Here is a 72,089-nt window from a genome sequence, read left to right on the forward strand (position 1 = left end):
CACACTGACGCTCTGATAGATTACGTGAAGGAAGAATTTGTTATTACAGCTCCAAATGAGAGAAAGGTGTCATATGGGGCCACACAGTCTGGGTAATTCTGAGCTGGAATTGTAGGGGGCAGGTGATGTATGGCAGGTGAGGCGGTGTTGGTTAAGATTTCAAGGGCTCCTTGCAGTCTGGCTAATTTGAATAATTTCTCAGTCTCAATGACACAGAGGTTGTCTCTAGTAGTCTGATACTTGATCCAGGGGCAATTAAGGACGGTGTATAGGAGTCAGAATTATGAGAGACTGCCAAGAGAAGTGCTTGGAGTGTGGACTCAGCTGCTTAAGAAGGAGAACTAACTCAGTCTCTTGCCAGAGCCTCAAAACTAAATCAAGACGGCACTTGAGAAAAAACAAAAACAAAAACAAAAACGCTTTATTACACATATGGAAAAAGGCAAACATTAGAGAATGTATCTGACAATGGACTGGCTGAGGGATATAATACAAAAATAATTGCCAAGCTTCTAATAACTGGCATTATGTCCAGGCATTGTTTTGAGCATTATGCATAAATTATTTCAATCTTGACAACCACATGAGATAAATACTGTAATTCCTGAGCTTTACAGACAAGGAGTCTGAGTCACAGAGACCTTAAGTAATATATTCAAGGACCTACAGGTCTTACATTGGAGTTAAAGGAGCCGAGACAGTGTTAATCCTAGAGCTTTAGCTCATAACTCCTCTTTTAGCCATGATACTAAATGTGGATTGTCTCGCCGAGATGGCATTTGTGAAGTCTATAAAGGTGTAATTACATCTATGCTCAGAATCCTGTCATTCCTCCTAGAAATGTTAAGCAACCCAGATATAGAAAGAAGGAATTGGGGTTTATAGGACAAATCACTGGCAGGGAAAAGATGTGGATGTTTTGAGTTAGGGCTTGAGCAATCTAAATAAATAACACATGCTTTATTACACTAGAGTGGAACAAGTTAAGAGAAAGGTACAGGAGTATGAGTAATAAAAACAAAATCTCACCTTATTTCCTACAAAAGAAGATTATACAATAAGGCTTTCCTTCTGCAAACAATGAAATTGCTAATTTTTATCCCTTAGCCGGGGATGCTTAACTGTCACTGGTGTAGCAGATTGACCAGTTTCTGGTCCTCCTCTTCCACAGCAGACTTCTTTTCATAGGAAGAGAGATAATTATGCAAGATCTATGTGAGGCTGGTTCCCAAAAGTGAAGAGGCTCAGGTAAGCATACCCAGTTTCTTCACTTAAACTCAGAGATAATTCACTCTCCTTTCCTAAGTAAAACTGTTAAAGAATAGAGAGGGCCAGAGATGTTAGTTTAGTAGAAGACCCTACATGGAGACAGAAGGAGCAGAAAGTAATTACCTTCCCTATTTCTTAGTCTCTTATAATTTTGAGCTCAGGTGATGTAACTGCTCAGGGAGTTAGCTTATTAGAGAAGGAAGTGAAGACATATTTGGAACATGGATTGCAAGAAAAGGATATATTTGAGGGTCTGTAAGCTCTGGGGGGTAGTTAATAAGGATATACATTTGTAGTAAAGCTAGAAGGTGGGAGGTGGTGATGGAGATTGATGTGAGAGAGCTTTTTAAGAGGAAAAGGTGTTTTTGTTTGGTTTTTCTGTTTTTTGTTTTTTTTCACTGATAAGGATATGAACTGGAGAGGCAAATAGGCTTCCCCCTGAATGCTAGCCCCAGTTAGTTGGTATGGTCACTTAAAATAGTATGTGAGAAAACTGAAAAAAACAAAAACAGTTTTCAGAGTGTGTTGAAAAGAATGCTAGCATTGATTTTGTGGTCATGTGTAGTTATGGAAAGGGGAGCAGAAGTTTGTACACTGAATGCTTGGTATCAGTGGACAAGCAGGAGTAAGATTTGAAGTGAAAGGTAGGTGAATTTTTTTTTTTTTTTTTTAGTAAAAACAGGAACAGAAAATTCATGCTCATTGTTAATGGGTCTTCTACTTAATGGAGTTTCTCAGAATATTTGCACAAGTAGAGTGAAATGAAAAACAAAGTCTGTAGTATATGCATCGAATAACTTAACTGGTTAAAAATATTCTTTTTCTAAAAGACTGGCCAAAAGCCACTAAGGGGCAGTAAGACAATGCAGACATTTTCTACTCTTCGCCCCGGAGATAAAATGCACTATTGTTAAAATATTTACTGTCCCTTCCTACTGATCCTTATTGGAGGTTTAAATATTGTTTGTTAAGTGACTAGCTTTATCCAGTTAATTATGAATGACAGAGCTGCCACATGTCTCCTCTGGTGCATGCTAGTCTTCCAAAAGATAGCACGTCCCAGATAGGGGTAGCACCTTCAATAAAGGTCTGAAATAAAGAAGCTAAAAGGTAGAGCAACACTGTGCCCCAATAGACATCAGTTTTTAGACAGTTTGTTTCTTCAGCATTTCTTAGACTAAGATATCAGACTTTAGTTTGAGAAACTTAAATGTTTCCTTCACACAGAGGAGAATGTAATTAAGTTGATTATAACTCATGCTTTGCTTCAAGTGTTGCACAGATAACTGATGCTAATGAGGATCAAAATAGTCATTCCTCAGTGACCATCAGGAGTCTAATTCTAGTCATTCCGTGACCGATAATATTAATGTGGAAAGTTAAGCAGATGAACCTATTAAGCATATTGAAAACTCAGCAATAGTTTCTAAATAGATGAATAACATAATGTGCTAATTCATCAAGACTCTCATTCTGATAAGTTTAATTAAGCATTCTTTCACTTAAAATACACACAGTTCAGTTTACTCTTACATTTTCTGAAGCACAATGCAAATGAACTTTTTATGAAGCAAGATCTAATAAATTACTTCACTAAGTGTTTCTTTGCTTTTCACACTTAATAGATTCTCCAGTTTAGAAATGTCCGTTGTACTCAAAGAAAGAATCGTCATTCATGATTAGAGTATGCTTAAAGTTTATAAAATTCTTAGTTTGTCCCCAATCACACTCCATGTTGCCTCTCCAAAATATGAAGAAAATGGATGAATCTGGAAGTACATATCCAAGTGGCAGTGATGGCAAAACAGAAAAGAGCATGAGGAAGAAAAACATAATGTAAAAGTAATAGCATGTGAAAATAGAGTAAATGAAACTTTGTTTTTCATTGCATAATGCTTGGCTTACTGGCTTCTTTGTTGAAAATATTTTGAAGGGCTACTTGGGTTACTTTTCCAGATTATTTCACCCTCTGTCTTTAAACCACGTAAAGATGGTAGTCTGTGCAGAGTACCCAAGTCTTTTCTGGAAAAGAAGAGATTTTCTGCAAGGAGATTGTTTTTGCAAAACAGAAATTTATATCTCCTTTTCAGTACTTTTCATGTTGCATTTCATTTTTGCTTCTGTACCTATTTTCTCAACTAGACTAAAACAGGGGATGTTTATTCTGTATGCTTATATTTTCAGTGTTTAGCACAGTGCATAGTACATGGTAGGTGTTTGATAAATGTTTCTAAGAACTTTCTAAGATTTATCTGCTTTTTTGAACACCATAGTTTAGAGAATTCACTTGACTTTTGTTTCTGACAGCTTTAGGTAAATTTGAAGTGGTAAATAAGTCAGTAATTAGAGGGCTCAAACTCTGTCAAGGTTATAACTTTTCAATATAATGATAAAAAGAGTCAAACATTCTTTTCATGGGTTGCTTACTGATATATTTGATTATTCTGGTCCCCAGAATACCCTAATATTCAATTCATTATTCCATTAACTACTGTCAAATCTTTGAAAATAAACCTGATTATTTTTAATAAATGAGTGCATTGAGGTAAAGTACATTTTGTTTGCTAATTTGCCTGTTTGCTAATTTCTCATGGAAAAATTAAAATCATCCTTTGTTTCCATAATGAAAATAATTTTGTACAAAAAAAAATGAAGCTCACTCAGAGATCCCCTTGTCTTCCCATCACTAATGCATGAATCTATTAAGTCTAAATTTGACAGTTACAATAGGAGACTGATATTTAACTATCACCATATTTAAATGTCTGTCAACAGGAAAGATGATGGGAATATCATAAGTATGTGTCACAAAAACACACTACATGAGAATCTTGAAAAGAATACTTTTAAAGTACAGTTAAACACAAAGCTGATGATTTCTGATGGCATGAAGACCAAAGTGACCGGCTTTGAGAATGATGGGACATGGTGCAGCTTAAAGAATTTTCACGATATGCTTCATTATAAACATGTGAAATAGAATTCTAAATACAGGTCAGAGTTAATAAAGAAGAAATATTCCTGAAATGATCCCATGTGAGACTGATTTGAGTCACAGCAGAATATTCAATAAAGTTTTCATTTGAAAGATATGGAAAAACAGACTTTGGGAAAAGCTTGGGATATATGCAAAGACTGAGGTGTCTGTTCAGATCCTTAATGATTCTGATTATATGGTGTATCACATTAAGTGAGCAAAATGGAAGAATAAGTTTTCCTATTTTTGAAGAAATTTCACTATATATATATGAGAGTGTACGCACACAGACACAGACACACATACAAATCTATGCACATGTATGCACAGTGGCACACATAAATGTTACATTTATGTAAATGTATATGTGCACATATGTACATACTGACACATTTATTTGAAAGTTCATGTATGCATATCCATGTTTGTGTATATATGTGAATATCCAAATATACACGGTATGTATAGGCATGTGTATGGTAAGCTGAACAAATACCATGAATATTAAAAGAGAAAAGCAACATATGAATCCTGTGATATGTTACGATTTTGATCCCCTTTCCCAATTCAGTATCCTTTCCTAGGAAGCATTTTCAATTATTTTCAAAGAAGTTAGGAGCTCCATTAAAAAACTTTCCCCCACACTGAGACATTCCGAAGTGTAAATATAAAATTTGAAATTTAAATTTGATAGAATGTCTAAACTCTCCTTTAATTGGTTCAGTTCTTGTATTGTCTTTGTAGTGATACATTCCAATATCTTCCATTGTACATAGTGTTTTTTATAATCACAACTTACTAAAAGCTTAAAATGCTGGCATTTTTAGTGCTTCATTTGAAGAACATTTATTAAATATTTCAAATTGATATTGAACATTATGGAGCTTAAACTTAAAGGACTTACTGTCAAAAAGTTCAATACTATTTTAGGACTTTAGTTTGATTTTACATTTATCTTTTGAAAGGCTCAAACAATCCTGAAATCCAATTAATGAAGAATAACATAGAAAGTATTACTGCCACTCTGAAGTACTGTTTAACATTCAACACCAACTTTGTAACAAAAATTTGTATTTCCACAATTCTGTCTGTGTTTAAATACAATTGCAGTTTGTATTTTGATTTTAGAATATCACAGCTTTGTATATAATTGAGTTTCTACTACAACCTATTATAATTTTTTTTCTGTTTTTAGTTTTTTAAGGGCTTTTTAAACATAAGGCATTGCCCTATCATATTTAAAATTCTTACTACTATAAATAATTTCTTCAGTATTGAACCTTTTACTATGAAGTTATAACAGCTTTCCCAGTTATATCTGGTGCTTTATCTTTGAAAAAAAATGTCAAAAGCTTTATTTCAACTTTATCAATTCAATGCAAAAAATATCAAACCACTTCTGCAGTTAACAGGACTAATTTTCTCCTTGGAGAATCTGATGTCACCAATACAAAAACAGATAAATATCTGTCTGCAAATTCTTCTTTTGAAAATGAAGCCAACACATTAACAGTCATTGTTTCATGTTTTATGTGTGCAAATGAAAACTTAGATTTAAAACTCAATGAAAATAATTGAGATGGGTCACTTTATTTAAATAAAATGTCAAGCTTCATAGAATGACACTGTAAATGCACCTTCTATAGCTGCATATATATAACAGCTTTGGAGAGAACCAGTCTTAAATTAACTACTAACTTCTGAAGCAAATGCTAATGCTTCTTTAGTAGATCTGTTTCTTCTTATTTTATGTAGTCAGTGATATCCTCAAGTTTCCTATCATTGATGAAATCAACTTTCTTGGAAAATGGACATTTAGTATGTATTTTTTAATTAAGCATGCACTTTTGTTTTTAGTTCACTGATGCAGAAAACAGTTAAAAAAATAACAAAGATATTTTTAGACTTACAGCACAATGTGTGCCTAAAGCACCAAAACACAAATATTCAGGCTACTATTTGGTCCCTGGCAGTGGTTCTCAATATCAATTTCCTGCACAAATTTCTTGTACACAAAATTATTATTCCCACGTTCTTTTCCATTGCCTAATGACATATCCACTGGTGCACCAAAGATGAGTGGGGCTTGGCAGTGAAAGTAGTGGTCAGCCCTGGCAGGGAGGAGTATTTTAACACTGCCCCTGTTTGGAATTAACAGAGCACAAGACAGCCAGAAGCAGAAAACACCAATCTTTAACTAGCTTTATTATTGCTTTTAAAATCCCTGTGTGCAATGCACACCCTAATTGCCTGCACAAGGGATAGTCTGATCTTCCCTCATCCCAGTAGCATTCTATGATGGCTTGCTGCATCTTACAGGTCAGCATACTGGTCACAGCACAGGTGGATATTGTAACTAGTGGCCAGCAAGAGGCAGAAGTGTTGAAGACTTCTCACATAGAAAGGTCAGCTTTCTGTGGCTGCTGATCTTGAAAAACTCTGCATGCTGTATTTAGGACAAAGTTGTTTTTTAGAATGTATTTGGGAAAAAGGTTGAGCAAAGAGAGTTGACTTTTTGCTGGTCTGGTGGTCTATTAGATTTAACCAAGTGAAAACTCTATTCATTACTCATATATCTCAGTTTCTAAAGAGAGACATAGCAGAGATTGGAAGCACAAAGTGGATATAGGCAACACCCCCAGGCTTTTAATGCAACTATTAAAAGATACTTTTTTTAAGCAAATGGAAAATTCCTGAAAAAGATAAATAACACAAGGCCTGGGGCCACAAGGTCAATTTTTCTGTAAAAACTAAAATAAAAACATAAGTTGAGGATCCTTGAACAAACTTATAAAGATATTCTCTCAGTATGATCCTGAGCCTGGAGAGTATAACAGTAAGAAGTCAGGGTACTCAGAAGGAAAAAACAAAAAACAACTATTTTTCAGAGAACTGATCAATATCTAGAGAAAAACAGTGTGACGGCAAATTTGTTATTTTATGGTCCTACACTCAACAGATGGACAGAAGACTTAACAGTTGGCCTGCCCTAAACTCCACTACAGTCACAAAATTCTGAACTGATAAGTCAAAAGTTTTTTTAAACCCACCACTTCCTTTCCCTTGTGCAACTTATTGGCTTCTGCTTTTACAAGTCTCATCCTTGCCTTTGCTCATAGAGACTGTGATCCAAAGCCTGCTCCCACTCTCTCTCTCTGTCAGTCTCATCTATTTATTATCTATCTATCTATCTATCTATCTACCTATCTATCTATCATCTATCTAATCTATCCATCTGATGCTTTAAACAAATTTTCTCTGAGTTATTCTTTGATAATCTGTAGGCACCATTGGATTAGGTTTCCTGACTTGTTTGGTAATAAACTTCCATTAATACTCACTACAAACATATCTCATTTTATTGTGAATCACTTTTTTTGTGCTTCACAGATACTGTACTTTTTATAAATTGAAGGTTTGTGGCACTCCCTGCCTTGAGAAAGCCTACTAGCATCATTTTCCAACAGCAATGTCTCTGTGTCATATATTTGGGTAATTATTGTAATATTTCAAACTTTTCCATTATTATACATTTGTTATGGTGATTTAGAATCAGTGATCTTTGATGTTACTATTGTAATTGTTTTGAGGCACTATGAACCATGCCCATATAAGACAGTGAACTTAATAAGCTGGTGTGTTTGGTGTGTGCTTCACTGGCTGGCCATTCCCCCATCTCTCTCCCTCTCCTGGGCTTCCTTACTCCCTGAGACACAGCAATACTGAAATTAATCCAATTAATAATCCTACAGTTGACTTTAAATGTTCAAGTGAAAGAAGAGTTGCACGTCTCTCACCTTCAATCAGCAGCTAGAAATAATTAAGCTTAGTGAGGAGGGCATGTCAAAAGCTGAGTTAGGCTGTAAGCTAGGCCTCTTGCACCAAACAGTAAGCCGAGTAGAGAATACAAAGGAAAAGTCTTGAAAGAAGTTAAGAATGCTACCCCAGTGAAGATACAAATGATAAGAAAGCAAAACAACCTTATTGCTGATGTGGAAAAAATTTGAGTTGTCTGGATAAGATCAAACCAGTCACAACATCCCTTTAAGCCAAAGCCTAATCCAGAGCAAGTCCCTAACACTTCAAGTCTGTCAAGGCTGAAGGAGATGAGGAAGCTGAAGAAGAAAAGTCTGAAGTTAGGAGAGGTTGGTTCATAAGGTTTAAGTAGAGAAGCCATTTCCATAACATGTAAGCACAAGGTGAAGCAGCAAGTGCTGATGTAGAAGCTGCAGCAATTTTTCCAGAAGGTCTAGGTAAGATCATTCATGACGGTGACTACACTTAAATAACAGATTTTTGATGTAGACAAAACGGCCTTCTATGGGAAGAAGATGTTATTTAGGACTTTCATAGCTAGGGAGAAGTCAAAGCCTGGCTTCACAGCTTCAAAGGACAGGCTGGCTGTCTTGGTAGGGGCTAAAGCAGCCAGTGACGTTAGCTGAAGCTAACACTACTCATTTACCCTTCAGAAAATCCCATGGGCCTTAAGAATTACTCTTAATATACTCTCCCTGTTCTCTACAAATGGAATAACAAAGTCTGGAACATGGTTTACTCAGTATTTTTAGCCCACTGTTGAGAACTACTGCTCAGGGGGAAAAAATGATTCCTTCCAAAATATTACTACTCACTGACGATGCACCTGGTCTAACCTGCAGGCAGGGAGGATTGGCTCCAATTTTGAAAGAAGTTCTACTGTGGGTAAAATGCTATCAAACAACATTGTGTTCTTCAGAGAAATCATTCATGAAAGAAAGAGTTAACCGATGCAGCAAAGCTCATTGTTGTCTTATTTTAAGAAATTGTCACAACCACCCCAACCCTCTGCAGTCACCACCCCTTTCATTCAGCAGCCATTAACACCAAGGCAAGATCGTGCACCAGCAAAAAACTTATCCCTTACAAAAGCTCAGATAATGATTAGCATTTTTAGCAAAAGTGTATTTTTTAAATTAAGATATGCACATTTTTTGCACAATAATGCTATTGCACAATTAACAGACTATAGTATAGTATAAGCATAACTTTTATATGCATTGGGAAATAAAAATTCATTTGACTCTCATTTAAAATTTTTTTAATGTTTACTTTTTAGAGAGAGAGAGACAGACAGACAGGGCATGAGTAGGGGAGGGGCAGAGAGACAGGAATACACAGATTCTTAAGTAAGCTTCAGGCTCTGAGCTGTCAGCACAGAGCTTACACGGGGCTTGAACTCACAGACCGCGAGATCATGACCCGAGCTGAAGTCGGATGCTTAACTGAGTCACGCAGGAGCCCCTCATTTGACTCTCTTGTGATACTAACTTTATTAAGGTGGTCTGGAACAGAATCAGCAAAATCTTTGAGGTATGCCTGTATATCTCTGAGATTTTGTTTCTTTTTTTTCAAAGTATAAATCAGAACCATCATAGGCAAACCAAAATCCACTGTTACCTTAGAGTTAGCAACATGAGCTTTTCAATTCAGTCCATCTGCTACTTAAATTACATCTTTCTAGAAATGTCAGAACGTTCTCATTTGATGAATGGGAATTCATCAATTCCAAATTGGTCTTTTGGAAGTCCAACTGGTGGCTAAAAAATCACATATCAGAGGTGTGGTAATATATAATGTATTTAAAATATTTTATTTGAGCAACACTAACTGTAAAAAAGACATATGTCTTTATTTATGCTAAATGAAAATCAGATAGGTTGACACCAAACAGTGAATGAAGCAAGTTAGTTGATTTCTTCTCTCAAAGTCCCTCTCTTCCCCAGTTCTCTGTATCAGTTGTTTAAATCTTAAGTTTCATTTCCCTCTTAATTTACTTATCCCGGCCTGGCTTTCATTTTAGCCTAGTAGCTCTCACTCAGTCAATTAGCAGGCAGAATAAAGGTCAGCTGCTCAAGGGATTCTCTATGCTCTTTAATAGCAAGTGCATCTTCATTAGTATTTATTTCTAGCACGGGAGAGACAAAATCTGTATAGATGCTAGAAAGCAAGTTATAGCCAGAATTAAGTGAATGGAATACTAGTGTTGAAAGGTATAAACATCAAGTATAAAATGACATTATTTAAGGTATTATTAGAACTCTGAGTAGCAGAATGAAAACAAGTATTTAGGCCAATGTCAGCAAAAAAACTTCTTAATGATGATGACTTCTTAATGGTGATGAGTGTGTAACTCTCTCTCCAGGGAACAAATGGAAGCTATCATTTCCAAACTCTATAAGCTTAACTGGGTAAAGAATAAGCCACTAGGCAATGTCCTTCTGGGAAAAAGATGCATTGGCAAGTAACATGAGATAGTTTCAAATTAAGAACAGAGAGTAAATTTATGACTCTGTTTATACATAATGTCATCTGTAAAATGAAATTGTCATCACTTTTCTGAATAAGATAAAAATAACAAACAAAAACTACTTCTTTAATTATATTTGAGTGAAAAATTTCAGCCAACTTGTCCTTTTTTGGAGTTACCTTTCTAATAGCTATAGTTGCCTTACATATTTTGGCTTATCTTACCACTGTTAAGTTTCCACATTCTTAGTAAAGGAGATACCAAATGCTGGGAAGCCACTGCACTTCCTGGAATGGGAGTTGGAAGTCCTAATCCCAGTCAAGTAAAAATGTACCACATGCCAATCATTAATATTTTCAGTAGCATGAGAAGTAGCACCACCAACCAATTATTTTTCAAAATGGAAAACAATGAATAAATGATGTCAAGATTTCCAGCAGCTTGTTGATCTCAGCAAAAGCACTTTAATTGTGTTCTTTAACTATGAACAGTAAGAAATTTTCAAGGTTGTGATATAAAATACGGTTGTTTTCTTTCTAGAGAAAAGCCTTTCTGTAAATCAAGGCTAGAGTTGGGCACGAATAGAGCAACATATAATTTCACAGAATTCTATTACCCCTTTGACACTTAGGAGAAAATATACTTGAAGTGGTTTCCTGCCAAATAGAGAACATATGCATTGCAAGAGTTTGTTTTGAAAAAAATCTTTAATCAGCTCTTGGCCAATGTTCCCAAGAAAGATTCACGCCAAATATGCTGTCAGAGTTCTTCTCCTCACACAGGTGTCTGCTAAGGATGTGAAGAGGGAAAAACAAAACAAAAGAAACAGAAAACATGTGAACCACAGCTTTATTGTCTAAGACAGCTAATCATGGAAAAGTTTACATCATTTCTAATAGAGAAGACTAAATGGTAAACCCTCTTAAAATTTTTAGTCAGCTAAGAAACATGATTTCATTTCTGTGTGTTACTTCTCATTAAGGGTTCAGTAAGTATGTCTGAAAGATGATAGAATGAAAGTAAGCTTACTGCTCAAAACATGTTAAAAAAACACATAAAATCAATAACTGGCTGAGCTATTCAGAATGTGCTTCTAGAAATGGACAATTGTTAACCAAAACAAACCAAAACAAAACCTCCCAAACAAACAAAAAACACCTAAATTGAAATCCACTAGTGAATAGCATCCTGTTGACTAGGATTTATCATATTTGGAACTATCTCTTCTGTTTTCCTGAACATTATTTAAATTTACAAGTAAAAGAAAATTATGCAGAACATGAAAGAAAATATTAATGGGAAGTATCCTTCTGTTGTAGTTGTAATTTTGTGTAAATATAGGATCGATCAAAAACAAAGGTAAATGAGCCAATACTATTGATTTCCTAATAATTTTTTTTACTAGACTTGAATTTAAATATTCCAACATTATATGTCAGAAAAATACTATGTAATTATAAGGGTGACCCCACTGAAGCACATTCTATTTGTAACAATGATAACATATAGAATACTGTACTTATATAGTGTGTTACACAAACATTGGAGGTTGTATTTTTGTTTTTAAAAGCATTGAAAATCTCTGCTGAATCTTTCTGTTCTGAAATTTCCTACTTGATACAATCAGTTTGCCTTTCCTTGATCACACAAAATATTCCTGATGGGTTTTGTTGTTAAATATAGTGTCCACAGGCTGGGAAATGGTTCCATTATTCAGGAACCAGGGCATATATATGTTCAGAATACGTTTTGTCTCCCCTCCCCCATTATTCCCAACTCTGATAGCTATTTATATGAACTAAACATAGATAGTGTTTAAACCATAAGCATCATGATCTTTAAAATTGTAGTTAGTATCCAAATAGGAAACATACCAGGTATCTATTAGGTTGTATTAGCATGGAAACAGTGAAATGTTAAGTAGAATCCATCAGATATCTGGAATGTGTGGATTTTAAGAATTCTGCAGTCTTCGAAAAATCAACTGTTCCCAAAGGTCAGTTCTGACATAAACATCAAGTATATTTAGATCAAACTTTGGAGCTGCTAAAGTGCCCTGCTATTCTTTAATCCTTTTACACATTCAAAGCCTGTGAGCAGTCAGGGCAGGATTTACTTGAGTTTCACTTTCCACTTTGCTTTCCCACTCAGTAGCATTAAGGTGAAACTCCCAAAAGATAACAACAAGCTAAGATGAGCTCATCTAAATGCAACCCAAGTTATTCAGGTTTAGATAATAGCCACTGCCAAGATAATTTATGGTTTTCAGCATTTGTTAACATTGGTGACCAACCAAGCCCTAGCAACTGTATTAAGTCATGAGCTGACACAAGTACAAAGTAATTTGCACAGGCTGAAAAAGGAGAGTCACAGAGAACTTTAATAATGTAAGTTTTATTTGAACTTTGCCATCACCCTAGTTTACAGAAGTTAATTCCTACCCTCAGTTTCAAAAGACAAAGATTAATTGACCCTCCTTATCGGAGTGTTCTTCGATTAGAAATGTTCTTTTCTCACCTATATCTTCCATCATAGATGGTGGTCACTCAATAAAAAGATGTGCCCTGAACGAATGCTTCCATTTTTCAGAAGAGCAATATGTGGCTACAGGTTACTGCTTTTGTAAAGCTATTACTTCTACTGTCAACATGACTGCTGCCCTAAGATGTCTCATTAGGTGGAATAAATTGAAGCAAACAGGCACAACAGTTGACCAAACACCTTCCTCCCCCAGATATATCTGCTGCAGTGATAATAAATAAATAAATAAAAACTTCTGTTATCAGACATTTTAAAAGAAACTGGAGAGTGGAAGTTAACCCTACGTGTGCCTCCAAGAAATATGTTGTTGGACAACCCCAGGAGAGTAACAAGATCTAAAAAACAGAAAACAAGAAGTTCTTCTATTATATGGGCCATTAGAACACAAACATGTAAAGAAAATCATTCAGAGATATCAAGACAAACCGAAAATTCCACATCTAAGAGAAGCAATTGATTTATTTATGAAAGCTATTTTAAACATATCATTTACCTAGGTGACAGATTCATTTAAATTCTAATTCCTGAGGGAATGCAGATGAAAGCTTGAGTTAAGCCAATGCTGAAGTTTGGGCCTACAATGCCATTTATAATCAGTGCTTTAAGTCCCTGGTTTGATTTCTTATTGAGGGATGGTCAAATCTCTTAAAATATGCAGCAAAAAAAGCATGATTAATTTGTATAAAATATTTAGTGAATGAAAACTGTCCAAGAAGCCCTGTCTTAAGCTAATCATTATCAACATTAGCATTACCCCCTACTTATTTTTTGGACCACTCACAAAATGACCCGACAACTAGCTATGAATCATGTAGATTACAGATTTTTCTTCTTTAGGATATTCTATACATAAGCAATTTTGTTTGTCATCTATCTGCCCATCATTTAAACTCTCATACTACTTTTTCAATATTTTGAGGGAAAAAATTATTCTGTATGATTCTACTTGTTTGTCATTGTGTAAATGTCATAGGTCAGATTTATTTCCTCAAAAAAAGGATATGTTAAAGTACTATTGTCCAGTACTTGAGCATATGACCTTATGTAAAAATAGGGATGCGTAGATATAATTAGTTAAGATGACGGGATACTGGACTACAATGGGATTCTAGTCCAATACAACTAATGTCCATGTAAGAATATGGCCTTTTGAAGACACAGAGAGATAGGGAAAACATCATGTTTTGATGGAAGTAGAGACCAAATTAACAACAAGCAAAGAAAAGTTGCAAATTTCCAGTAACATTAGAAGCTAACAGAAAGGTGTGGGATAGATTATTTCCTAAAGCATTCCACACAGCATGATCCTGCTGACAACTTAATTTTAGACTTCTGGCCCCCAGAGCTATGAGACAACACATTTTTGTTTTTCTCTCCTTTCCTTTTTTTTAAAAGCTACTCAGTTTGTGTTACTGTATTATAGCAGGAAATTAATACAATAAGTTAAAATAAAATTGTGTTTATTATAAAGACTTTCAAACCTAGACTTTTTTATCTCTCTTTTCCCCTTTAATATTCCCTCAACATGTTCTTGTGCAATAGGAATTTACAGGTTCCCAGAGCCAACCCAATAATATAAGAGCCAGGCCATTTTATGGCTGGAGAAAATGTCTGGTTCTTCTTATCTAAGACATAAACATAAGCCCAAACACAAGACTTGCAAGAAAATTTTAGATATGGACTAGACATTTCAGTAATGGACAAATAATTGTCAAGACAATGCTGAAGTACCATAAATGTGGCTGCTTAGAATGGAAATATTGAAGAACTAACACAGGTCATAGAAGATACAATTTTTAAAGGCTATGTTTGACACAGGTAAGGTTCAGGAAAACTGTTGAAATAAACTATTGGAGTCAGACTTACTGAAGACTGAGATTTCATTGTATGACCCTATACCTAGAGGGAGGAAGGCATGTAGAAAGTACTGGATAAAGAGACAGACTATAGAATAGGATTCAGTGCTAGAATGTAGTCGTACAAATTGGGTTAACACAAAATGAGAGGCTAGTAAATAATTTTGCTAACACTTTGATGTCCAGAAATAACAAAGAACACAGTGTAGTTCTCAGTCCTACGGTTGGCTAATTTTTGGATTACTTTTTACTTCTTGATTCCACCATCAATAACACTGAAAATGTTCTAACCTAAACGTATAGAAGAAAACCATTAGTAGATGCAGATGGCAGGACACAGGCCAGTGAACTTAGGAAATCATGGAAAAACTCATGGGAAACCTCATTATTCAATTTTCAATCTGGTTTTGTTACTCATGGACTGCCATCCCAGTCTTACCCTTTTTGAAGACAGAGTCTCACTAGGCGACTACCAACGTGGTTTATCACCCTGATACTCTTCTTATTGTGCCAATCATATATCCATTCCTTTCCCTATATTTTCCTCTATTTCCTCAATTTCTCTAACTCTACTCTTTGTAGTACACTTTGCTTTGGCTTTCCATCTTATGTTTCTTAAAATCCTACAAACACCATCACTTTAATTAACATGAGAGAACATAAACATACTTTTGTGATAAATAAATGCCAAATACTTTGTCGGTATTTTGTAAAGCCACATTCCCCAAATTTGACAATTTTAAAGAATTTTTTTCTATCTTTTTTCTTTCTATACATTTTTAGTTGCTTTCCTGATTTTGGAATTTTTTTATGCCCTTACTACTTCCAACTCTTACTTCTTTTGTGTAATAGTTCTGTTATTTGCTATCTCATGTTCTGTTGTCTTGCCTTAGTCAGGAGTCTCGCTCAATGTAGTTTTTCATTGTAATCTGTGAATATTTGCTTGGGGAATGTTCTAGAGTCTAATTAAATTTGACATTAATTGCTTTTGAACTCTGTGAGTTGTTATAAATGAAAGTGAGCATTTCATGGAGTAATGGTGGGTTCTTAGGATGAAAAGTGATTCAAAACCGTGAGGATCACATTATTGTCTTTTCTACAGAATCTGACATCCCATAGTGTAACACATCCCATAGTGTAACATGAAATAATAAAACAGAAAAGCAGAACTAAATATAAAATATTGGCTGATGTCATAAAATGAAAAACTCAAAGTAAATGCAATAAAAATATCTCTCTTTAGGTAATCATTTAGTAAACATGTATTTTTTTTTAAAACCTATTATATAAACCAAACACCTTCCTTAGTGCTATAAATTTAAAGAGACATGTATAAGCTGTGATTCTGGGCAATCAGCTATGTGACAAAACTGATGTAAATGAAATAATAAAGTCTATTAAAGTTAAATTGGTGAATATGCTGACTATCAAACCATTAAAATGTTTAGAAATTGAAAATACCAACTGTGGGCCAAAATGGATTTGGAGTGAAGTGACTACATGAACCTTGTCGCAAATGACAATTATAAAAACTAAATAAATTATCTTCAGAAACTCATGATTTAAAGGCCTAGAAAACATCCAAGCACAGACAAGAACCCTAGGACAGTTTACTTTTGAAAAATTTCAACGAGAGGGTAAGAATTGTGAGTCTGTGGCTTTCTGGTTAGGGCGATAGAAAACAATAGCAAAAGCTACGGGTTTACTGATGTTGTGAGAGAAATACTGGAATGAGAGCAAATATCTGAATATAAAATCTGCCTAAATCCAGGAATGCAGCTACATTTTGCAGACACAAGGGAGAGTCCAAGGGGCCCAGTGATAAACAGAGGTACTGCCTTTTAATCTTTATAGATGAGAATGAAAGCTATGCTAAAACCTGTCAGTTTCCTGCTTTTTCACCAGAGTGAATTTCCCAAGCTTACACAATTTGGAGAACAAAATGGTTATCAATGGTAACCTCTCACAGCTTGGTGCCTTAGAAGATAACAATAAATTAGCAAAACAGCTGGAAATTTGGAAGTCTTAGGAAGAAAAAGTCACAAATAGAAAAAGCCCCCAAAATATGAATAAATATTTGTTCAAGTCCTTGGCTGACCCCCAAATTATGCAGACACAAAGGTGGAGGGTCACCTAAAAAGCACAAGAATTCATAAGAACAAAGCAAAGATATTAGAATCTACATAACAAAAGGGAACAAAAATTTTGTTTTGTTCCACATTTTACACATGTGGAAATGGAAAACTCTTCAGGTTTTCTTTCCCCTAGAAATTGCTAGTAAAGTTTATACCACTTAGATGGGGAAATTTAAAAATACACAACCAAAATGAATGTAGATTTGCCTGAAGCAAATTCATGGACATTTTATTTGCCAAATAATATGAGTAACAGCTTTCACAGCTTTAAAACAAACACATATTAACATTGGTAATGTTTCTGTGATCAGAGAAGATAAATAAACTGAAATACATTAGATCTACATCTACATATATTGCTAAATGTGTATTTCCAACTTATATATTTTTGGATTTTACTTTCTGCTACCTTACAAGTATTATAAGATTATAATTTATAAAGGGTAAATAATAAAAAAATAGTTTTTATTTTAAAATATTGTGCTATAGGCATACAGTATATCAATCCTTTCATTTATGTATTGATAGATTTATGCTGCTCTTTAAAAAGTTTTGTCCGTCAAACCCCATTCATTTAGAAGTGGAGTACTTTCTATAAGATCAGAATATAAACCAAATTAATAATTTTCATATAAATATCAAATTATTTCCAACATTTAGAACAGGGACTGTAGTTAATTTTTCCTTTTTCTTTTTTCCTTTTCTCTTCTTTTTTTTTAGAGAGAGAGGGAGCACAGGTTGGGCAGGGACAGAGAGAGAGGGAGAGAATCTTAAACAGGCTCCACACTCAGCACACATGCATGGCTCAATCCCATGATTTGAGATCATGATCCGAGCCAAAATCAAGTCTTACACTTAACTAACTGAGCCATCAACGTGTCCCTAAAATGTGTAGACCTTATAAATACACAATTAATAAACCTTAACAAACTTAATCCAACAATATATGTCTATGTTTTTTTACCTTGATGATACATTTATCAGAGTATTTTGATAGATGCTGGTAAACATTAGATAAGATAAAAAACTTATTTAAAGAAAAAATCTATTTCAAAGACAAGAAGTATTTAAAAAAATCCTAAGATAAAGCAATATCTAAAAAATATGTAAGAAACATATTTAATGGAGAAACTTTAAGCAATCCTTCTAAAGACAAACACAAGACAAAAAAGCACTTTTTGACTGCTATTATTTACAGATAATCCTGACCAATATATTAAGATGAAAAACAGAACAGGATGTGTAAAGAATGAAATGGAATAGAGCACAGTGTCATCATCTATAAATAATATAAATATACTAAAGCTCAATAAATCAATTAACAAAAATGTTTGAAGTAATAGAGATTTTAGCAAGTTTAATGTACAAAAATTTATAGATTTCATATTTATCAGTAATAACCAATTAGAAAATTTAAGAAGAAATATATAAAATATAAGTAGCAACAATAGAAACTTACAGATTAACATAAAATTAAATTTGTGCAAGAAAAACTTGGAACAATTGAACAGCTGTTTAACCACTGAGCGACTTGAGTATACAAAGTTGTAAACTATCTTTTTGGATAATAAAATAACATTATAAAGGAGAAAAATATAATATTCATAACATAAAAATTAATAGATGAATATATTCATACTAAAGATTTAATTCATAAAAGGATACCAGGCCAAATTTCTTTTTTTAAAAAAAAAATTAAATATATATTTTTTGTTGAGAGACAGAAAGAGAGTGCGAGCAGGGTACGGGCAGAGAGAAGGAGAGACACAGAATCCGAAGCAGCTCAAGGCTGAGCCCAATGCGGGGCTCAAACTCACCAGCCGCGAGATCAAGACCTGAGGTGAAGTCAGATCCGTAATCGACTGAGCCACCCAGGGGACCCCAAATTTCTTTTTTTTTTTTAACGTTTTTTATTTATTTCTGAGAGAGAGGGAGACAGCGTGAAAAGGGGAGGGTCAGAGAGAGAGGGAGACACAGAATCCGAAAAAGGCTCCAGGCTCTGAGCTAGCTGTCAGCACAGAGCTCGAACCCACAAACTGTGAGATCATGACTTGAGCCAAAGTCGGGCGCCCAACGACTGAGCCACCCAGGCACCCCCCAAATTTCTAATGTCTAAGTAGAAAAGTATTTGCTAAGTGTAAACTAAACAAAGTGTTAATTTTCGAAATACTGTGGAGCTCTCACCAATGAAACTGCACAAGGAATGATGATGAAAAAGCAAGAAAGAAAACACAGGGGAAAAAAAGATGAGTATTAGAAACATGAAATTCAAAAAAAAAGGATGGGCCGCCTGGGTGGCTCAGTCGGTTATGCATCCGACTTGGGCTCAGGTTATGATCTGACGGTTTGTGGGTTCGAGCCCGACGTCGAGCTCTGTGCTGACAGCTAGCTCAGAGCCTGGAGCCTGTTTCAGATTCTGTATCTCCCACTCTCTCTGACCCTCCCCTGCTCACGCTGTCTCTTTCTGAAATAAATTTAAAAAAATTAAAAAACAAAACAAAACAAAGAAGAGAAAGCAATACTTAACTAATATAGACAGATATGAGTCATCTATAAAAAATCCAAATTAGTATAATAAAACGATATATATAGGACACTATAAGTTTAAATCGAAGTATTACCTATACATATTCTTTTTTAGGATTCACCAGAAACTAAAGATACCTCAAGAAAAAAGTACATTGAACATCCTAAAGTAGGTATCTATGGGAGATTAAGGACAATGAAAATTGAAAATGGATTGGGAGGGAAGGGGTAAGTGTAACTTAAGAGGGGAATTTGTCTGGGCCAATCATGAGAGTAAGCCATGATCAGAGAAAGATGAATACCTAAGAGAGGTTTTTTTTTTTTTTTTTTTTTAATGTTTTATTTATTTCTAAGAGAGAGAGAGAGACAGCGTGAGCAGGGGAGGGCTCTGAGCTGGCAGTCAGCACAGAACCCGACGCGGGGCTCGAACCCACGAACCACGAGATCATGACCTAAGCGAAAGTCGGATGCTTAACCGACTAAGCCACCCAGGCGCCCCCCCTTTTTTTTTTTTTAATTCCTGAGGTCTTTAAACAGAAAAATAAGGTTATAAGTGAAACTATTGAGAATCACCTCTTCTACTGAAGTAGAAGATCCAAACACAGGGATCTTTAATGTACATTTGAACAATTAAGTTATTACCATCACAGACAGAATCACAGAATTTTCAATTAAAACATATACTTTTCTAAGCACCCCAATATTGGTTTTTAAACTCTGTTCTCTGGTATAAGTAATCAGAAAGAAATATTCATGAGTCCATACTGATAAAAAGAAATGATTGAATAAATAAATGAAATGAAAGAGACAAATCTTTCTTATAGAAGAATCAAATACTATATGTAGATACTACTTCCTCCCCAAGTATGATTTGGTTTCAGTTATTACTCACTTCCCAAGAAGAATAAGAAAAGGAAAAAAATAACTTTATAGTTGGATGCTTACCATATACTACCTTAACTGAGTGATCAAAGTTAGTATCAGTAGCAGTAAGTCATACTGATAGCATGTATCCTTTGATAATGCTATGATGGAAAGGGCATTTCAGTGGCATAATATTCTTTTAAAAAGAACCCTAGTATAATCATGAGAAAAACATCAGACAAACTAAAGTTGAGGAACATTCTACAAAATACCTACAAGATACCTTCTACAAAACACTCTTCAAAACTATCAGGGTCATTAAAAATGATGAAAGACCGTGAAATAGTCACAGTCCATAGGTGACTAAAGAAACTTTACTAAATGCAATATGCTATCATGAATTGGATCCAGGAAAAGATAAAGGACATCTGCAGAAAAAGTGAAAGAGTAAATTAATAGTATTAACTCAAGATTAAAGTTGAATAATAAAAGTGAATAAAGAGTAAAGTTGAATGAACAGTATTGTACTAAATGCTAATTTCTTAACTTTGATAAATATACCATGATAATATAAGATGAAAGGGATAGGTGGAACTAGATGGAGGTATATGTAGCTTTTCTGTGTATTTTTTCTTCCTTCCTTCCTTCCTTCCTTCCTTCCTTCCTTCCTTCCTTCCTTCCTTCCTTCCTTCCTTCCTCCCTCCCTCCCTCCCTCCCTCCCTTCCTCTCTCTCTTTCTTTCCAAATAGTTTGTCAAATTGGTTTCCATATAACACCCAGTGCTCATCCCCACAAGTACCCTCCTCCATGCCATCTCTACCTTCCCCCACCCCCCACCCCCATCAGTCCTCAGTTTGTTCTCAGCATTCAAGAGTCTCTCATGGTTTGCCTCTCTCCCTCTCTCCCATTATTTCCCCCCTTCTTCTTCCCCCAGGAATTTACCCAAGGGATATAGGAATGCTGATGCATAGGAGCACATGTACCCCAATGTTCATAGCAGCACTCTCCACAATAGCCAAAACATGGAAAGAGCCTAAGTGTCCATCAAAAGAAGAATAGATCAAGAAGATGTGGTTTATCTATACCATGGAATACTACATGGCAATGAGAAAGAATGAAATCTGGCCATGTGTAGCAACATGGATGGACCTTGAGGGTGTTATGCTGAGCGAAATAAGTCAGGCAGAGAAGGACAAATACCATATGTTTTCTGTGTATTTTAAATTGTTACCAAATAACAAGTTTATTTAAAACAAACAACTGAGAAAAAGGACATGCATGGGCATGTGCACACATGCGCGTGCACACACACACACACACACACACACACACACACTCCTGAAGAATTGGCCTAGGTGTGCTGATTGTAATGTTAGAATAACCCTGAGTCTTGATCAAGGCAGAAGAATTGCACTGGAAACAGTAAACAAACAAAGAAGACTTTATTCAAGACTCTTGAAATAGCAGAGATTTCACTCAAGTCCCCAGAAACAAAAGGTGGGAGAGTTTTTAAGAGCTAGGGTGAGTTCATAGAAAAAGTACTGGAGGATGGTAGGTGCGAAGTGAGAGGGTGGTCCTTGTGATAAGGTCATTGGTGTGCTAACTGTCATCTACTGAAGTTAAGCTCTCACTTTCCCAGAGTCTGGTGGATAGGGACACTCTTTCTAGATGACCACATTTCAAAGGGATGCCCTTTAGGTCTTTAAAGAAGGGGATTCTTTGACTGTAAAACTGGCACAAGGCTGGTGGAGATTTATACCTACAAGGGGTAAGAAATGGAATTTGCAATTACAAGTTTCTAAAGTAAATGCTCTGATAGAAGAGAGGTCACGGGCTTATAGTCAGGAAGAAACTTGCGGTAAACTTCAGACGAGCTGAGAGAACATAAAAACTGTCTTAACCATTCTTATTCTTTGTGTTTCCATGTAGAGAGATTTCCTTTCCTATAAAACTCCATGTCTCCCTTTGCTCCCTTACTAACTAACAGATGCCTAGAGGAGAAAGTTCAGCTGTGTGATTGGCAAGTTTGGGAAATAAACATAGGCATGAGTCCTCAGTCTCTTAGGTGAGCTCTTGCTAAGCTCTGCCTGCTTGCTTAGTGCCCAATCCTGCTCTGTACCCTGTTAGGAGTCAGCTCTGTAGATGCTGGCCTATGGTTTCCAGATGTGGTATTTTGAAAAATTTATTCACATTCTTTTTTTTTAATTTTTAATGATTTTTATTTATTTTTGAGAGTCAGAGAGAGTGAGAGCAGGGCAGGGTCAGAGAGAGAGACACACAGAACGTGAAACAGGCTCCAGGCTCTGAGCTAGCTGTCAGCACAGAGCCAGACGCGGGGCTCAAACCCATGAACCATGAGATCATGACCTAAGCTGAAGTCAGATGCTTAACCAACTAAGCGACCCAGGCACCCTCACATTTTCTTTTCCTCTAGATATTTACCATTGTTTGTTGCTCCTGACATTGATACTGTGTTTGGCTACACTCTTGCTTTGAGCAATGGAACCCTGAAAGAAGTGACAGGACTTAAGAGGGATCATGTGGTTCTAACTGTCCCTTTTACACTTCTGACTTTGGTCATGAGAATGCATGCTCTGCATAGCCACAGTTCATAGAATGAGAGACAAGTGGAACAGAGCTCTATCTGACTTTCATCCCGAAGCAGAGCCACTCCAACTAACCCACAGGCTATGAAGAGGAGAAATAAATCCTCTATTAATTCAGCCACCAAGACTGTGGGGTCATTAGTTTTACAGCATTATCGTATAAGCTACGCTAAGACCAAGTAAATAAGGATATATAATTTTGGACAGGGTCTGAAGGCAGAAAACACTCTTAGCAATTTCCTTAATGTAAATGTAAAACTAAGTCTCCTAATCCAGATTTTATCTTAAATAATTCTAAAGTGATTTCTATCTGTGAGATTATTTTATTTATCACTTGATTAATATTTTTCATTTAAGATGGATTCACTAGTGGAACAATTAAGGAAAAGAAAGACTTTTAGAATAAAATGCTTAAAAAGTAATATTTTCACTCTTACATAAGTTATTTTAGAAAATGCAAAAAGGAAACTATTTGCTAATATGTCCTTAGGAGGATAATCTTTACAGTACGCTTTATAAATAATTAAACAGAAAGAACTTAAAAGTCCATATCATTTATGATTTTAAGTGAACACTGATATGAAAGGAAATAATCTTGTCGACACAGAAAAACACCAGATCAATTTCAATAACCATTCCTGACTAAAACTCTTATCAAACTTAAAAAAGATATGTCCTTACTTTGATAAGGATATACATAAAAACCTATAGTAAACATCGTAATTAACAATAGAATATTTATAGCTTTCATCCTCAGTGCCAAAATAAAACAAGGATAACTAATATCACCTCTAGATACCAAATATATTGACCATTATAATGGAGTTCTTAGCTAATATAATAAGGAAAATAAATGAATAAATAACAAGGATAGGAAAGAAATTTAATTAGTTAATTAATTCTCATTATTTGAAAATTATTCTTAATATTTTTAAGCATATTTAAAACATTTTCTAGATAAAAGAGTTAGCATAAAATAATCAATCATAGGGGCGCCTGGGTGGCTTAGTCGGTTAAGCGTCCGACTTTCGCTTAGGTCATGATCTCGCGGTTCGTGGGTTCGGGCCCCGCATCGGGCTCTGTGCTGACTGCCAGCTCAGAGCCTGGAGCCTGTTTCAGTCTGTGACTCCCTCTCTCTCTGACCCTCCCCTGCTCACGCTGTCTCTCTCTCTCTCTCCTAGAAATAAATAAAACATTAAAAAAAATCAATCATATATCCATATACCAAAAAAAACCTTGGAAAGTAAAATTTAAAAAAAATTATTATTTACTTATGGGAGAAAAGTCATTAAAAACAAGTTAGGAAGGTTTTAGCATGTATAAAATATTAGAATTAATAAGTAAACTTTACAGGGTTGCTGGATCAAGGTGAATATTTACACATCAATTATATTTCTATATGTCAGAAAGAATCTGATTGAAAGGAACATTTTAATACATTATGGAAAAACACACTAAATTGAAATTTAGTTAGATTTCAAAAAAAATTAAAACATATAAAGTATGCCTTTTGTTGAATTTTCTGAAACCTTGTAGACATCACTTAGCACTAAACTGAATGAGAGATCACTGTTTTCAATAATAAATAATTTATCTTTGGAAACTGTCAGACCTTGACTTTCCTATGTTTTCAGCTTCAATTCATTCCCTTAATAGCATTTTAAAGCAATCAGTTATCTAGATACGTGTAGCAATATTAACTAGTACTAACTGAGTGAGCAATGCCTCTGCCTCTCCATAATTACATATCAGATGTCTGAATTCCAGAAGCAAGATTTCAGCTTCAAATAACCTAAATGAAATGTTGACTAGATAGATGCATTTTGCTCTTAGGGTGTACATTTCTTGCTCTTTTTCTCCAGGAGATTTATTTCCATCTTACAAATGAACTCAGGGAAAAAGGAGAATAGAAACTGGTATATACAGCATAATAAATTTGATCAAGTATTAGGTAAGTGGCCACTACATAGAAACATAATTCCATCAGTTTTGTTGTGTTACTCCTCACAATATTTATCAAAAATTCACAATAGTGTTGATTTTCCATTCTGGACCAGTCATAGCTGATTGGAAAATGTAAAACTAAAGAGAGATATACCCTGCAAGCTCTTACTGGTCAGTGAAGAAGGTTAAAAGATTTGAACCATTTGTGAGATTGGATATAATATCAACAAGACTGAGAGTCCTAAAATATGCCTTCTTTAAACTAAAAATAACCCTTCACTTCCATAAGACTTTTCCTTAACTTTGCTAATTTATGTTGGGCCATTAATTCAAATACTTTATTCCAAGTTATGTGATATTCTATAGTAAATGTTATTTTGAGGAACCATTGAAAATGTGTGATTCACTAGAAAAACAGGTTTTTTTTTTTTTTCCTGGCCAAGTACTCCACTGTTATAAGTATTGATGGTAGAGCTCACATTCTCTGAAATGTCATATTATTATTCCTACCTATTTTTTCATGATTATAAATAATGGGGCTGTTTTAAACACTCCGATAAAGTCTTCAAATACTCCTTACCCTCAGTATAGAGGTTTCAAGTTTCAAAACCCAGTCACCACTCTGTCATTTTCTTTCCCAGGATAATTTATAGTAGGGATATTCATTTTTTTCAGGGAAAATATCTAGTCTTATCACAGCATGTGTTTGACTGCCATGTTCCAGTGTAGTTTTCAGAATCTGACTTTAAATAAGCTTAAATAGCTTAAATAGTACCACACGTTGGATTCCAGGATTCCAGTCCAGAGCAAACTAACAGAACTAGTCTAGTTAAAACTTAGTCTCATCACAAATGTGAAGTGAAAAGCATGGGTATTCCACAAGTCACTTCTCACCTCAAAAATCTCAGGTCAATAAATGTAGGGATAATAAGAGTTCATATCTCCCAAGACCAGTGGCCCTAAAACCAAAATTTGTAGACTCAACTGTAAGCCCATATTTCGGAATTTATAATACTATAAAACTTTCTCTAACACTGTTAAAGATGCACTCAACTTACATTACTAAGCACAACTCCTAACTTTTAAATCTGCAGCATCTAACTTTCAGATTAATGAATTAGTCAGAATTAATGCCAAGAAAACTACAGGTGCATTTGCTTTACATTTCTGTAACAGAAGGGCAGGTTACAGTGCTTTGGAATTTTGCTTTTGTTTATATTATTGCTGTCTCTGCTTTACGGAGGAAAAATCATCATATTAATTACTTGGAAACACAACATGACCTATAAGCACAAAAACAAATGGAAATCCCAAAAGTACCCTGTTGTAATCTATTTTTTATTTTTATCTTTTATTTTTTAAATATAATTTATTGTCTAGTTAGCTAACATACAGTGTATACAGTGTGTTCTTCACTTCAGGAGTAGATTCCCATGATTCATCACTTACATACAGCACACCGTGCGCATCCCAACAAGTGTCCTCCTCAGTGCGCATCACTCATTTTCTCCTCCTGCACCCCCCCCCACCTCAACCCTCAGTTTGTTCTCTGTATTTAAGAGACACTTATGGTTTGAGACTTTATGTTTGAAACTATTTTTTCCCCTTCCATCCCCCATGGTCTTCTGTTAAGTTTCTGAAATTCCACATATGAGTGAAAACATATGATCTTTCTCTGACTGACTGATTTCACTCAGCATAATATCCTTCAGTTCCATCCACAATGTTGCAAATGGCATGATTTTATTCTTTCTCATTGCCAAGTAGTATTCCACTGTATATAAACCACATATTCTTTATCCATTCATCAGCTGATGGACATTTAAACTCTTTCCAGAATTTGGCTATTATGACAGTGCTGCTATAAACATTCGGGTACATGTACCCCAGTGATGAATCAGCACTTGTGTACTCTTTGGATAAATTCCTAGTAATGCTATTTTTGAGACGTAGGGTAATTCTATTTTAATTTTTTTGAGGAAACTCCACACCATTTTCCAGAGAGGTTGCACCAGTTTGCATTGCCACCAACAGTGCAAGGGGGTTCCCCTTTCTCATATCCTCACCAGCATCTGTAGTTTCCTGAGTTATTCATTTTAGCCACTCTGACCAGTGTGAGGTAGTATCTCAATGTGGTTTTGATTTGTATTTCCCTGATGATGAGTGATGTTGAGCATATTTTCATGTGTCTATTGGCCATCTATCTGGATGTCTTCTTTGGGAAAGTGTCTGTTCATTTCTCTTGCCCATTTCTTCAGTATATTATTTGCTTTTTGGGTGTTGAGTTTAGTAAGTTCTTTATAGATTTTGGGATACTAATCCTTTATCATTATATGTCATTTGCAAATATCTTCTATTCTGTCGGTTGGCTTTTAGTTTTGTATATTGTTTCCTTTTCAGAGCAATAAAGAACTATGCCCAGCCAGCTGACAAAGGATCTCTAGCTGGTGGGCACCTGCAGGGTCTTTTGTCCTTGGAGCAGCTATAGACCTTCTTTTCACAGCGCTCAAGGGAGAGGACTGCTCTCTCCGAGTGTGCCCCGAGTGAGCTAACTACCAATCCCGGGGCTGCCTTCCCCTCCCCTCCCATGAGCATTTACAGGGTGGTAGGCTCCAGTCCAGAGAAAGCCCCACAACACTGGACAATTGCCCGTAAAGCTGTTTGCAAGTTAGAAGTTGTTTCTTTCTCCATTTTTTCCATACCCTGGTCCATGGTCTGGAAAGGTTCTTCTCTTGTACAAATACAATCCTACACTTCCACATGGACCTCTCTTTCTCTTCCTTTTGTCTCTTTACAGAAAGGGATCCCTCCCCTCTGTGCCTATGCTGCCCATTTTACCTCTCCCATTTTGCAATCAAGAACCTATGGCCCACCAAGTTGTTCCTGTGGGCCCTTGGAGATGTTTCTGTCACTCTGTAGCTTGGATTCCTGGAATTCCAAGTCTTCTGGCCTCAATACTGCTGTTTTTGGGGGATTAGGGAACTTTGGGCCCTCCTACTTTTCTGCCATGTTGACTCCTCCTCTGTAATCTATTTTTTAAATTGTTTCAGAATACCAGCATTTTCCAACAGCTCACCTAACCTCTGACATTGTTATTGCTTCCTATTTTTAAGAATAATCATACAATTAAAAAAAAACATATAAACAATAAAAAGGGAAAAATCCTACGTTACTACCTCTTATATCCTCTTTTTGATGACAACTTTCATTAGAGGTATACCATTTAATTAAGAAGTTTTCTCAGATAAAATAATGAAAGACAGTTGATCTTATTTTACTTTACTTATCCACAGGAGTGCTTTAAAGCCTCAATCAACATAATGTGCTTTTTAAAGGAAACAGATTTTATAAATTATATATGCACATATGTAATACTAATATGTATATATGCATGCATATGTATACCTTTGTTCATTTATTCACTTTCAATATTTTGTGCTCCATTAACTCCTCCCTAAACACAAACCAAGCTTTGTATTTTTGTCCAATGTGAGATTTTTAACCATTCAGTTCACTGTGATTACTGATACATTTGATATTAATTCTATCATATTATTTTTTTATTTATCATATATCCCTTTATATTTTACATTTTGTAAAATTAATAATATTTTAGTTCATTTTTCATCTTTAGATTTTTTTAAATTTTAGTAATGGTTAACTTTAAACTGTCGACAAGACATATTTGTATTTATAAAATCCTCTACCCAAAATATTATATAAGGTTCAGATATTCACAATATGCTTGATGTGAGAAGGAAATACAGCTTATTTTTATAAATACACAATATTGTGTATACTTACGATGATATTCTCCAATGGTATTCTTCTGGCTTCTATATGAGGTGACTGCCTGTTAGGTGATATCATTCTTCAAAATAAATATCTTTACAAAGTGTCAGCATCAATGTTCCTTACACCACAGTTGCCTTCTGTATCAAAAAGCTTTGATAGAAAGTACCAAGTTTCTCAATTAATGCAAAAATATATATACATAGTAATAAAAAAACTATAAACATGATCTTGAACATAAAACCTTTGATCGATTCTTAAGTCTATTCTTAAATTCTATGTTACTAGAACTTCAGGTTTCTTGTGTGAGGAATATAAACACTTATAAATATAAGATGATAGCCTTCAGATTATCCCCTAAATTCTATAGACATTCCCTTGCATTTTAACTAGAATTTGGAAATGGCTTCTCAAGATCTTGTGAAAGTTAATTTATCTTGCCTTCTCTGTCAAATATTTCTATTTTATCCTTGGTTATTTTTGAATGCAGATTGGAACCCAAAGAACAGTAGTCTTTTATAAAAGTCAGTCTTCCTGCATAATATCTAATGGTTAGATTTATCCCTGAGGAAGGATGTAAATTCATTGCAAATGATACTTTAATGGAGCCCAGCCTTTTTGCCTTGCAAAGAGATCCAAATAAATGTGGCAGCCAGCAGCAATTCCTATGGGAAGCAGTGCAACATGAAGCAAGTGATCTTGTCAGAAATAAGTAAATAAATACCTTTAGCTTTACCATTCTAACAATTTTAACCCATCAAAGAAATGCAGCACATGATTTACATGTTGTTGATAATCTTTTTAAGGAACGAGTCCAAGTGCTAGGGCTTGTTTGCACTTACTGTAATAGATGTGACAGATGTCTTATTCATGATATGCTGGAGAAAATATTAATTCCCACAAAGTTGCAAAATGCTTATAAGTGCATATACATTAATTTACTTTAGATAAATGACCCCCTTTCATTGGCATGGGTTAAGTTAATTTTTTGGGTGTCTCTTCTAAAACACGCTATGTGATCCTTTTCACATATAGTTTCCTCCACATCAGATCATACATCATAATAACACCCAGAGCTCTGAAGGAATTAATAAAGCTGTGAAATTGAAGACAAAGAAGAGGAAGACAAAGAAGAGAAGAGGAAGATGAAGAAGACAAAGAAGAAGATGAAGAAGAAGAAAAGGAGGAGGTAGAGGAAGAAGAAAAGGAGGAGGAGGAAGAAGAGGAGTAATGGTGAAAATGTTCACTCTCAATCACCTTGGGTAACAATGACAGGTAGCTTCTTCATAGGGAATTCTTTAAACTTAAGAACCTTTTAACCTTACTAAATTAAAATGGGTAGTGAGTATGTTATAGTGATTTTAATGATAATTACTTGAAATTATTTTGAATAGGTAACAAATATAACTGTCTACTAATCCACTGCTGAATTACTAAGGGAATGATGTGCTTTGAGAATTTCCATGGGCAATACTATAAAGTATGGGGCCTTGTAAAAGTTTTCTTTAATTCCAAAGTCATTTTGAAGTAGGACGAGTTGGCTACTCATGAATTAGTGAGATACCTGACTGGAATTAACATTCTCGTCAGGGAAGAGAAGCAATTTCTGTAAGTAATTGTTGTAAACTTAATGAGATTCTAAAGAGTTGCAATAGGAGATAACAGTAATTTTATACTGGAGTTAATCTTTTCAAAATAAGTCTCATTATAAAAGTTTGCTATGCTGTTCATTTATTTTATTTCTATTTTATTCTGAGATGTATAATCCATATAGAAAAGCATACAAATGGTTATAGGTGAATCGGTAAAGGGGTCAAAAGGTACTAACTTCCAATTTTAAACAAATAAGTCATGGAGATGTAATATACAACATGGTAACTACAATCAATAATACTGTATTATATTGCTACAAGAATGGATCTTAAGAGATCGCATAACAAAAACAATTTTAACTATGTATGGTAGCAGATATTAACTAGACTTATTGTGGTCATTTGCAGTACATACAACTATGAAATTATTATACTATATACATAAAACTAATATAATGTTATATGTCAATTATATCTCAATAAAAGAGAAAAGTCTAAAAATTAAATATATGTAATTTAAAGAATAATTATAATGAAATCATAGTGTACTACCACACAGGTCAAGAAAAGGCACATTGACAAAACTTCTGAAGGCAACTTTTATCACCTTCCTTACAAATTTCTTCATTCCTCCAAAATTAACCAGCATGTGACATTTGTGATAATCATCTTTGCTCTTTTTTTAAATGTTTTATTTATTTTTGAGGGAGAGAGGGTGAGAATGAGGGAGGGGCAGAGAGAGAGGGAGACATAGAATCCAAAGCAGGCTCCAGGTTCTGAGCTGTCAGCACAGAGTGGGATGTGGGCCTTAACTCACAAACCGTTACCTCATGACCTGAGCTAAAGTCCAACATTTAACCAACTGAGCCACCCAGGCGCCCCAATCACTTTGCTTTTTGAGAACAGTTTATCTCAGGAGCACTGGGGTGGCTTAGTTAGTTAAGTGTTGGACTTCAGCTCAGGTCATGATCAAGCAGTTCATGAGTTCAAGCCCCACACAGAGCTCAGGGCTGATAGCTCAGAGCCTGGAGCCTGTTTTGGATTTTGTGTCTCCCTCTCTCTTCCCTTCCCCCGCTCATGCTCTGTCTCTTCAAAAAGAAATAAACATTAAAAAATATTTTAAAAAAGAATAGTCTATTTCATTTTCATTCCTTAGAATTTAGATTTTTTGAACATTTTAATATTTATCTATATTGCATGTAGCTGTGATTATTTCATTTTTATTACTGTATAGGATTCCATTGTATGATTTTACTAGAATTTATACATTCATTTTGTGCCATTTCCAGCTTTTCTAATACTGAAATGTACAGGAGTATATGTATTTCTATGCATCTTGGAAGGGATGGGAGTATGTGTGCAGAGTGGGGTATAAATGTTCTACAGAGAACTGGTCTTCAAAGTAAAGCCCCTGAAGCAGCAGCAATGGCATGACCCTGGAGACTTGTTAGAAGAACACTATTTTTTAGTTCTACCTCAGAAACTGAACTTGGGGCCAAGCTATCTGTTTAAACAGATAAGTCTTCTAGTTGATTCTGACACACACACTGAAGTTTGAGAACCATGCATAGTTGTAAGTGGAATGGCTGGATTATAGGATGTGTACATCTATGACTTTATTAGGTAATTCCAAGTTGTTCTTTGAAGTGGTTGTAGCAGCTGATAAAACTCCAGTGGTGCATGACAGTTCACATACATTGTGAGCATAGAGATACACTGTTCAGATCCTCTTTCAAAGAACTCATGGGCTCAGTTACTGTCATGGCTGACAGTGGATAGCCCTCAGGTGTGAATTTCTTCCAGGATTGCCTCAGGTGCACTGAGCCTTCTCACCACAGTCACACCATTCCACAAGATGGCCCAAATCCAGTGACTTATTTGGGTGGGGGTTGTAAAAGCCTAGCCGTTTCAACCTAATGTAGGACAACTCTGATGGGATATTTTGGCTACAATTCTGTAGCATCTATGGAGACTGTCTCCTGGGGTTGCTTCCCAGCTTGGCTTTCCAAGCTTCCTATTTTGTCTCTTTTCTTTCCCTTCTTTAAAAACAACCTGAATGTTAAATCCTATCTCCATGTCTACTTCCTAGAAGATCTTAACTTCAACCATATTCTCTTAAATTCTTGGCAATTAACTAAATCTAACATTTTCCCTGTGTTTTAGGGTTTTAATAATACTTAATTACACTTTCCTGATTACTAGTACTGCTGAGCAGCATTTAATTTAGAATTTCTCTCTTGTGAAGTTCCAGTTCAAGTATTTTATTCAATTATCTATTGTGTTGCAAGTCTTTTTTCTTCTTAATTGGTAAAACTTCACATATGCTAGATATTGGATCTTTGTTATTATAAGCTTTACAATATATTTTCTTACTTGTGTTATCATTTGTATTATTATTAATAGTAGATAATTACCAACTTTTAATAAGGTTGAATTGTTCAATCTTAAATTTATGCTAGTCAATTTTGCATTCTGTTTAAGAAATCTTTTCTTAACTCTAGGGGATGAAAGCCTTGCATGGATTTTTAGGCAGATTAAATAGAATAACCAGTTTGGGGATGATATAAATCTTCACCATTCTCTTTTTTTTTTCTTTTAAATTGAAGTATATTTAACATACAATGTAAAGTTAGTTTTAGCTATATAATATAATGTTTCAACAATTCTATACATTACTCAGTGCTCATAAAGATGTTTATTCTTTTTTTTTTTATATATATTTTTCAGGTCTTTCCCTGTTTGCATTTCACTTTGGGGGTTTTCTACTGGTATATATCTCACAGATTATCTTTCTTTAGCTACGTCCAGTATACTAATGAGCCTATTAAAGTACTTCATTTCTGTTACAGTGCTTCTTATGTCTAATGTATCTTTCTTATTCTTTCTTAGAATTTCCATTAACCGTGCTTTTTTATATGTTTTCTACCTTTTAGACATCAGAACTCTTATAACCCTTAGAATATCAATCACAGTTGTTTTCTGTTTATTTATTTTTGAGAGACAGAAGGAGACAGCATGCGTGTGGGAGGAGCAGAGATGGGGACAGAGGATTTGAAGCAGGGTCTGCTCTGACAGCAGAGAGCCTAATGTGGGGCTTGAACTGAACCATGAGATCATGACCTGAACAGAAATCAGGAGTCAGATGCTTAACTGACTGAGCCACCTATGGGCTCCACAATCACAGTTTTATAATTTACAGTCTGATGTCCAAATCCCCTGACACTGCTGAGTCTTTTCTGTGTTTTTTGCATTTTGGTATGCCTTGTAATTTTTTGTTGAAGTCTGTACATGATAAACTAGTGAAAGCATTTCAGGTAAACAGGCCTTTTAATAATGTGGTGGTAAGGTATGTGGGGAAGGGAATATCCTATAGTCCCATAATTAGGTTTCAATCTGTGAAATTTATAGGTGCGTATCATGAATTGCCTGAGGTGTAAAATATGGCTAGTGGGGGCTAGAGCTGGTACTTCTCTTTCACTTCATGGAAGGTGAGAGCAGACTGGAGTTGGTATTTCCCTTTTACCAGGTAGGTTAGGTTCTTATAATACCCCAATAGGTTAAGCTCTGGTAAAACAGTTTCTCCTAAAAGCAAGCTTTGTTAAGAACAGAAAGATTTATTTCAAAAATGGTTATTTCATGGGGTGCCTGGGTGGCTCAGTTGGTTGAGCATCCAACTTCAGCTCAGGTCATGATCTCACGGTTCGTGTGTTCAAGCCCTGCATCGGGCTCTGTGCTGACAGCTAGCTCAGAGCCTGGAGCCTGATTCACATTCTGTTTCTCCCTCTCTCTCTGACCCTCCCCTACTCACACACACTCTCTCTCTCTTTCTCTCTCTCTCTCAGAAATACATAAAAAGATTAAAAAAAATTTTTAATGGTTATTTCAAATTCGTTACTTTTCCCCTCTCCTGACAGAAGCCAGAATGAATCTTTCTCTGATATTCACTGTGAGAACCTGGTAGAACTTTAGGAGGTAAACTCACAAAATTGTGGGTTGCCTTCCCCCTCTTCTCCAGTTCTTAACTCAGTAAATTATCATACAATTAATAGCACTGGAGAAACCCAGCTGTGTCACTTTCTAGTTATTAATCCTCTATCCTCTCCAAACTAAGTACAGTTCTAATCTAACACCATGAATTAGTTTTGAGTAATTCTGAACTATATAAAATGGCATCATATAGTATGTATTTGTTCATGTCCCTTTTCAGTTAATATTATGTTTGCAACTTCATCCATAGTTTTGCTTATAGCAGAGGCTCAATAATTTTTCATTTCTGTATATTATTTCATTATACAAGTTAGAAAATATGATTAACCATTCTTCTGTTGATGACTTTATCAGTTGTTTCCAATTTTTGGCAATTACACCAAGCCTCATATAAACATCTTTTTGTGAATTTTTGTGCCCTTACACACATATATTTCTGTTGGATTTATGTATGACTCTAATAACATATGAATGGATTTGACTTTAGTATACAATGTCCAGTCTGATTGATTGATTTTTAACACTATATATATGTATATACACACACATATATCTATATATGTGTATATAGATATATTCAAGTGTTAATATACACATTTATGTATATTTCCTTTCTCTTCATTTATACTTCTATGACTTTTAAAGATAGTAAAAATACTAAATTAATGCAATATCCTACACTCTGGTCTTCAAAATCAACACTGTTTCCTCTTCAATAATATCACCTGACTGTAGATTTATTAATATTCTTAGAAATGAATATATGATCCTTACTTATACTTCCACCACTTACGAATGTGCTATGCTCTACTGTCTACTCTCCTACTTCCTATACAGCTACCACCACAGCCACAGGATTTGCCTAGTAATTGCTCATGTTTGTTTGCATTTGTAGTATAATTACATAACACAGCAACAATTATATGTATATTACTTTGATTCTAAATGCTTCTCTTTGCTACAAGATTGTAAATTCTGTGATGGCAGGGATTTTGTCTTATTCTCCTCCAACTTTGGATCCCTAATGCCTAGAACAATGTGTAGGATATAGTAAGTATTCAAAATAGATGGGTGTTGAATAAATACATTCATGCCTGAATGCAGGAATAAATTAGTGTTATTTACCCTACATGGAAAATTCTTTTTCTTCTCCCTCTTCCTTCTCTCACTTTGCCAAGTAAATTAAAATTCATCCTTCATATCTCAGCCTATACATTGTTGGCTAAAATATCTTTCTAAATCAAAACTTCATTAAAATGCCCCTCCACTGATTCTTTCTTATTCTAATTTAGCACATTATGTAGCAATGTTTATCTTTTGTCTATCTTCCTCACTGATTTGTAAGCTTCTTGGGATAGAGGCTGTGTCACAGTCATGAGAAAATCGCATTTCCTAGAACAATGACTAAGATCACAGAAAAAAAAAAACAAACTTGAAATCTTTTCCTGACTTGAATCTAGTTTTTCATTAAAAAAAATTAAGCAATGTCTTCACTTTTGTTCATTCTAAGAGTATCACATAATTCATTACATTAGTACCATGATAATATGAATTACTTCTAGGAATGACAGTGTCAGAAATAATTCATGGTCTGAGAAGTAAGATGAAGACAAGGATGAAGATGAAGAAAAGCAAGAGGAAAGGAGGAAGAGAATAGGACAGAGGAGGAGACAAAGAGAAGGAAAAGAGGGACTAGGGGGAACAGAATATTTGTAATATAAACATAAAAGCCGCTTTCCCCCATCTTCCTCATTTCACCTGTGCAGATCTCAGCGTTCAACAGTCCTAACTTTTATTGCTTTTTCACTCCAAAGCTCCAACCATAAATAGATTGTTCTAAAATATATCAAGAAAAATATTATTTTGAAGCATATCTAATTCTAGAACTACAAAATCCTAATGTGTTTTCGTTTTTACACAGCTTTATCAGAGTCAGTAGTCTTACAGCTGCCATTGAAAAATCTGCATTTTGGAAAATTTGAATAGCTTTCCATTTCTAGAAATGTCTGAAGACGGAGTAGATGAATAAACTGGTGAGTGTATTTCATCTGACTTTGATTTATATTTATACAGATTCTATAAACTCATTTCAAAGTTATTTTATCCAGCTTCAACAACTTGCAAAAATTCATTAGTAATGTTGATCCATATTTTTTTCAAAATTTTAAGAATTCTACAATTTGATCTTTGTCATCTATTACGAATAATTAAAGGTATCTCATGGTGCTAAATTATACAACCTTTATGAGTTGTTTAAAGAGAGAGAGACTTGATTGAAATTCAGAATATCAGTTTTAGTTGAAATGGAAATTATGTCCTTTATACAAAGACAGTATTTTTCACAGATGGCAAAGATGGTACTACTTAGTAGCATGAGAACCACAGTACACAGGCAAGAGTAATGGTAAACAGTCAGTAGTTCATGGGGACATTATTAGAGTGATTTAAGGGTTAAGAAACCTCTGAGAAGCTAATGATCAATAACTGTCAGTATTTATATTGATCAACTATATATAAAGCACATGGTAAAGTATTTGAAGCCCATACTATTAAATATATCCTTTGGGCAACAGAAATGTCATTAAATTTGAAGAAAAAAAGATGAGATAGTTTTTCATTTGATTTATGTTATTTAAAAGTTGAAATGTTTTAATATTAATGATTGCTTTCAGAATTAAAGGCATGACAAATATTTATTAAAATTATAAGTGCCAATAACTCCTTTGTTTTCCAATAAATTAATACAGACTTATTAATTGCATTTGGAATTTTTACTCTTAAAATACATATTAAGGTAAACAAAAATTATTATAAAATAAGGTTATATGGGAGTCAAATGGCTATGGCTGATCAAAGAATAATAATAATAATTATTATTATTATTTAATATCATCATATGAGTCCAATATTATTTTTGTATTAGAGGAGCCATAAGCAAAAGTAAGCACTCTATAATAAGAGTACACTTTTATTCTATTTCATCAATAAGTTTTAAATTATTTAAGAATATATTTTTCTCAAACCGAATTTTTTTTCTTATTCAATTATTTCCTCACAAATTACATATTATATGTTTACTTCCATTAGAATCTTTAGCTTTATCTAAAAAAAAAATACGGTTTTATTTACCTCATGAATTAAATTCAGGAAACAATATTTAGAAGAATTTCTGTCGTTAATAAAATGCAGACCTAGTTCTTCATGATTTTCCCAAGATAACTGTACACTGTACCTCATAGTCTTTAAAACGTTGATCAATACTGAAAATTTTTCTATTTTTGAGTATGGACAGAAATCATAGGTTTTTTTTTTTTTTTTTTAATTTATTTCCAGGAGAGAGAGAGACAGCGTGAGCAGGGGAGGGTCAGAGAGAGAGGGAGACACAGTCTCTGAAATAGGCTCCAGACTCTGAGCTGGCAGTCAGCACAGAGCCCGACGCGGGGCTCGAACCCACGAACCGCAAGATCATGACCTAAGCGAAAGTCGGACGCTTAACCGACTAAGCCACCCAGGCGCCCCAGAAATCATAGTTTTATATTTATTATTATAGTGATACAATAACTAATTATAATAATACAATACTCCTAACAAAACTGCCTAACACATTTTATGGTTTCATCTCTACAGTACTTTAAAGTGAATAAAATGCAGAAGCCCTACAATTTCGGATAAGCTAATGCTCTCCTTGTTCACACATCATGGTGAGCATCAGTGCCAAAAATCAAATACACAGATCTGATATTGTGTAGATCAAAAAATAAAACTGTGGAACCTATTAAAATATACTTCTTACTCTTGCATATGTGATTAAGATCACATCTAACCCTAGGTTCAAATTACATGGGAAGAAATGTCTGTTATCCCTAAACTTTTGTCATAAATATTATGTCTTATTGTTTCTTCTTTATGTAGTTGTTAAGTCCCAAATGATTATCACATATGTTAGCAAAAGCTTGAGATTTGATCTTTAAACATTCACTCAAAGTTTTCAGTTGATACGTCCTATTGTGAACATGTATAAAATTACCATGATATTCCTCAAAAGTAATATCGAACTATAGATCATGTAATGTGAATGTAGTCGTAGAGCTTACTGAAAGTAAGAGATAGAAGGAATGATGAAATAGCAATACATGAAAAAAAGATCCATGTTTACTCAGGTATGTTGGAGACTTCACTGACAATATTGTAAAAACTCAGTCATGGAGTAAATTCTACAAAAACAGCAGAGTAGTGAAGAGTAAAATAATGAATTGCCAAAAACTATATTAAATTGCATTAAAAAAACTGAAAATGTTGAGAACCACTGATTTACTGGATAAGTATTGGGTTCGAAATAGACCAGTTGTCAGATCCATGTTCAAATTCAATTTCTATCACATAATAACCACATTATTTTTGGTTCTGGTGTGTATATTTACCCATCTTTCTCCTGCTAGTGCCTGCTTCCTGGCAGCTGTATCCCACCACTGCCCAGGGACATCTATACATTGGAGATTCTGCTTAGAGGGCAAGGGCCTGAAACTCCAGTGGGATCTTGGTCCAAGGGAGACACCTCATCTCCAGTCAAGATGCCCAAATTAAGAGAGCCACAGTTTCTGGCAGGTAGGAAGGACATGTCATGGTGATCGGGGAGTCACTGGGACAGAAACTAAGACAAGTGCCCATCCTTCCTGATCCTACTGCCAGGCCAGCAATGCCCTTCTGCTTGCTCTGTTACTTACTCCAGAGACTGTCCCAGGGTGATGGAACATAAGTGCAAAATGCAGACACCACCCCCGTGAACCTACCCCAGGCAAACAAGATGGAGAATGAATTTTCTCTTTTATTACCTAAGTACCTACATTTTGCCTCTTGGCCTGCAAAAGCCTAACATTTACTATTTGGCTCTTTACAGTTCTGTGATGTCAGTGGAAATCCAATTGAGTGTTCCTCTTCAGCAATCACATACAGATAATGAAGGATTTTTTTTTTTTTTTTCCAAGCAACTTAGTGCCCCATGACTGAGTCTAAGCTCAACTATCTGGGACAACAATTGCATTTTCTTCCTATGTGTGATTTGTCTTCTCTTTCTTTACTTTCCTAGCTACAGAGGATGGGGGAAAAATTGAGGCATATATGAAGTAAGGAAACCCTAGAGCCAGATTACCACATAAAAGAACTTTATTTCTTGTTCTTTCCATTTTTTCTAAATTAATTGGGTTGGTATAGAGAGATACTTGGATAGAGATGAACAGATCATTATCCTCTTGCAGAACAAGAACCCTACATTTAACATCAAAGTGATAGTAAAAAACTGAATGTTTCCCCTAAAATCAGGAACCAGATTAAGAAGTCTTTCCTATCACTTCTATTCAATATAATACATAATATTTGAGCTAGTTCAATAGGCAGAAAATAACATAAAACAAAACAAATTAAAAAAAACACTTTTCTGCATTTGAATATAATATGATTACCTATGTGGAAAATCCAAATTATCTACCAAAAAGCTACTAGAAAATGTTATTTAAGCAGAGTTATACAAGTTTAATAAATAGAAACAAATCATATTTCTATAAGCTAATAACAAAAAAGTCAGAAATTGAAAAATATGATGTTCTTAGGTATAAATCTGACAAAACCACCATTGCATTTAATGGTCATCTTTCTTTAGTTTGCCTTAATCCAGTTGAGTTTAGGTAAATTATCTACTTCAAAAGCCACTCTCACAATTGTAGTATTTGTTATGGCAGCACACTCATCCACTATCAGAATGGCATTTGTTATCATTTGCTGTGTAAAAATTACCTAAATCTTCACTTCAGTGGTTCACTGGGACTGCAGACATCTCAATGCCCTACTGGGGAAAGATATGCTTTCACGATCACTCACCTATTTGTAGGGTTTTATTCCTTGATTGTTGTTGGCCAGGGCCTGCCTCAACAGTTCATGATATGGCAACGGGCTTCATCAGAACAATACTAAGAGTCACTGAGAGAGAGAGAGAGAGAGAGAGAGAGAGAGAAAGAGAGAGAGAGAATGAGATGGAGCAAGACAGAAGACACAATCCTTTGTTTCTGAATCTTAGAAGTGACAATTCATCACTTTTGCCATATTGTGGCAGGATTACCAGGAGGAAGGGTTTGTGTTGGGAAGCATTTCAAAACTGCCTACCACAGTTTTCCTCTGACTCCCAATAATTCATGGCCCTTCCATGCAAAAGACATTCACTTCCTCTCAAGCTCTACAAAATTTTCATCCCATTATGCCATGTCAAAGTTTACAGTCTCATTATCTAAATCAGATCCAGGTGTGGATAACCCTTCTGGAGTAGAAGTCCTCTAGATTTGTAAATCTGTGAAATTAAAAAAAAAAAAAAAAAAAAAAAGAAACAAATTTTCTGCTCCCATCACCCTATACAGACTTGATATACATTGGTAAAGCAGGCATGAGATAAATGCTATGGATACTCCTGTTCAAAATGGCGGTGGGAACAGGGATGGTGGGATAGGAGACACAAGGAACCCAGTGGTCATAACAATTCTGAAATTCACCTGAACCAATTTGGATAATTTTATTAGATCTCCAAGACCTGTGAGTAATTTTCTATGCTTCTTAGCTCCACTAACTGGACTCTTCCAATTGCCCTCTGAATCATCCTTTCTTTTCCTTTCTTCCCATGTGTTTACAGCTTAGTTGCTCAGTTATCTCCCTGCTGGTAGAGCTTTGGGAGCCCTAGAACCTCTATTATTTTATATTCTCCTTCTTCTTTACAGTCCAAGCTGCCTGTTTTTACAGACGACTTTCTCAAAAACTTCATGGGTGTCTGTGAATATCTTTGAGGTTTACTCCATTAGATAAAATCCACACCCACAAATATTTTCAAGACAATGAATTTTTTTTTTTTAATTTTTTCCATCTTGGGATCCTGCTTAGATTCCTTTAAGAGGCATAAAGCTCTTAAGCTTCTTAGAAGGGCTATTCTTCACATGAAAGTATCTTTCTGCAAACCCTTTACTTTGTAAAAGAGTCTTCTGTATGGTTGAATAATACTGTGATTCTTTTATCATTCCGAGGTCTTCATAAAAAGTTGTATGTTCACTTTGGGGTTATTTCAAGACCACATCTTTATGGTGGGTCTCAAAAGCCATTTCTTAATTTTAATATGTTTTCCTTTTTGGAGAGGCTGAGGGTTTTCAAACCCTGGTTCTTGTTGGTTAAAGATTTTCTTCTGAGTTTATCTCTCTCCACCTATATTTTATTATAAGCATCAGGAAGAAATCAGGAATCTACACCTTCAACTCTGCTTTGAATTCTCCTTTGTTACATAATGACATTCATTAGGCAAATGCTCTGAATTCCACATAACTGCAGATGACCATGTTGCTATTTCTTCTGACACTACCTGATAAGGATACATTTTTCAATAACATGTTCCCTACTTCATGTAAAGACCTTACTAGCAAGTCTTCAAACCCTATATTTCTATTAAGTCTGTCCAGAACAATTTATGCATTTGCTAACATGCTCTTCAAAATCCTTACAGTCTTGATACACTATTTCCAAAGCCATTTGCATACTTTTGGTGTTTGTTATGGGATTATCGAATAAAATGGTATATTTGTATACCATTAAGATATATCAAATGACATTGTTTTCTATTCTTTGTAACAAGTTACAAAATTAGTGATTTTAACCCACAACATATATTACCTCACAGTTTTTATAGGTTAAATACTCAAGTACAGCTTAACAGGGTTCTCTGCTTTAGGTTTGTTCAAGCCTGCAATTATGGTGTCAGTCTCAGGCTCAGTCATCTTAAGATTTAAGTAGGAAAAGATCTAATTTCAACTTCATTGACATAGCGGCTGGAAGGACTCCATTCTTCATAAGCTATTGATCTGAAGCCACCTTCAGTGACTTGCATGAGGGTTTTTCCAACACAGCTCACAATGAGGCAGCTGGCTTTCCCCATTAAAGCAAGCGTGATGAGAGTGCAAGCAAGACTGAAATTACATTCTTTTGTGAGCTATTATTAGTGACTTTCCATGTCCTTCATTGCATTCTATTCAATAGAAGCAAGTCAAAAGGCCCAAACTATATAAGATGTTACACAAGGGTATGAATACAAAGAGATGACTGGGAGCCATTTGAGGAGTTGGCCACTATACAATCACTGTGAAATTATACAATTACTTTGCACATAACTTCTGGGAAAAAGCATTCATTTTCACATTATACCAGGGAATCATAGAGGGGGGTGAGAAATATCCATTCAAGAGAGGCTATCTATGTAAACACAACTAAAAATTCACTGATGTGCTTATCATTTGCTTATCTTTCTAGTAATGGAGAAGAACAGACAAGGTGAGACTGACGAGCAAATCATAACTTCCCAATGCATTGAGGTTTTGGAAAAAAGAATTTCTAGAATGTATACAAACCTAAAGATATTATGATTTTATGAAATATCAAAACAAATTTTTACACCTACCAATCAATTAACTTTTCACTTTCCCTTCCCCAAAATAGACAGCTGCAATTCTTGTTAAGATTAAAGATAAAGCTACCAATCAAGCCTAGACTTTTCACTTTTGGGGAAAAAAAAACAAATTGTTTTACCCTTCTCATTTTTCAGCAATTCTGTTTAAGTGCTACTATATATGAAAGAGTTAAACAGATACACAAAATTGATGGAATGAAAGATTCTTGTTATAGTCTAAAATTTTGGGTCCTTTCCAAATTCATATGTTGACATCTTAACCTCCAAGGTGATGGTTTTAGGAGGTAAGGCTTTTAAGAGTTGATTATGTCATGAAGGTGAAGTCCTCACAAATGGGATTCGTGACCTTATAAAATAGGCCTCAGAGAGCTAGCTCGCCCCTTCTACCATGTGAGAATATGTGAGAAGGTGCCATCTGTGAGCTCGAATGCTTTCCTCACTAGACACTGAATCTACTGACACTTTGATCTTGGACTTCCCAGCCTCCAGAACAAAGAAATGTTTGTTGTTTATAAGCCACCCAGTTTATGACATCTTATTACAGTAGAATGAATAGAGTAAGAGAGATCTAAAGTATTATTTTTTATTGGTATTAAGTCTAAATATATACACTGGCAGGGTACACAATAACTTTTAGAATTAAAGGCATTTCTCAGGAGGAGACAAAGAAGGAAGTACAAAGCTGTAGAGAAAATATTTTATATGTTTCTGCACCATTAGGGCTTTCTGAGAAAATCTTACTGAAACCTGGAAACTGAACTAAAATAAAAGACAAGGCTTAGAGGTCAATTTATGATTGAATAGACAGAACTCCAGGGAGAGGTTTTGTTACATTTCAAGGGAGGAGAAGTCACAGGACCATAAAGACATCCTTTTGGTTTTAAAGTTGGAGACACTGGTCTTATTTTTCCCCTGGAGAGATTTATTTACTTACTAAATAGTGAGGACTCAGAATTTTTCTCATTAAATTTTCAAGGGTATTTCCTCAAAAGCTGAGGAGGGTAACAGCTGCCTTTTTCTTCTATGTAAACATGAAGAAACATCAAGATTCTTTCAAGATTCTTTTTTTTTTTCCTGTTTCTTTCTTTTTTTCTTTTTAGGTATCCTTGCTTACAGTAGACCCTCTTACATGTTGGATGATATTTGGTTCTGATTGCGTTACTGAGGGGTAAGAATGGGGGAAAAAGGAAACCAATACAATTACTGTTGTAGGTAAATGATAATAGTTTGCTTTAGAAATTTCACATTTGAATTTAGGATGATATTAACAAATATAGATATATAGAATATGCTCACATAGAGGTACTCATGAAAGTTATAACTATCTGTATTATCTTTTTTAACAAAATAAAGTCTAAAACAAATATAAATATTACCATGTTTAAAATCTGGTTAGGTATATAATGACTATTATATTGGCTTGATAATTTTAAAGGAAACAAATAAAAAAACCTTTTTGGTCAACAGTTTGGTAAGGAGCCCAGGGAAGTGTATGGAGGATAAGTTAAAGAAAGCTTTGACATTCACATACATACATTCTTCCATGATGGAAAATGAAGGCAGTAATTTCACTTTAAAATATATAAGGAGTCTGCTTTTCAAGGGAGCAGGATTAACTGCTTTCTACTTACAAACCTGTAGGAAGTAATTCAGAGTATTTAATATTCTGATTGGACACAGCATCCTTAGAATACTAGAGTTTTAATTAATTTTTAAAAATAAAACAGTCACTTTTTCCCAAACAAAACTTATTCAAAAAGGCTATTATTTTCTTACAATAATTTTTATAAGTTTTGAAATGGATGATTTTGGCTATAAGGATAATATTGTCATAAAAATGGCCAAGAGGCTAAGCGAGTGTGTTATCATGAAATTTATATGTCACATGATGCTCATGGAATTTAAAAAATATATACTTATTAAATAACCATAAGGGATCATATGCTTCCATTTGCAGCAGTTTACAGTGCTAATTTCAAAACAGGAACTTCTCTAGATTGGCATAACTTCCCTTGAATAGTTTAATTACTAATGGTAAACCCACAGTCTACTTATTATTAATTGCTAGAGCTGCTCTCAAATCCCATCACTAGTCATTATTTTTAACTTTAATATGATTGAGGATTTACCTGTGGGGATCTAATTAAGGGAAACAGAAAATTTAACCATAGAGCTCCATGATTCTTAAGTCATTAGTCAGTTTACCAGTAAATCAGTTACTAATATGTTCAGCTGGAAATAGTAGATCATGGAAATTTATTTGAATCACCCAAAAGATGTCAAGAGACACAAGGCAGTCCAGTAGTCATACCGTGTGCCCTAGTGAATTAATAGAGAATTCATAATCTTTTTATATCTTTATTCTACTAACATTAATGTGCTACTTCTAGTCCCATGTTTGATGCTTCATGGTTTCCAGATGGCCCTTCCTGTTCAAAATCATACATTGGTGTTACAGATAGAGAAAAGATGGAAAGGGAAGGCAAATAAAGACTGAACGCAGGTGGGGTGGGGGGTCTTTCTAGATACCCTCAGCTTACATTACACTGGCCAGAAATGTGTCACATGATTGCCCTAGCTAAGGGAGTCTGAGAAAAATAGTATTTTGGGCTCAGAATATTCTGCATTTTGCAAATTTGGGGTTTTGTTATTAAGGAAGAGTGGGAAATTGATACTGGATAAGCAATCCAACAATATGAATTAAAATAAGCATCTTCTCTAGGTCATGGTAAAATACATCTCATTATATCTCATTAAAAATATATTAATTTACACAAAGTAGAGTATAATAATGATAGCTTACTCTTTCAAGAAGAAAAGATGTCAGTACTTTATAAGTGTTAAGTAATTAAAAACAAACACTTAATGCAATGAGAATCATTACCCCAAGCATGCACTTGAGAACCTGAGACATAAATAACTTGTTCATGTTACTCAGCTACTTTAGTAGTGAACCAAAGGTTAAAAGTAGGTATTAAATTCCCTAACCTTAATGTCCCCATTTGTACAATGGAGAATAAAACAGTACATATCCATAGTGATGTGAAAAGGATCCAGTAAAATTACAGATGGGTATAACTTAAAATACTAAGTTCTCAGTAAACTTTAGCTGTTACCATTATCTCAGCTGCTGCATCACAGTTTTAAAATATTCTGAAAAAAAAAATCATGTGCCTAGATTAGCTTTAGCATATATACTCAGTTCTATACTTGACCATTTAAAAGCTTTCCATAAATACAGTTGAAAACATATTTTTTAAAACTTTAAGATAAGTCAGTTAAACACACAAAAAAGAATGACAATAGAAATTTATTTTCCTACTGAGAATTCAAAAATAAAATATTTTCTTTTTTAAAAATCTTGTGAAAGTACTGAAAGATACAAAGTTTCCATTTTATAGCACTTTACATAAAAACAAAAAAAATCTTGTTTCATCTTCACATTAAAAAAATAAATAAACCAGTTGTTCTTAAATTTCAAATTTTTAATGATAAAATTAAAACTGCATGATCAAATAACTGTCTAATTCAAAAGTCTTAGAAATTGGTAAAGGAGGAAGCAAAACCTAGTCTGCTGTACTAAATTCTAAATCCAGTGCTTTAAATATAACTTGCAGTGAATACTGTAATGATAACATCCTACCGTCATATTTCTGTTGATTCAGAAATTAGATAAGAAAATAAGCATTCACTGAAATGTATAAAGATGAGAGGTTTTTGGCTGAATAAATTTTGAATATCCTAAGTGTTCATATGAATACAGAATACTTTTTATACAAAAGAGTACTTATTTGGCTTTTAGCTTTTATATGTTGAAACTACACAGACTTAAACACAAGTCAATAAAAGGTTAGTGGAAGAATTCAAACTCTTAGTTTAAATATTGTTTCTGCAACTGATTTTTTGAATGGCCTCAGGAAAATGATCTAACACATTTGTGTTTCCTCATTTGTAAAATGGGAAGTAAAACGTTTATTTTCCTACTTCCATGGGTGTTATATGAACTAGTCAGTCAACTGTAATTAGCAAGTAAAGGCAAGTTCTGATTAGTTTCTTTAACAGAATAGAGAACTCACTTGTCAAACTTCCTAACATTTGCTAATAAGTAGAATTGATGGAAAAACAACACATATTTATTGTAAGATATTTTGGTAAATTTAAAAGTCATTTAACAAAGTACCCCAATGTTCATAGCAGCACTTTCAACAATAGCCAAATCATGGAAAGAGCCCAAGTGCTCATCAACTGACAAATGGATCAAGAAGATGTGGTTTATCTATACAATGGAATACTACATGGCAATGAGAAAGAATGAAATCCAGCCATTTGTAGCAACGTGGCTGGAACCTGAGAGTGTTATGCTGAGCGAAATAAGTCAGACAAAGAAAGATAGATATCATATGCTTCCACTTATAGGAGGATTAAGAGAAACTTAATGGAGGACCATGGGGGAGGAGAAGGGGAAAAATAGTTGGGGAGAGGGAGGGAAGCAAACCATGAGAGACTCTTGAATACTGAGAACAAACTGAGGGCTGATGGCAGGGGGAGAGGGTAGGGGTGAGATGGGCATGGGGGAGGGCATTTGTTGGGATGAGCACTGGGTGTTATATAGAATCCAACTTGACAATAAACTATGAAAGAAAAACAAACAAAAAAACAAAAGAAGTAAATATTGAATTGGGTTTGTTCTTAAGAAAGAAGTACCTCTATGTATCTAGTTAAAGAAAAATAACAATGAAAAAGTTATTAGAATTTCTCTATTACAAACATTTGTAAGAAATCATACACCATAGATTCTAGGCACTAAAATAGACCTTTCATTTCCTGGAAGCCTACTTCTTCTTTGAATCCTCTCTATAAGTTACCTAACAAGCCTTTCCATTCTTCTAATATTTCCAATGCACCCATTACATTCAAGCATACATATTTAAATTTTTACAAAGTAAAACATACATCAGCAAAATGCACAGAACACAAATGCTTAACTCAGAAGCCACAGCTTAATAAATCATCAGAATGTACATACACATGCAACATCAACTTGAATAAAGGAAAACCATTTTTAGCATCACCTAAATCCTTCTCAAATCCCTTTCCAGTCTACATTATCTTCATCTTCCCCAAAGTAGAGTTGCCAGATAAAATACAAAATGCAATATTTGGCACATACTTATACTAAATAAATTTCCATTATTTATCTAAAATTCAAATTTAACTGAGTATCTTGTATTTTTTTTCTTCTTCTTTTCCTGAAGTCTAACAAAACAAATTAGTTTGGCCTTAAAAAAACTTTATGTGAGGTGAAGTAAATATATTATAAATACTTTTCTGTAATATATTTTTGTATTCTACTTTGTGGGTTTTATCCATTGTTCACCATAATTCTTTAATATCATCTAATTTTCAAAGTCCAAATTTCCCAAATTGCCTCCAAAATGGCCTTTTATACTTGGTTTGTTCAATCAAGTTCCCCCCAAAAGACAAAAAACAAAATACAAAAAATGCATTTTGTGAATATTTACTTTATGTATCTTTTTTCCCATTTTTTTTATTGTGGTAAACTCACATAACATAATATTTAGTATCTTTTTTTTTCTTTTTAAAAATTTTTAAAAAATGTTTTATTTATTTCTGTGTGAGAGAGAGAGACAGCATGAGCAGAGGAGGGTCAGAGAGAGATAAATATACAGAATCTGAAATAGGCTCCAGGCTCTGAGCTAGCTGTCAGCACAGAGCCCAAAGTGGGGCTCGAACCTATGAACTGTGAGATCATAACCTGAGCCAAAGTCGGATGCTTAACCAACTGAGCCACCCAGGTGCCCCAAATTTAGTATCTTAAACATTTTTTTAAATTTAGTTTTAATTTTTATTTATTTCTACGAGAGAAAGAGAGACAGCGTGAGCAGGGGAGGGTCAGAGAGAGAGGGAGTCACAGACTGAAACAGGCTCCAGGCTCTGAGCTGGCAGTCAGCACAGAGCCCGACACGGGGCTCGAACCCACGAACTGCGAGATCATAACCCAAGCTAAAGTCGGACACTCAATCGACTAAGCCACCCAGGCGCCCCGTATCTTAACCATTTTTAAGAGTACAACTTAAGTGATATTAAATTCATAATATGCTACCCTCACATGGATACATTTTTATTTGTTACATACTTTGAAGTGCAGTTGGTAGGTCATAGAAGATACATATATTCAATTTTAGTAGAAATATCCAGAGTTATCCAAAATAGCCATATCAACTCATATTCATATCTTATAAAAATATTGGACAGTGACATTCAGAAGAACGGGACTGGACCACTTTCTTATATTGCACATAAAAATAATTTCAAAATGGATAAAAGACCTAAATGTGAGACAGGAAACCATCAAAATCCTACAGTAGAAAACAAGTAACAATATCTTTGACCTTGCCAATAGCAACTATTCACTTAGACATGTCTCTGGAGTTAAGGGAAATTAAAACAAAAATGAACTACTGGGACCTTATCAAGATACAAAGCTTCTACACAGCAAAGGAAACAACTAACAAAACTAAAAGGCAACTGACAGAATGAGAGAAGATATTGGCAAATGATATTTTGCATAAAGGGTTAGTATCCAAAATCTTTAAAGTAATTATCAAACTCAACACCCAAGAAGCAAATAAACCAGTGAAGAAAGGGGCAGAAGACATGAATAGACACTTGTGTAAAGAAGACATCCAGGGATGCCTGGGTGGCTTAGTCGGTTAAGCATCTGACTTTGCTTAGGTCATGATCTTGTGGTTTGTGGGTTCGAGCCCCGCGTTGGGCTCTGTGCTGACTGCCAGCTTAGAGCCTGAAGCCAATTTCAGAGTCTGTATCTCCCTCTCTCTCGGACCCTCCCCTGCTCACGCTGTCTCTCTCTCTCTCTCTCCTAGAAATAAATAAAAAATATTAAAAAAAAAAAAAGAAGAAGACATCCAAATGGCTAACAGATACATGAAAAGATGCTCAACATCTCAACATCATTCATCATCAGAAAAAATACAAATCAAAACTAGAATGAAATACCACCTCATATATGTCAGAATGGTTAAAATTAATAACTAAGGAAACAAGAGATTTCGCTGAGGACATGGAGAAAAAGGAATCCTTTTGCACTGCAGGTGGGAATGCAAACTAGTGCAGGCACTCTGGGAAACAGTAGGAGGTTCCTCAAAAAATTTAAAAATAAAATTACCCTATGGCCCAGCAACTGCACAACTAGGTATTTACCCAAAGGATACAAAAAGCCTGATTTGAAGGGCCACTTGAACCCCAGTGTTTATAGCAGTGCTACAATAGGCAAATTATGAAAAGGGACAAAATGAATGGACAAAGAAGATGTGCTACACACACACCACACACACACACACACACACACACACCCCTAAAGACACACACAATGAGCTAATACTCTGCGATCAAGAAGAATGAAATCTTGCCATTTGCAACAATGCAAATGGAACTAGAGTGTATTATGCTAAGTGAAATAAGTCAATCAGAGAAAAAGCAAATATCATATAATTTCACTCATATGTGGAATCTAAAAACACAACAGATGCACATAGGGGAAGGGAAAGAAAATAAGATAAAAAGGGAGATAGAGGTAAACTTTAAGAGACTCTTAAATACAGAACAAACAAAAGGTTGCTGGAGGGGCAGTGGGTGGGGGGATGGGCTAAGTGGGGGATGGGCAGTAAGGAAGGCTTTTGTTGGGATGGGACTCGGTGTTATACATGTAAGTGATGAATGACTGGGTTCTACTCCTGAAACCAGTACTACACTGTATGTTAACCAACTTGAATTTAAATAAATAAATTAAAAAAAAATCTTGCCCACTCGTCGGTTTATCTTTTCTTAGTTGCTCTTTTTCAGTGAACAGAATTTTAAATTATAATATAGTTTAATTTATCAATCTTTTTATTAATTGTTAGTTTTCTCTTTTTGTTATGTTTAACTAGTTTTTTTTTTCTTTAAGGACTCACATAGTAGACCTTCATAGCTAAAACGTGGTATCTTGTGTAGCAGGTTCTAAACATCCTTGCATCGTATTTTACTTTCAAAAATTATTTTTCTACATTTACAGTATATCTCTTCATGTAAAATTTATATCTAAGTAGCCAATTTCCGCTAAACATTCTCTTGAATATTTTTAAGAAACACAGTGAATATAAAACCAATTTGCAATAAACTGATATTTTACAAACTTTCCCATAAATCCATAAAGTAATACTTTTATGTATTATTTATGTAGGTCTTGTGATAAGCAGGATAATGATCTTCCAAAGATAATCATGTCCTGATCCCTGTAGTAAGAAACTGTGTTAGTTTCCATGGGAATAAAAGAACTTTGCAGATATAATTAAGCAAAGGATCTTGAGATGAAGAGATTATCCTGTATAATGAAACTGAACCACGCTTAATCTGAAGGGTCCTTAGACAAGAAAGTCAGGAAGCTAAGAGTCTGAGAGAAGATACCATTATCGTCGTCTCTGAAGATAGAGGATTTGACCATGAATCAATGAATGGTGGAACCTTTTAGAACCTAGAAAAGCCAAGGAAATGGATTTTCCTCTAAAAGGAACACAGCCATGCCAACACTGAATTTATGACTTCTCCCTTCTAGAATTGTAAGATAATAAATTTATGGTTTTGAAGACACAAAGTTTATGGCAATCTATAAAAGCAGCAATAAGACAGTGATTTGATAATGGTATTTAGAAATGGGGTGCTACTGTATCATACACCTCAAAATGTGGAAGTTGTTTTGGAATTAGGAAATTGGCAACAGATGGAGGATTTTGAGGACTTGATAGAAAAGGCTAGATTACTTTAAATAATTGTCTGTAGAACTATAGTTATTAAAATTTCTAGTAATGAGTATACCCAAGGAAATGAAAAACATGGTAGAGAAACCCCCAGAGGAGGCAGGAGAGTCAGTGTTACTGTAATGTAATGTGAGAAAGATTTGATGCGCCATTGCTAGTTTTAAAGATGCAGAGAGGTACCATGAAACAGGGAATACTTGTGGCTTCTAGGATTTGGAAAAGTCAGGGGGACAAGTTCTTCTTTAGAGCTTCCAGAAGGAAAGATTGCAGACACATTGATTTTAGCTCAGTGGAACCTATTTGCCCTTTTGACCTTTTAGAACTGTAATTTATTATCGCAGCAATAAACTATTACAGGCCTTTAAAATTTCTGTAAATAATATTTTGTAGTTTTTTTGTATAATGGTTTTGAAACCTTCCCAAGTTGTTTTTTTTGTTTTGTTTTGTTTTGTTTTGTTTTTTGGTCTATTTGGTTTTTTTTTTTTTGAGAGAGAGAGCAAGTGAGTGTAGGTGTGTGTGTGTGTGTGTGTGTGTGTGTGTGTGTGTGTACGAGTGCAAGCAGGAAAGGGACAGAGAAAGAGAAAGACAGAGAGAGAATTAGCACAGCGCCTGATGCAGGGCTTGATCTCACAAACTGTGTAATCATGACCTAACCTGAAATCAGGAGTCAGACCCTCAACTGACTGAGACACCCAGGTGCCCTTCCAAGGTATTTTAATTCAATAAAATATTACCCACTAAAATCCATTCTTAACTTTAACTAGTGCCCAGCTTTCTTTATCTTTGATAGATATCACCTGCATCACCTACTGAGGTAGGGTTTGTCTACTTTTTTTCCACTGTAATGTCATTCTCTTCTTTCCCTCCTTTCCATACCATACTCTTTGGAAGCAAATCACAGTCCACATTTAAGGAATAGGGACTTATGCTTCAACTCCTTGAGAAAAAAGTATCTATATGAATTGTTGGAAGTTCTATAAATGGGAAATTTGTCTCTTCTTCCCCAAATTTATTTATTCAATCACATATTTATATCAGTATGGACTCAGCCATGGTTTGGGAGCATCTGAAGAATACTGACTTAGGAAGTTAGCCATGAAACAGAGAGCCTTTGAGGCACCTGGGTGGCTAAGTCATTAAGCGTCCGACTTTGGCTCAAGTCATGATCTCACAGTTCATGGGTTCAAGCCCCACGTCGGGCTCTGTGCTGACAGCTCAGAGCCTGGAGCCTGTTTCAAATTCTGTGTCTCCCTCTCACTCTGACCCTACCTTCTCATGCTGTCTCTCTCTCAATCTCTGTCTCTCTCTCTCCCCCTCTCTCAAAAATAAAGCATTAAAAATTAAAAAAAAAAAAAAAAAAGAAATAGAGAGCCTTTGTAGAAGTACAACTGTCTAGAAGAAAAGTTCCAACAGTCCACTGGAAAAATATTATTTATGTATTATATAATATTACAAATATTATATAATAATATGTTTTGATGCAATGGAGTGGATAAAAGGAACAGTTTAACTGCCTATATCAAACTTCTTCCAAGGTGGCACAGTTTAGGCTAAGCAAGTCCTTTATAGCTCATCATTTCTACTGTAGGGAAAAGGAAAAGCAGGTGAGTGAGTGTTCAGGTTCCCCATCTGTGCAAATTTGTGCCAAAAACACTCATTACTCCTTTGTAGCATCCAGAGCACTAAACTGGAGCCTCCATGACTCGGGTGAGGGAGGAGCTCAAGAGACCAGCAGAACAAATTCTCTGAGGGAATTAAAGGGCTATGGTCCCTGATGACTACACTGTGGACTCCATCAGGAAGCCTCCCCATGAGCGGCTGGTAAAAAGCCCACAGATCCCTTCAATTGGCCTGTGGGCACCCTCAGGCACCCACATGCCTCATCCACATACACCCCTTTCTCTGTAGCCAATATACTGTGCATGCTCCCAAGGACAGTGGCAAAAGCAAGCTTTGTAAGATAACTGGAAAGCACAAGCAGAACCATAAATAAGCCACAAACTTGAGATGTAATGCTACCTTCAGGGAAACAAAAGAACTTATAAGCAGCTGTCCTAGTGCACTGAATTAATTTTGCCCTACACCAAAAAGGAGGAGGAGGTCATTCATAAAACATCTGTGAAAGCCTTAGGGTATCCAACAGGACTGATTGAAGATATTTCTCTCCTGAAGACAGATAATAAAGATTGGAGGATGTAACTGTTACTTCAAATGTGAAGATAGCTATGCAAAATTCCAAGGAACATAAAAAATATCAGACAAATATTGCCATCACTAAAGTTCATAAAAATCTTCCAGTAACATAACTCAAAGACATGGATCTACAATTTACCCAATAAAGAATTCAAAATAACTGTTTGAAGGAAACTCAATGAACTAGAAAAAAAGAAAAAAAAAACCAACTCTATATAATCAGGAAAACAATATACAAGGTGAGAAAAGTAACAGGGTGATATATGTCATAAAACAAAAAAAACCAAACAGAATTTCTGGAGATGAAGAATTCAATGAATAAAATAATGCAACAGAGATCAGCAACAATGGAATAGACTAGACAGAAGAAAGAATAGGTGAGGGGGTGCCTAATTGGCTTATTCGGTTGAGCATCTGACTTCAGGTCAGGTCATGATCTTGAGGTTCATGAGTTCCAGCTCCGTGTTGGGCTCTGTGCTGACAGCTCAGCGCCTGGAGCATGCTTCAGATTCTGCGTCTTCCTCTCTCTCTCTCTCTCTCTCTCTCCTCTCCTCTCCTCTCCCTCTCTCTCTCTCTCCACCCCCCAAAAGTAAATAAACATTTAAAAATTAAAAAAAAAAAAGAACATAGAAATGTTGAAATTACCCAGTTAGAGGAAAACAAAGGGGAAAAAAAAGGAATGAGAGAAATGAAGAAAGCCTATGTGATTTATATGAGATCATCAAAAGAATCAATGTATGGAATTGCTGAAGTTCCAGAAGAAGAGGGAGAAGGTGAAAGAAGGTTTATTTAAAGAAATAGTGGTTGAGAATTTCAGAAGCTGGGGACAGATTTGGACATCCAAGTTCATATATCATGATGCTTACAGGCCCATTATTTCAATCCAAAATGATCTTCTTTAAGAAGCATTACAGTAAACCTTCAAAAGCAAAGATAAAGAGAGAATCCTAAAAGCAGCAAGAAAAAAGAAGACTGTAATCTATGAAGGAGTTCCCCTTAGGCTCACATTAGATTTCTCAGTGAAAACCATACAGGCCAGGAAAGAGAGGATAACCTATTCAAAGTGATGAAAGAAAAAGACAAAGAAAAAGGAACAAACAAAAAACCCATCCCAACCAAGAGTATTCTATTGAGCAAAGTTTTTCTTTAGAAATGAAGGAGAAATAAAAACTTCCCAGATAAATAAAAGCTAAGAGAATTCATCACCACTAGATTTGCCTTATAAGAAATGCTGAAAAAAAATATTTAAACTGAAATGAAAGGATGCTAGCTAGTAACATGAAGACATATGAAAATATACAACACACTGAAAAGGTAAATATATAGTTAAATTCAGAATATTTCCATATGGTAATATGGGGTTATTTCAACAACTTCAGTATGGTATAAAGGTCAATGTGTGAGAGTATTAAAAGTAACTATAGCCACCATAATATCTTAATGAATGCACAATATAAAAAGAGGTATATAAAAATGTCTTTTGGCATTAAAAACATGAAATAGGAGAAATAAAATTGTGGAGTTTTGTGTACAAAGTTATCAGTGTAAAATAGAATGTTATATCTAAGGATATTTTCTGTAAGCCTCATGGTACCCACAATGCAAAATATATAATAGATTCACAAATAATAAAGAGGAAGGAATGAAAGCATATTACTATAAAAAATAACCAATTCACAGAGAAAGGCAACAAAAGAAGAAAGCAAAAAGGAACTACAAAATAGCCAGAAAGCCACTGTTAATAACATTAGTAGTCTTTAACTATCAATAATTACTCTAAATGTAAATGGCTTGCATTATCCAATCAAAGGGCATGGATTGGCTGGATGGGTTAAAAAGAGACTCAACCATATACGGTCTACAGGAGACTCACTCAGCTTATTCATCTTTAAGGGCACACATAGGCTCAAAATGATGAGATGAAAAAAAAAAATCCATGCTGGTGGAAACTAAAAAACAACAGGGGTATCGATACTTGTATCAGACAAAATAAACTTTAAGCCAAAAATGATAGCTAGGAATAAAGATTATTATTTAATGATAAAAGGGTCAATTCATCAAGAATATATAACACTTTTAAATAGATATATACCCAATATTGAAATACCTAAATATATTAAGTAAATACTAGCAGATATGAAAGAAAAATAGACAGCAGCAAATAATACCTTTAATAGCATCCCACTGCATCAACAGATCATCCAGGAAGAAAATCAACATTACCTCTACATATAGATATATATCTAGAACCCTTCCAAGAACCCTTCAAAGAATCCATCCAAGAACCCATCCAAGAATAGGAAAATACACACTCTTCTCAACTGTGCACAGAACATTCTCCAGAACAAATTACAAGATCGGCACAAAACAAGTCTTAACAGATCAAGAAGACTGAAAGCACAACATGTATCTTTTCTAACCACAATGGTATGAAACTAGATATTAGTAACAAGAGGATAGCTGGAAATTCCATAAATATATGAAAATCAAACATCATGCTCTTGAACAACCAATAGATCAAAGAAGACATCAAAACAAAAAATAAATAACCATATGAAACAAATAAAAATGAAACAACACATCAAAACCTATGGGATACAGCAAAAGCAGTTGTTAAGGGGGAAGTTTATTGCATTCAATGTCTACTGTAAGAAAAAAAAAAGGATATAGAAAAACAATATAAATTTATACCTCAAGGAACTAGAAAGAGGAACAAATTCAGTCCAAAGTTAGCAGAAAAAGGAAATAACAAAGATCAAAGCAGAAATAAATGAAACAGAGAATAAAGAAACAATAGAGAAGATCAAACAAAACAAAGAGCTTTTGATTTTTTGATAGAGAGAGAGAGCAAGAGAAAGCACAAGCAGAGGCGGGGTGAGGGGGGGACGGAGAGAGGGGGAGAGAGAGAGAGAGAGAGAGAATCTTAAATGGACTCCACGCTAAGCACAGAGCCTGATGCGAGGCTCTATCTCAAGACTCTAGTATCATGGTGTATGCTGAAATCAAGAATCAGATGCTCAAGTGATTGTGCCAGCCAGGTGCCTGGAAGAACTTTTCTTAAAAAAAGATAAACAAAATTGACAAACCTTTAACTAACCAATAAAAAAATGAGAAGACTCAAATAAAATCAGAAAGAGAAAACATTGCAATTGACATCATAGAAATACATAGATTTAAAAGAAACTACTCTGGATGTTCATATGTCAACAAAATAGATAATCTAGAAGAATGGATGCATTTTTAGAAAAAGACAACTTACCAAGATATAATCATAAAAAATAGAACATATGAACAGACCAATCATGAATACAGAGTGGATAACTAATCAAAAACTCTTCAACAAAGAAAAGCCCAGAACCCTATGATTTTGCTGATGAATTATACTAACTACGTAATTAAAAGCTAATGCTAATGCTCTTTAAACTGTTCCAAAAAATTGAAGAGGAAGAAATATCCCCAAACTCATGAGGCCAGCATTACTCTGATACCAAAGCCAATTAAGCACACTACATGAAAAGAAAACTACAGTCAGATGTCCCTTATGGTATGAAGCAAAAAATATCAACAAAAATAGGCAAACTGAATTCAGCAGTACATTAAAGGGATCAAACACTGTGATCAAACAAGATTTATTGTACTATGAAAGGATGGTTCAGCATACACAAATCAGTAAGTGTGACAAACCACATTAGTAGGATGAAAGATAAAAATCAATGGTCATCTCAATAGACGCATGGAAGTCATTTGACAAAACATAACTTCTTTTCATGATAAAACCTCTCAACAAATTGAGTATAGAAGGAGCATTCTCAACATAAGGGCCACATATGATAAACTTGTAGTTAATAATGTGTTCAATGAGGGGCGCCTGGGTGGCTTAGTCGGTTAAGCGTCCGACTTTCACTTAGGTCATGATCTCGTGGTTCGTGGGTTCGAGCCCCGCATAGGGCTCTGTGCTGACAGCCAGCTCAGAGCCTGGAGCCTGTTTCAGTCTGTGACTCCCTCTCTCTCTGACCCTCCCCTGCTCAAGCTGTCTCTCTCTCTCTCCTAGAAATAAATAAAAACATTAAAAAAAATAATGTGTTCAATGGTGAAATGTTGAAAGTTTAAGGTCAGAAACATGACAAGAGTGCCCACTCTTGCCACTTTTATTCAACACTAATCCAAACAGTCAGGCAAGATGTAGAAATAAAAGGCATGCAAAAAATGAGAAAGGAGACAAATTTTCTTTGCTTCAGACTATATTATCTATAATTAGAAAATCCTATAAGCACTGAAAACGTTATGCTAAAGGGAATAAATCAATCACAAAAGAACACACATTATGATTCCATTTGTGTGAAATGCTCAGAAAAGGAAAATCCATAGAAGACAAAGCAGCTAGTGGTGACCAAAGAGTGGGTAGAAAAGGCAATGGGTATAGCATTTCTTTCTGGAATGATGAACATGCTCTAAAATTTATTGTGGGGATGGACATACAATTCCATGAATATACTGAAAGGCATTAAATTGTACAAATAAATGAGTGATTTATATGGCGGCGGTAGGGGAGTGGTCCCTATGTGGCTCAGTTGTTAGATGCCTACTTCAGTTCAGGTCACGATCTCATGGTTCATGAGTTCTAGCCCTGAGCTGAGCTTTGTGCTGACAGCTTGGAGCCTGGGGCCAGGTTTGGATTCTGTTTCTCCCTCTCTCTCTCTGTCTTTCCACCACTTGCCTTCTGTCTGTCTGTCTGTCTCTCTCTCAAATATAAATAAATGTTAAAAATTTTTAGAAAAATGAATGAATTGTATAGTATGTGAGTTATATATCGATAATCTGTTTAAAAATCTTAAAAGAAAATCCTAAAAACTCCACTAAAAAACTGTTGTAAGAAATCAATAGATTCAGTCAAGTTACAGTATATAAAACCAACTTACAGAAATCAGTTGTGTGTCTACACATTAGCAATGAAACATCTGAAAAAGAAACAAAGTTTTACTACTTCCTTTTCAGCCCTCACTATGTTTTATTTATCATTCCCACTGCTCCATCTCGGGCTTCCAGGAAAAGTGTTGAATTTGTGAGAGTGGAATTGGTTCTGATCTTAAAAGAAAAGCATACAATGTTAGCGGTGGATTTTCTGTACGTGTTCTCCAACTTTGGGAGTCTGCTGTCATGCACTGGGGCAAGGCCCTCATGTTTTGTTTCTTCTACTGTGCCCTCAACCTTCTGTACACTACCCCAGGAACTACAAAAGCCCCATGGGGAAGTGATGATGAGTCATTATAGACAAACTTCAGGCAGGTGGTGCTCGGCACTCATATCTTTCACAGTGCATTAGCATAACGCTCATATTAAATTCTATTCAAAGTTTGGCAGGTTTCTTCCTGTACCTGCGTGTGGGATATTCCCTTAATGTCCACCTCTCTGCCAAGGACAAATGCAACCATGGAAATCTTCTATCCTAAGAAAGACTTTTCACTTTCTGAAATTTTGTTAATTCAAGGTCCTTTGCGTCTTTAACTATCTTATGTGTTGAAAAAATATCTGATGTTTCAGTTTTCTGGCTTGTTATCATTGTTAGGATAGAAGCACCTGTCTCTAGTGACTTTCTACATCCTCATCACAAGCAAAAGACTGAAAATCTGTTTTTAAATCTGTAGTATATCTTGCAAAGTTTGTTACTATCAAGAGAAAAGAATTCAAAGAAAACATACCATTTTTCTAGAGCTATGACAACATATCAGACATTCATACATTTAATAAGTTTTTAGCTTTTGAAATAAAAGAAACTAACAATGAAGTAATACCCTATTAAAAGACATTTAATTATAAAAATATATTTTATACAAAAATAATTTATAATCATGGCCATAGGGAAACAATGTATTTTCAAATTGTTACTGGTAAATTTCTATTTGCAAATTTGAAATGTACTTATATTGTATATGTAAGGCTCTTTACTCATAATAAATGTGTTGTAGACAGTACAATTATAGTTGTCAATCAACCAAAAGAAATGCCACAATTTGATTAATTTATTCAAAGCTCTCACGTAAGAATCAAAGTGATCTAAAGAAAACTCTTTGCAGCTGTGGGGATATTGCGAGCTTAGGTCTACCCATTCTTCTCAATAGAAAGCACTGGAATAAAAGAACAGTCACTCACTGCTGTTTGTACAAGGCATAGTGTCTAACAATACTAATATTAGTGATGTAAAAAATACACAAAATAGCACCAAAAAAAATAAAAGACATGCTTCGACTTAAGGATTCAGATAATGATTCCAGATGATAATTTTGGCAATCCATTTGGATTGAGGGAAGAAACTCACAAATACTTTTCCCTTCACTTTAAATATCTAATCCTTTGAGGGCAGTAATTTTTTATTACAGATTCTAAAAATACCTCAAATGGAACTCTTTATGTGGAGACGGTTTTGTAAAGTAGTGCAATTAAGTAGCTGATCACATAAAGAGCTACAATCTTGGATTTACTAAAAGACAAGAAACTTCTTAGCTGCTTCCTGCAGGGAATCTACAACATTATAAAAGTGGAGAAGTGACTAAAGCCAGAAAATGTAAATAGAATAATCATTTGAAATATCACAGTTGGTTGCTTAAAAAAAATCCTGCATATTCTCCCTTGTTATCTTTCTCTTGGTAATTGCTCTGTGTACACACCCTAAGTTCTAAAATGCTGTATATGTTTCACAAACATTTCTTGAGAAAAATAAAAAATGAATTAATTCATATTTTAGACTACCATGATGATAATTTATTTTTCAGTTAAATTATACTCATATTTGCCCTCAAAGAATGCAGCTATATGCTATATCTCTGAGGGAAAAGGAGGGGAGTTTAGGTAAATGTGGAACTATTGGGTTTTCTTAAAGATGAAGTGAGACCTTTTCAATTTTAATTTCATGAGTGACTCATTCAATAGTGACTTATTCAGTAATGCCTGTTCTTATTCACTGTTAATATTTTTTCCTTAAAATATTTATTTTTTGCTAATAAACTAAGATAATACAGATCATGATGATATATGAAATAAAATAATAAAAACAGCAAAAATACTAACATTTATTTTATTTATTTCTAGGAGAGAGAGAGACACACACACACAGAGTGAGCAGGGGAGGGTCAGAGAGAGAGGGAGAATCAGACTCTGAAATAGGCTCCAGGCTCTCAGCTGGCAGTCAGCACAGAGCCCGACGCGGGGCTCGAACCCACGCACCGCAAGATCATGACCCAAGCGAAAGTCGGACGCTTAACCAACTAAGCCACTCAGGCGCCCCCAAAATACTAACATTTAAAAATAGATTTGTAGAGATTCAAATTTGATAAACTTTTTTATTTTTCCAAGAAGAAATTCTGTGTAAACAGTGTTCCTATGTTATTAATCTAGTATTGTCATGTTTTTGTTTTAATAAATTTGAAGGAAATAAAGACAAATAGTAAACCACTAAAGTCATCTCTATGGGTCATTAAAATCATCATGAAGAATTAAAATTTGGGGGGCACCTGGGTGGCTCAGTCGGTTGGACATCTGACTTGGGCTCTGGTCAGATCTCACGGTTAGTGGGTTCGAGCCCCGCGATGGGCTCTGTGCTGACAGCTAGCTCAGAGCCTGGAGACTGTTTCGGATTCTGTGTGTGTCTCTCTCTGACCTTCCCCTGATCACACTGTCTGTCTGTCTCTCTCTCAGAAATAAATGAAAAAAAAAAATCGTTAAAAGAAAAAATACTTCAAAAAAAAGAATTAAAATTTTTATGCTATGAGGAAAAAAATATTTAACATTTTTGCCATGTATTAAGAGATAACTATTTTATATTCCCACAGACAAGCACAGTGTCTTTCATGAAGCCAACTTTGATTACATTTATTATATGGGTTACTTTTACTTATATGTATTGTATTAATTAACTCTATTACTATTATCTAATAGGACAATATTATTGGTACATATTGATTTATTCCAGCAAGAGATAAAGAGCAAAATAACTGAGTTGTGATTCAGAAGAATATTTGGAACTGGTTTTACAGTTACTGTTAGTGCCTACACTTGTTAGACTTTCTTTTTTTGTGTGTGCCATATGAGTTTGTTATGCAATACTGAATTAAATACTACACTGATTCATTCAAAAGTTTTGTAGAGAGGTTTCTATGTGCCAGAAATTCTTCATAGTTTTGATCAGGACAGAGTAGTTTCCTTCAGGCTGCAATAAATATTACAAAGAAGGCAAAACAAATAGAGATTTCCTTAGTGAAGGTGATGGAGAATGAACCATTTGAAAAAGCACAAATTAATTGGGACATGTATGGATAGCAGACACCATCCATTTGAAGATCAGAGGGAATAATCAACAATTTGGTTAATTAACCAGGTTCAAGGAGTAGAAAAAAGGCCAGTGTCTGTTGTAATTTAATGAATAAGAGAGAGGAGGCTGGCATGAGGTAAAATCTGCCAAGTTATGTAAATAACAAGAAAAATAACAATTTGAAGGTATTCTAATTGCAATGGGACCATATTAAAATTTAAACTAGAACTCATCAAAATGTGGTTTCAAATTTAAATAGCTAACTCTAGGGGCTCCAGGGTGGCTCAGTCAGTTAAGTTGACTTTGGCTCAGGTCATGATCTCATGGCTCATGGGTTCAAGCCCCACATGGGGCTCTGTGGTGACAGCTCAGAGCTTGTTTTGAATTCTCTGTCTCCCTCCCTCTCTGCCCCTCCCCTACTCGCAGTCTCTCTCTCTCTCTCTCTCTCTCTCTCTCTCTCTCAAAAATAAAATATTAAAAATATAAAAAAATAGCCAACTCTAATTTCTATCTTTGGTATTGAGAAGGCAAGATGAGAAACAAGTTATGAGGTTATTATAGTCATTCAGGTGAGAGCTGATCATGACTTATACTAAGATTATACCAGTAAAATTGGAAAAGAGTAGGTTGTATAAATATGTTGTGAATCTAGAGTCTATAGGACTTGACCATAGATTGGGTTAGAGTTTGAGGATAAGAGAAGAATAACCAGAAGAACACTCATTGAAAACTCAATGAGGTAGGTGCCAAGGTGCCATATATATATAAATATGGTCAAAAATATATATAAAATTTGGTCAAAAAGCACAAAATGATTTTGGTTGGAGCAACAGGATGGATGATGGTTCCATTTACTTGAATGTGGAAAGCTGGGAAATCAGTAAGTTATTCTTTTCATATTGCATTAATTAACATGCTATATAATGGTCACCATAAGCTTGCTGGGGACCTAGGATTATTCAGTGTCTTTAATGTAATATACTTTGAATATACTATAAAGACATTTTCATCTGCACATTCAAGATGCCTGATTAATTTGGACAATGTCCAGAATACATTGTGCCCAGGATGTATTTCTAAGACAAATTAATGGATAATTTGATACCTCCGTAGGGAAAACTTGCTTATGCAGTATACATAGTATTTATACAAGCTTAGAATAATAACTCTTATTCATCATACATTAAAGCATTTGGACACCATTGGCTTTTAAATATGACTATAATTTAAATGCCTCTCTCTTTTCTGATGCCTGTATCTACTTTGTTTCACAAAGTGAATATCATAGAACAACAAATTAACAAAATAAAAGAAAATACAGTTTAAAAAAAATTTCTTCAGTATTTAAGGAGTCACTTGGTTTTTGGACTTCTGTTGCCACAAAGGACAAAACAATTTCTTTGTTTTGTGCTACTGTTTTATGAAAAGTACAAAACAACTAATTTAAGAAACAGAACAGGCATATAATGTGTATTTTTCTGTGTATTATGTGTCATTATCACTTCTCAAATTAAAGGTGCTAATTTTATTTATTTATTTTATTATTTTTTAATTTTTTAAATGTTTTTATTTATTTTTCAGAGAGAGAGAGACAGCGCGAGCAGGGGAGGGTCAGAGAGATTGGGAGATACAGAATCTAAATCAGGCTCCAGGCTCTGAGCAAGCTGTCAAGCACAGAGCCTGATGCGGGGCTTGAACACACGAACTGTGAGATCAGGACCTGAGCCGAAGAAAGACGCTTAACCGACTGAGCCACCCAGGCCCCCCTATAAGTGCTAATTTTAATTAATGACTATCCTCTATTCATGATGTTAATTTTAGTTAAATTAAAAAAATAAGACTTATGCTTAAAATAATTGTATTAATATCACTGATTCGATTGAGTTGATGTTAACTGGATTAATTGTATTAACATTAATCACCATTAATGGTGATTATGGGTTTCAAAATAAATATTTATATTCTTTATCATGAATTTATAACTTAATCATGAATTGTATGTTCATATGCACATGGTTCTCATTACTTAGTTCCTGATATTAGTCTCTTCTAGACAAATATATATATATAATGTAGAAAAAAATATAATGACATAGGTGTGTGTTTATTGGCATGGGAATTAATTTATGACATATTAAGTGGAAAAGCATGCTAGGAAATAATTGTGTGATTCTTCACTGAAAAACACTTTGTTCTAAAAACATATTGTTTTTCACAAAATAATTATAAACATATTGTAATCTTTCCATTTAGAGTTAAGGAAACTGAGATTACACAGCAAGTACTTGGCAGAAATAGGATTTGAATACAAACGAGTGTGTGCCAGTCAGTGCCTTCATTTTGCTACATTGCTACAATACATTGCTTTAATAAATGTGTGTGTGTGTGTGTGTGTGTGTGTGTTTAAACTTTGAAAGAATATACAGCAAACTGTGGTGATTGATACTTTGTAGACTTAATTTTTTTTATTTTTCTGTATTACCTTTATTGTACAGTATAATAGATTATATAATAAAGGACATTTCATTCATACAGAAAGATTTACTCAAAATGCATAACTTGGTTCATGTTTCTTCTTAGAGAAAATACACACACAGTATAATTTGCTTATGTGTCAAAAATATAATGGGTATTGCGTCTGAGACAATTCGATTTTATCTTGATCATACCATGGGATTTTAGTTAGGTACTGAAAATATCTAATGTCAGAAAAATACCTAATGAATATATTGTACCTTTGAAATTGACAATGGATTTTGCAAACTTGAATCAGCTAAATAATTTCTCTCTGTAGAATCAGTGTGACTACACTGTAGTTTTCCAGTTATTTGATGCTTTTCAATTTATTTATTCCCATATACATTACTAGATTTTAAGTGGAAGATTATCTTAGAATGTTTGAAATTTTGGATCATTATTTCTTAAGACTGTCAATGATAACTTCCTGACCCACTTGACTCTACACCAAGTAGTAGAATCACTTGCCACAGTAGTAAAAATTGAAGACTACAACGAGTTACATTTAAAGATTTCTGAGATAGAAAATGTTTGTTAGATAAATTCTATTCACTTGCATTAATGTAATAATTTAGAAAAAAATCCATTTGTGTTTTTCATTTTTTTTCTATTTTTTAAGTTATAAAATCTCTCCTTTTTTTTTTTTCTTACAATGAAAATGAAGCTAGAAATAGGCATCCATAGGAATTACAACACTTCCATACTTACTGAATATTGGAGCATATAAAACTTCACAATAAATTTCTTGATGGGATTTTCCCTACTTTCTGACAATTTCCTTTTGTCATTTAAATACTTATTGTGAAAGGGAAAAAAATAAACTTAATTTGGTATCTAATTCTGAGGGGACCTGATCAGCATTATAGTAATACTTCAGTTAAATAAGACAAGGTGTGCAGGGCTTGTTGGGTCCTAACTCCAGAGTGTAAGCACTCTCCTAAAGGGAACATGATTAGATGTTTCTAACACTAGTTGCATGGTTGAGAACACATTTATAAAAACACTCATTTCGTAGTAATATGCATTTAGAGAGAATAATCCCGACCTGAACATTTAATGGCTTAGCTGTGCCACATTAGGAATGTCAGTTGGTCCAGGAGCCAAGTGGGATTCTCTGCCACTAACAGTTAAACACATCTAGTATGGTTAATTTTGCCTCAATATAGGCACATTTTCCATCACTGGTTTAAATAAGATTCTTAAAATGTTAGTGAAATAGTCCCTTAGACTTTCTAAATGCTGGTAGGATATGTGTGTGGTGGTGGTGACTATGGTGGTGGTGGTGGCAGGTGGGGAGGTTAAATCCTTATGTTTATTGATATGAAACATTAGATAATTTATTCCAAGGGGAAAAAAAGTACAACATATTTGGAAATTTCAAAAAAAAATCAGTAATAAAAGAAATGTATATTTGCAGAAAGAAAATTTTACAAAATCTTATGTAATTAATACTTCTATGTATGTTCCTGAAATCTATGCAGAATTCTTTTTAGGTTATAGCTATTTAAATGTAAAAGAGCCTCCTTTAAGTGACTACTATTATTCCATTAACTTTTTTACAGTTAGTGACTTAAATTGTTTCGTTAAATTTAATTTAGTATTTAGTGTTATACACCCTGTAATTAATTATCACCTAATCGGCATACTTACATCTATCAACCATAATTTAAGGAAGCAGCATTTTATCACTCTTGTCAGATTCCATTTGATTCTGTCAGTGATTCAAATTCGCCTCATTCTTATTAACTTATTAAGAAGGGATTTTGTGATACATAAAGAAATGACAATAAGACACAAAAAGAAAATACTCCCTGTAAGTATACATGATATTCAGATGGCAAACAATTTGTAGAAAATAACAGTGAAAAGGAGTCATAATATTGAAACTTTCTTTTTACTCCAAATTAGAAAAAAAATTCTAGCATTTGGTATAGAGACAGTAATCGTAAAGATCTGCTTTTTAAAATATTAATATTATCAGTTAAGGCCAGATTTTCTTTTTTCTTTTTTTTATCATTCTAACATATATGGGGGGGAGACACAATTCATCCCATAAAAAGGGTGGAACTTCCACATTAAAAGAGAGGAAACACAAAGAAAATAAGAAAATGTTTCAATTAACTAGAAGAGATGAGGTAGCATCAATGTTGAAAGAAATAGCAGACACATAACTAACAGTTATAGTAAATGTGAATGGGGAGAATTCCTCTTCAAGGGGGAAATGTACTTGAAATTGCATTGAAAATAAATAATAAAAACATAGAAATTTAAAATAATATACCGTGGTGCCTGGGTGGCTCAGTCGGTTAAGCGTCCGACTTCAGTTCAGGTCATGATCTCACGGTTCCTGGGTTTGAGCCCCGAGTCGGGCTCTGTGCTGACAGTTAGCTCATAGCCTGGAACCTGCTTCAGATTCTGTATCTCCCAATCTCTCTGACCCTCCCCCGCTCACGCCGTCTCTCTCTCTCAGAATAAAAACATTATAAAAAATAAAATATCAAAACCAATACAAAAAAGAAAAAAAAAACAATTTGCATTGGTGGGAATGCAAATTCATATTGGTGGAAAACAATATGTAAGTTCCTCAAAAATTTAAAAATAGTATTACCATATGATCCATATTCTAATACTGGATATTTACCCAGGAAAACAAAAACACTAATTCAAAAAGATAAATGTATCCCTATGTTTATTGGAGCATTATTTACAATAACAGAAATATGGAAGCAATCCAAGTGTCCATCAATAGGAGAATGGATAAAGATTATTTGTCTACTTATCTATCTATCTATCTATCTATCTATCATCTATCATCTATCTATATGTATGTCCACAATGGAATGTTACTTAACCATAAAAGGGCTTTTTTTTTTTTTTTTTTTTTTTTAAATTTTTTTTTTTTTTTTTTTTTTTTTTTGCCATTCGCAACAACATGGATAGACCTAGAGAAATAATACTAAGCGAAATAATTCAAGCAGAGAAAGACAAACACTGTATGCTTTCACTCGTATGGGAATTTAAGCAAAAGATATGAACAAACCAAATTTTTAAGAAAGGCAATAAAACAGACACTGAAATGCAGAGAATAAACTAGTGGTGGCCAGAGGAAAGGTGGGTAGGAGGATAGATGAAATAGATAAAAGGGATTAAGAGTACACTTATCTTGCTGAGCACTGAGAAATACACAGAGTTGTTGAATTATTATGTTGAACACCTGAAACAAATATAACATTTTATGTTAGTTATAATTGAATTAACTAAGTAAAATATCCAAACAAAATAACAAAAGATAAATATCAAGGAATGGGAACCAAGGAAGTACACATTTAGTAACATTTAAATTAAGAAATAATATTTGGCAAAAAGATAATTAAATGATAAACAATAGTCAACATATGTGATAGATAAAATGTGAATATTTTTGGTGAAAAATGCTTTGAAGGCAAGAATTTTAAGTGCAAATGTAAAGGACAAAAACTTTTATTGTAATATGAAATTCAACATTGGAAAACACCATCATGCATAGTAAAACTTAAACAAAACAAATAAAAACTAAACAAAACATAAAAACACACGGTATGGGCACCTGGGTGCCTGGGTGGCTCAGTTGGTTAAGCAGTTAAGTAGTTAAGTGTCCATGTTTGGATCATGTCATGATCTCAGAGTTTGTGATTTCGAGCGCAAGGTCAGGCTCTGTGCTGACAGCTTGGAGCCTGGAACCTGCTTTGGATTCTGTGTCTCCCTTTATCTCTGCCCAAATAAACATTAGAGGAAAACAAGATATATAATAATATCATTGCATGGGCTGATTTTTGCAAAATGCTGTGTAAAGAATGTAATCTGAATTATAATTTATATATAGTACAAGGGGAATGGTGTAAACATTCACTGACTGCCATTGAGAGTAATAGTCTACCTTTCTTTTTGCCTGGTATGTTTCTGGTATGTATGTTTTTATTGTTTTACGAAATGCCCTCCCCCACACATAAAAAGTCAAAGATAATTTATAATTTTCAAGAATTATGGAGGATTGAGGAAAAAAAAAAGGTTTATTTATATGTGTTTTGAAATCCTAGGGTTTTATTATTTTCTTTTTTTTATAATTTTTAAAATATTTATTTATTTTTGAGAGAGAAAGAGAGAGAGAACATGAGCTGGAGAGAAACAGAGAGAGGGAGATACAGAATCCAAAGTAGGGTCCAGGCTCCGAGCAGTCAGCACAGAGCAAGAAGTGGGGCTCGAACTCACAAACCATGAGATCATGACCTGAGCTGAAGTCAGATGCTTAACTGACTGAGCTACCAGGTTTTATTATTTTCATAAAAACACATAATCAGAGCTGTCAAACTGTGATTTTTTTAATGCAGATTCAATCTCAACATTCTTTGTCCTATTTGGCATTTCCACTATTTTCACCCAAAGATTTCCTTCTCTGACAGTTTCTGCTAAGCCATACATATTTTGAAGTATGCACATTTTTTACTTTGTATTCCATTTACACAAGTTGAAGGAAAAAATGGAAAAGGATAAAGAACAAGTAGTAGGAAAAAAAAAAACACAAGCCACATTCAGTGGTATAATCCTATCTATGTGAATGTTTACACTTCAGTTTTACATAGAATCTTAGTTGCTATATCATCTCCCAGGCTGCATGGGCAATTTTATATCAAGGTTCTCAAAAATGTTTCTTATTAATATTGACAAATCATGAGACCAATGTTGCTTTGAAGAAACTCCTCTTAAACCGCACTCTATAGATAAAATCAGTCCACATCATGCTACTTTCATCTTTTTCTCTATAGAATTACATTTGACAGGTAGAAAAAAATGTTTCCAAATATGCTCATAGTTACCTTATCAAATGCTTTAACATTCTATTTAAAATATTAATGAGAGTAATGTTGGGTTAAAAATAAATGTTAAATCTGGAACATTCAGATAAACCCAAGTATAGACAATAATTTGCTGTATAGCAAAACAAAACCAAAAATAACCAGAAAGCTACTGAAGATAGACTAATATGTATCCGCTAATATATATGTAAATAATCGGAATATATTACATTTAAATAAGCTTTTTATTTTGGAACAGATTCAGATTCATAAAAAAAGAGGTGATGATAATACAAATATTCAGTATACACCATACACTGTGCCCCCCCTATTATTTACATCTCATCTTACATATTTATAGCAGATGTTATCACAATTAATGAAATAATACTGATACATTATTATTAACTCAAGTCCATACTTTATTCAAAGTTTTAAGTTCTTTATGTGATGCACTTTTGGTGTCCAAGATCCCTCACAGTAAGTATTATATTTAGTCATCATGTCATCCTAGACTCTCCTCAGATGTACGTTTTTCAGTTTTTCTTTGGTGTTGATGACATTGACAGCTTGAATACTTACCAGGTCTTTTGAAGAATGTCTTTCAATTGGGATTTTTCTGAAGACTTTATCATGATTAGCATGAAGGTATATTATTTTGGGAGGAACATCACAGAGCTGAAGTGCCATTGTCATCACATCATATCAAGGGCATATATTACCAACATGACTTTCCACTGTTAACCTTGCTCAGCTGGCTGAGCTAGTGTTTTTCAGGTTTTACCACTGTAAAATCAATTTTCTTTTTCTCTTTTTATGCCGTACTTTTTGGAAGACCCATTTATGGAAAGAGAAGAAATGCTTTAATTTCTTTTTTTTTTTTTTTAAGAATGATGCCAATTTGGGGGTTAGCTTTAAGTTTATTTATTCGAGAGAGAGAGAGGCAGAGAGAGAAAGAGAGGCTCCACTCAGCTGGTCCCACAAACCCTGAGGTCATGACCTGAGTTGAAACAAAGAGTCAGATGCCCAACTGACTAAGCTACCCAGGTGCCCCTATGCTATACCTTCTTGATAGTGAAGTATCTATAGAAGTTATTTGGGATTTTTCTGCACAGGATTTTTGTCTATTTGCCCCCATTTCTTTAAATATTCAATTCATAGACAATTATTGTATATTTCATGTTATAACTAAATATTACTTATTTTTTGTTCAAATTGTTCTAGATTTGGTTATTGGGAGCTCTTTGGGTTGGCTGCTGTGTTCATCTGATATAGTCCAATTGTAGAGTTTTTGGAACACTTCTTTGCTTTATGGTACTGTAAGGTGCTCCAGGTTCATCTCAGGTGTTTCCTGCCACAGTCCTAGAATCAATTAGTTTTCCAGGGAGCCCTGGTATTTTTATCGGAGAATCATATTAGAAAAAATCTTTGTGCTAGATGTGCCTCCTGATACTTAAATGCCTTGTCTTTAGCTGTCTATGTTGAGAGAATAAAGAAATGTATGTGTGTACGCTAACCTGTGTATATACATATACATATAAATAGCTCCATCTATAATTACCTGTATTTATATAGAATGAAAAATGAAATCATATTGATGTTTCCAATTCTAATTGATTAGTCACATATTGATCTATTTTCAAGCTCAGTAATTCTTTTCTCAGAGTGTTATATCCACTTATGAGTCCATGAAAAATTCTTTTTTAAAAATTTTTTAATTTTTAAATTTTTTTTACAAATAGTTTATTGTCAAATTGGTTTCCATATAACACCCAGTGCTCATCCCCACAAGTGCCCTCCTCCATGCCCCTCCCCCCCCCCCCCCTCCAACCTCAGTTTGTTTCTCAGCATTCAAGAGTCTCTCATGGTTTGCCTCTCTCCCTTTCCCCCACCATTTCCCCCCTTCTTCTCCCCCATGGTCCTCCGTTAAGTTCTTCCTAATCTTCCTATACGTGCAAACATGCGATATTTGTCCTTCTCTGCCTGACTTATTTCGCTAAGCATAACACCCTCAAGGTCCATCCATGTTGCTACACATGGCCAGATTTCATTGTTTCTCATTGTAGTATTCCATGGTATAGATAAACCACATCTTCTTGATCCATTTGTCCGTTGATGGACACTTAGGCTCTTTCCATGTTTTGGCTATTGTTGAGAGTGCTGCTATGAACATTGGGGTCCATGTGCTTCTATGCATCAGCATTTCTGTATCCCTTGGGTAAATTCCTAGCAGTGCTATTGCTGGGTCATAGGGGAGTTCTATTGTTAGTTTCCTGAGGAACCTCCACACTGTTTTCCAGAGGGACTGTACCAGTTTACATTCCCACCAACAGTGTAGGAGGGTGCCCGTTTCTCCACATCCTCGCCAGCATCTAGAGTTCTCTGATTTGCTCATTTTAGCCACTCTGACTGGCGTGAGGTGGTATCTCAGTGTGGTTTTGATTTGTATTTCCCTGATGAGGAGGGATGCTGAGCATCGTTTCATGTGTCTGTTGGCCATCTGGAGCCCACAAAAAATTCTTATTTTATATTACACTCATTTTGAC

The 72,089-nt window shown here is 34.6% G+C and overlaps 1 long non-coding RNA gene across 1 annotated transcript; it reads right to left on the reverse strand.

Annotated features, from left to right (window-relative positions):
• Positions 1–11,055: 11,055 nt before the first annotated feature.
• On the reverse strand, positions 11,056–40,341 carry LOC120220086. Its single transcript, XR_005525457.1, has 3 exons — positions 40,249–40,341; positions 28,808–28,948; positions 11,056–11,321 (listed from the first exon to the last, which is right to left on the reverse strand). It is a non-coding gene; the product is annotated as an uncharacterized LOC120220086 (long non-coding RNA).
• Positions 40,342–72,089: the final 31,748 nt, after the last annotated feature.

The sequence above is a fragment of the Hyaena hyaena genome, unplaced genomic scaffold (genome assembly GCF_003009895.1).
Source record: "Hyaena hyaena isolate Hyena2069 unplaced genomic scaffold, ASM300989v1 scaffold_672, whole genome shotgun sequence".
Classification (NCBI taxonomy): domain Eukaryota; kingdom Metazoa; phylum Chordata; class Mammalia; order Carnivora; family Hyaenidae; genus Hyaena; species Hyaena hyaena.